We start from the raw sequence: 72,089 nt of genomic DNA on the forward strand, positions 1-72,089 counted from the left end.
TTTATATCTACACTTGAGTGAGGTGGATGGGGTGAGGTGGCATTAATAGGGTATTAATTTCATCAACACAAGACAGAACAAGAGGTGGCATTAATAAGGTATTAATTTCATCAACACAAGACAGAACACAAAACAATGGGTATTGAATAGAAGTGTTTAGAGAAAGCCTATTGGTCCATATTTCTTGATGCTTCTATATTGGAGCGGAGTCTTGAGGTGGGTAGAATATAGTTGTGCATTAATTGGCTGTTGATTGCTGGTGTTGACTTCTTGATGTGTAGTGCCTCGCAAACGTCAAGCCGCCTGCTATCGCTGTATCTATCGATGATTTCTGTGTTGTTTACTAGGATTTCTCTGGCGATGGTTTGGTTGTGGGAAGAGATTATATGTTCCTTAATGGAGCCCTGTTGCTTATGCATCGTTAAACGCCTAGAAAGAGATGTTGTTGTCTTGCCTATATACTGTTTTTTTTAGAGCTTACAGTCCCCAAGAGGGCATTTGAAGGCATAGACGACGTTAGTCTCTTTTAAAGCGTTCTGTTTTGTGTCTGGAGAGTTTCTCATGAGTAGGCTGGCCGTTTTTCTGGTTTTATAGTAAATCGTCAGTTGTATCCTCTGATTTTTGTCTGTAGGGATAACGTTTCTATTAACAATATCTTTCAGGACCCTTTCCTCCGTTTTATGAGCTGTGGAAAAGAAGTTCCTGTAAAATAGTCTAATAGGGGGTATAGGTGTTGTGTTAGTTGTCTCTTCAGAGGTTGCATGACGTTTCACTTTCCTTCTTATGATGTCTTCGACGAAACCATTGGAGAAGCCGTTGTTGACTAGGACCTGCCTTACCCTACAGAGTTCTTCGTCGACTTGCTTCCATTCTGAGCTGTGGCTGAGAGCACGGTCGACATATGCGTTAACAACACTCCTCTTGTACCTGTCTGGGCAGTCGCTGTTGGCATTTAGGCACATTCCTATGTTCGTTTCCTTAGTGTAGACTGCAGTGTGGAAACCTCCGCTATTTTCCATGACTGTTACATCTAGAAAGGGCAGCTTCCCATCCTTTTCCATCTCGTAAGTGAAACGCAGCACGGAACTCTGCTCAAATGCCTCCTTCAGCTCCTGCAGATGTCTGACATCAGGTACCTGTGTAAAAATGTCGTCAACATACCTGCAGTATATGGCCGGTTTCAAGTTCATGTCGACTAAGACTTTTTGCTCGATGGTACCCATGTAGAAGTTTGCAAACAGGACACCTAGGGAAGAACCCATTGCGACCCCATCTACTTGCTTATACATGTGCCCATCCGGGCTCAAGAAGGGTGCCTCTTTAGTACAAGCTTGGAGTAGTTTCCTCAGAATATTTTCTGGTATGTCAAGAGGAGTACAGGCTGGATCACGATACACTCTGTCGGCTATCATCCCGATTGTCTCGTCCACAGGTACGTTGGTAAACAGCGATTCTACGTCCAACGAGGCTCTTATCCCTGTGGCCCTTGTGCCCCGCAGTAAGTCAACAAATTCCTTTGGAGACTTCAGGCTGAAGGCGCAAGGAACATAAGGAGTCAGCAGGCCGTTGAGTCGCTTCGCCAGTCTGTACGTGGGTGTGGGTATCTGGCTAATGATTGGCCGAAGTGGGTTTCCAGGCTTGTGTGTCTTGACATTTCCATACGCATATCCAGGTTTATATTCCCCAATGATCTTTGGCAGGTGGAGTCCGGATTTCTTGGCGTTCACAGTTTCGATCAGTTTGTTGACCTTTGCTTTTAATTCGGCTGTAGTGTCCTTCGTTACCCTTTGGAACTTAGTTTGGTCAGAGAGTATGATGTTCATTTTCGCCAGATATTCGTCTTTTTTAAGAATGACATATATTGGCGACTTGTCACCTCTCCTGACAACTAACTATGAATTTTGGAGAATTGATTTTTGATTTACCTCCAACAGTGAAAAGAAATGTACGAAAGATTGAGAAAATTCGTGTTAGAATTATTAATCTTACTTTTTCGGTCACATTTAATAATATATGTCTACAGGAAAGACTGCTACCAAAATATACTAATATATATATATATATATATATATATATATATATATATATATATATATATATATATATATATATATATATATATATATATGTATATATATATATATATATATATATATATATATATATATATATATATATATATATATATATATATATATGTATATATATATATATATATATATATATATATATATATATATATATATATATGTATATATATATATATATATATATATATATATATATATATATATATATATATATATATATATATATATATATGTCGTACCTAGTAGCCAGAACTCACTTCTCAGCCTACTATTCAAGGCCCGATTTGCCTAATAAGCCAAGTTTTCCTGAATTAATATATTTACTATAATTTTTTTCTTATGAAATGATAAAGCAACCCTTTTCTCTATGTATGAGGTCAATTTTTTTTATTGGAGTTAAAATTAACGTAGATATATGACCGAACCTAACCAACCCTACCTAACCTAACCTAACCTATATTTATAGGTAAGGTTAGGTTAGGTAGCCAAAAAAAGCTAGGTTAGGTTAGGTTAGGTAGGTTAGGTAGACGAAAAAACATTAATTCATGAAAACTTGGCTTATTAGGCAAATCGGGCCTTGAATAGTAGGCTGAGAAGTGCGTTCTGGCTATTAGGTACGACATATATATATATATATATATATATATATATATATATATATATATATATATATATATATATATATATATATATATATATATATATATATATATGTCGTATCTAGTAGCCAGAACGCACTTCTCAGCCTACTATGCAAGGCCCAATTTGCCTAATAAGCCAAGTTTTCAAGAATTAATTGTTTTTCGAGTACCTAACCTACCTAACCTAACCTAACCTAACTTTTTCGGCTACCTAACCTAACCTAACTTATAAAGATGGGTTAGGTTAGGTTAGGTAGGGTTGGTTAGGTTCGGTCATATATCTTCGTTAATTTTAACTCCAATAAAAAAAAAATTTACCTCATACATAATGAAATGGGTAGCTTTATCATTTCATAAGAAAAAAAAATGGGAAAATATATTAATTCATGAAAACTTGGCTTATTAGGCAAATCGGGCCTTGCATAGTAGGCTGAGAAGTGCGTTCTGGCTATTAGGTACGACATATATATATATATATATATATATATATATATATATATATATATATATATATATATATATATATATATATATATATATATATATATATATATATATATATATATATATATATATATATATATCTATAGTGTCGTCAGGGGGTTGGTCAGTCAGGGAGCTTAGTTCATAAGCGCCAAGACTGACCAATCCTTATAGACGATCATTGGTACTGTGTACGTTTAGGGGTGATCCTGGATGGCATGGGTTCGAATCCTGGCCGGGTCAAAGAGTTTTTAGTGATATATATATATATATATATATATATATATATATATATATATATATATATATATATATATATATATATATATATATATATATATATATATATGGCACAACTCTCCTAAACACGAGAGTGAAGTATACAACTTTAGAAGACTTTCCCACCAGGAGACTCGAACCCTAGCCAGCACAGAAGCCTTCCAGCAACTGGCATAACAGGTACGCCTTAACCCGCTCCACCACCTGCTCAGACCCTTAAAAAAAGATGGTAATTTCGGAGTATTTAAATACACCAAAGATCACCACCTCCCAAGAGCACTTGAGCAGGTGAGGGGTCATTTATACGTTAATTTCATCAAGTCCCTGTTAATATGGGAAGACACAGTGTCTATGCTTAAGGCACAACTCTCCTAAACACGAGAGTGAAGTATACAACTTTAGAACACTTTCCCACCAGGAGACTCGAACCCTAGCCAGCACAGAAGCCTTCCAGCAACTGGCATAACAGGTACGCCTTAATCCGCTCCACTACCTGCTCAGACCCTTAAAAGAGATGGTAATTTCGGAGTATTTAAATACACCAAAGATCACCACCTCCCAAGAGCACTAGAGCAAGTGAGGGGTCATTTATACGTTAATTTCATCAAGTCCCTGTTAATATGGGAAGACACAGTGTCTATATATATATATATATATATATATATATATATATATATATATATATATATATATATATATATATATATATATATATATATATATATATATATATGTCGTACCTAGTAGCCAGAACGCACTTCTCAGCCTACTATGCAAGGCCCGATTTGCCTAATAAGCTAAGTTTTTATGAATTAATGTTTTTTCGACTACCTAACCTACCTAACCTTACCTAACCTAACTTTTTCGGCTACCTAACCTAACCTAACCTATAAAGATAGGATAGGTTAGGTTAGGTAGGGTTGGTTAGGTTCGGTCATATATCTACGTTAATTTTAACTCCAATAAAAAAAATTTGACCTCATACATAATGAAATGGGTAGATTTATCATTTCATAAGAAAAAAATTAGAGAAAATATATTAATTCTGGAAAACTTGGCTTATTAGGCAAATCGGGCCTTGCACAGTAGGCCGAGAAGTGCATTCTGGCTACTAGGTACGACATATATATATTTATATGTCGTACCTAGTAGCCAGAACGCACTTCTCAGCCTACTATGCAAGACCCGATTTGCCTAATAAGCCAAGTTTTCATGAATTAATTGTTTTTCGACTACCTAACCTAACCTAACTTTTTCGGCTACCTAACCTAACCTAACCTATAAAGATAGGTTAGGTTAGGTTAGGCAGGGTTGGTTAGGTTCGGTCATATATCTACGTTAATTTTAACTAAAATAAAAAAAAATTGACCTCATACATAATGAAATGGATAGCTTTATCATTTCATAAGAAAAAAATTATAGTAAATATATTAATTCAGGAAAACTTGGCTTATTAGGCAAATCAGGCCTTGAATAGTAGGCTGAGAAGTGAGTTCTGGCTACTAGGTACGACATATATATATATATATATATATATATATATATATATATATATATATATATATATATATATATATATATATATATATATATATATATATATATATATATATATATATATATATATATATATATATATATATATATATATATATGTCGTACCTAGTAGCCAGAACGAACTTCTCAGCCTACTATGCATTGCCCGATTTGCCTAATAAGCCAAGTTTTACTGAATTAATATATTTTCTCTAATCTTTTTCTTATGAAAGGATAAAGCTACCCATTTCATTATGTATGAGGTCACTTTTTTTTATTGGAGTTAAAATTAACGTAGATATATGACCGAACCTAACCAACCCTACCTAACCTAACCTATCTTTATAGGTTAGGTTAGGTTAGGTAGCCGAAAAAGTTAGGTTAGGTTAGGTTAGGTAGGTTAGGAAGTCTAAAAACAATTAATTCATGAAAACTTGGCTTATTAGGCAAGTATATTAGACACTTCAAGTCTTCGCACCAATATAGAAGAATCTAGAAATGTGGGCTAATAGGCCCTTTGCCGTTACTTCCATTCTTCCCTTTAACGTAGCCAATATTATACCCATTGTTTCGTGTTCTGTCTTGACACGAAACAGCTGGGGGTCACCCAGCTGCAGGTGGGTGACCCACCTGGTAATGCAGCTGAAGGTGTGGGACCCACCTGGTGATGCTGCTGCAGGTCGGTTACCCACTTGGTGATGCAGCTGCAGCTGGGTGACCCACCTTGTGATGCAGGTGGGTGACCCACCTGGTGATGCAGCTGCAGGTGGGTGACCCACCTGCTGCTGCTGCAGGTGGGTGACCCACCTGGTGATGCTGCGACAGGTGGGTGACCCACCTGGTGATGCAGCTGCAGGTGGGTGACCCACCTGGTGTTGCTGCTGTTGGTGGGTGACCCACCTGGTGATGCTGCTGCAGCTGGGTGACCCAGCTGGTGATGCAGCTGTAGGTGAGTGACCCACTTGGTGATGCAGCTGCAGGTGGGTGACCCACCTGGTGATGCTGCTGCAGGAGGGTGACCCACCTGGTGATGCAGGTGAAGGTGGGTGACCCACATAGTGATGCAGCTGCAGGTGTGTGACCCACCTGGTAATGCAGCTGAAGGTTTGGGACCCACCTGGTGATGCAGCGGTAGGTGTGGGACAAACCTGGTGATGCAGCTGCAGGTGGGTGACCCACCTGGTGATGCTGCTGCAGGTGTGGGACCCACCTGGCGATGCAGCTGCAGGCGGGTGACCTACATGGTGATGCTGCTGCAGGTGGGTGACCCACCTGGTGATGGTGCTGCAGGTGGGTGACACACCTGGTGATGCAGCTGCATTTGGGTTGACCCACCTGGTGATGCAGCTGGAGGAGTGGGACCCACCTGGTAATGCAGGCGTGGGACCCACCTGGTGATGTTGCTGCAGGTGTGGGACCCACCTGGTGATGCAGCTGCAGGTGGGTGACCCACCTAGTGATGCAGCTGCAGGAGTGGGACCCATCTGGTTATGAAGCTGTAGGTGTGTGACCCACCTGGTGAAGAAGCTGCAGGTGAGTAACCCACCTGGTGATGCTGCTTCAGGTGTGGGACCCCACCTGGTGATGCTGCTGCAGGTGGGTGACCAACCTGGTGATGCAGCTGCATGTGTGTGACCCACTTAGTGATGCAGCAGCAGGTGTGGGACCTACCTGGTGATGCAGGTGTGGGACCCACCTGGTGAAGTAGCTGCAGGTGGGTGACCCACCTGGTAATGCAGCTGTAGGTGGGTGACCCACCTGCTAATGCAGCTGCAGGGGTGGGATCCACCTGGTGATGGTGCTGCAAGTGGGTGACCCACCTGGTAATGCAGCTGCAGGTGTGGGACCCACCTGGTGATGCTGCTGCAGGTGGGTGACCCACCTGGTGATGCAGCTGCAGGTGGGTGACCCACCTGGTGATGCAGCTGCAGCTGGATGACTCACCTGGTGATGCAGCTGCAGCAGGGTAACCCACCTGGTGATGCTGCGGCCGGTGGGTGACCCACCTGGTGATGCAGCTGCAGGTGGCTGACCCACCTGGTGACGCTGCTGCAGGTGGATGACCCACCTGGTGATGCAGCTGCAGGTGGCTGACCCACCTGGTGATGCTGCTGGAGCTGGGTGACCCACCTGGTGATGCAGCTACAGGTGGGTGATCCACCTGGTGATGCAGCTGCAGGTGGGTGACCCACCTGGTGATGCTGCGACAGGTGGGTGACCCACCTGGTGATGCAGCTGCAGGTATGTGACCCACCTGGTGTTGCTGCTGTTGGTGGGTGACCCACCTGGTGATGCTGCTGCATCTGGGTGACCCAGCTGGTGTTGCAGCTGTAGGTGAGTGACCCACTTGGTGATGCAGCTGCAGGTGGGTGACCCACCTGGTGATGCAGGTGAAGGTGGGTGACCCACATAGTGATGCAGCTGCAGGTGAAGGTGGGTGACCCACATAGTGATGCAGCTGCAGGTGTGTGACCCACCTGGTAATGCAGCTGAAGGTTTGGGACCCACCTGGTGATGCAGCGGTAGGTGTGGGACAAACCTGGTGATGCAGCTGCAGGTGGGTGACCCACCTGGTGATGCTGCTGCAGGTGTGGGACCCACCTGGTGATGCAGCTGCAGGCGGGTGACCTACATGGTGATGCTGCTGCAGGTGGGTGACCCACCTGGTGATGCTGCTGCAGGAGTGAGACCCACCTGGTAAAGCAGGCGTGGGACCCACCTGGTGATGTTGCTGCAGGTGTGGGACCCACCTGGTGATGCAGCTGCAGGTGGGTGACCCACCTAGTGATGCAGCTGCAGGAGTGGGACCCATCTGGTTATGAAGCTGTAGGTGGGTGACCCACCTGGTGAAGAAGCTGCAGGTGAGTATCCCACTTGGTGATGCAGCTGCAGCAGGGTGACCCACCTGGTGATGCTGCGGCCGGTGGGTGACCCATCTGGTGATGCAGCTGCAGGTGGCTGACCCACCTGGTGACGCTGCTGCATTTGGATGACCCACCTGGTGATGCAGCTGCAGGTGGCTGACCCACCTGGTGACGCTGCTGCAGGTGGATGACCCACCTGGTGATGCAGCTGCAGGTGGCTGACCCACCTGGTGACGCTGCTGCAGGTGGATGACCCACCTGGTGATGCAGCTGCAAGTGGCTAACCCACCTGGTGATGCTGCTGGAGCTGGGTGACCCACATGGTGATGCTGTTGCAGGTGGGTGACCCACCTGGTGATGCAGCTGAAGGTGGGTGACCCACTTAGTGATGCAGCTGCAGGTGTGTGACACACCTGGTAATGCAGCTGAAGGTTTGGGACCAGCCTTGTGATGTAGCTGCAGGTGTGGGGTCACCTGGTGATGCAGCTGCAGGTGGGTGACCCACTTAGTGATGCGGCTGCACGTGTGGGACCCACCTTGTGATGCAGCTGCTGGAGGATGACCCACCTGGTGATGCTGCTGCAGGTGGGGTGACCTACCTAGTGAGGCTGCTGCAGGTGGGGTGACCTACCTGGTGAGGCTGCTGCAGGTGGGTGACCCACATGGTGATGCAGCTGCATTTGGGTGACCCACATGGTGATGCTGATGCAGGTGTGGGACCCACCTGGTAATGCAGCTGAAGGTGTGGGACCCACCTAGTGATGTAGCTACAGGTGTTGGACCAACCTGGTGATGCAGCTGCAGGCGGGTGACCCACTTAGTGATGCAGCTGCAGGTGTGGGATCCACCTGGTGATGCAGCTGTAGGTGGGTGACCCACGTGTTGATGCAGCTGCATAACCAGGTGGGTCATCTACCTAGTGCTGCTGCAGCAGGTGGGTGACCCACCTGGTGATGCAGCTGCAGTTGTGGGACCCACTTGGTGATGCTGCTGCGGTGTGGGACCCACCTGGTAATGCAGGTGGGTGACCGACCTGTTGATGCTGCTGCGGTGTGGGACCCACCTGGTGATGCAGGTGGGTGACCGACCTGGTGATGCTGTTGCAGCTGAGTGACCCACCTGGTGATGCAGCTGCAGGTGGGTCACCCACCTGGTGATGCAGCTGTAGCTGGGTGACCCACCTGGTGATGCAGCTGCAGGTGGGTGACCCTCCTGGTGAAGCTGCTGCAGGTGCTGAACCAACCTGGTGATGCTGCTGCAGCTGTGTGACCCACCTGGTGATGCATCTGCAGGTGGGTGACCCCCCTGGTGACGCTGCTGCAGGTGGGTGACCCACCTAGTGATGCAGCTGCAGGTGGGTGACTCAACTGGTGATGATGCTGCAGGTGGGTGACCCACCTGGTGACGCTGCTGCAGCTGTGTGACCCACCTGGTGATGCATCTGCAGTTGGGTGACCCAACTGGTGATGCTGCTGCAGGTGAGTGACTCACCTGGTGATGCTGCTGCAGCTGGGTGACCCACCTGGTGATGCTGCTGCATGTGTGGGACCCACCTGGTGGTCAAGCTGCAGGTGTGGGACGCACCTCGTGATGCAGCTACAGGTGTGGGACCTACCTGGTGATGCAGTTGCAGGTGGGTGACTCACCTAGCGAGGCAGCTGTAGCTGGGTGACACACCTGGTGATGCAGCAGCAGGTGTGGTACCCACCCGGTGATGCTGCTACAGGTGGGGTGAACCACCTTGTGATGCAGCTGCAGGTGGGTGACCCACCTGGCGAGGCAGCTGTAGCTGGGTGACACACCTGGTGATGCAGCTGCAGGTGGGTGACCCTCCTGGTGATGCTGCTGCAGCTGGGTGATCCACCAGGTGATGCAGCTGCAGGTGGGTGACCCACCTGGTGATACAGCTGCAGGTCGGTAACCCGCCTGGTGTTGCAGCTGCAGGTGGGTGACCAACCTGGTGATGCTGCTGAAGCTGGGTGATTCACCTGGTGATGCAGCTGCAAGTGGGTGACCCACCTGATGATGCAGCTGCAGGTAGGTGACCCACCTGGTAATGTTGCTGCAAGCGGGTGACCCACCTGGTGATGCTGTTGCAGGTGGGTGACCCACCTGGTGATGCAGCTGAAGGTGGGTGACCCACTTAGTGATGCAGCTGTAGGTGTGTGACCCACCTGGTGATGCAGCTGAAGGTTTGGGACCCACCTGGTGATGCAGCGGCAGGTGTGAGACCCACCTCGTTATGCAGCTGCAGGTGGGTGACCCACTTAGTGGTGCAGCTGCAGGTGTGGGACCACCTGGTGATGCAGCTGAAGGTTTGGGACCCACCTGGTGATGCAGCGGTAGGTGTGGGACAAACCTGGTGATGCAGCTGCAGGTGGGTGACCCACCTGGTGATGCTGCTGCAGGTGTGGGACCCACCTGGTGATGCAGCTGCAGGCGGGTGACCTACATGGTGATGCTGCTGCAGGTGGGTGACCCACCTGGTGATGCTGCTGCAGGAGTGAGACCCACCTGGTAATGCAGGCATTGGACCCACCTGGTGATGTTGCTGCAGGTGTGGGACCCACCTGGTGATGCAGCTGCAGATGGGTGACCCACCTAGTGATGCAGCTGCAGGAGTGGGACCCATCTGGTTATGAAGCTGTAGGTGGGTGACCCACCTGGTGAAGAAGCTGCAGGTGAGTATCCCACCTGGTGATGCAGCTGCAGCAGGGTGACCCACCTGGTGATGCTGCGGCCGGTGGGTGACCCACCTGGTGATGCAGCTGCAGGTGGCTGACCCACCTGGTGACGCTGCTGCAGGTGGATGACCCACCTGGTGATGCAGCAGCAGGTGGCTGACCCACCTGGTGACGCTGCTGCAGGTGGATGACCCACCTGGTGATGCAGCTGCAGGTGGCTGACCCACCTGGTGATGCTGCTGGAGCTGGGTGACCCACCTGGTGATGCAGCTACAGGTGGGTGATCCACCTGGTGATGCAGCTGCAGGTGGGTGACCCACCTGGTGATGCTGCTGTAGGTGGGTGACCTACCTGGTGATGCTATTGCAGGTGGGTGACCCACCTGGTGATGCAGCTGAAGGTGGGTGACCAACTTAGTGATGCAGCTGCAGGTGTGTGACACACCTTGTAATGCAGCTGAAGGTTTGGGACCCACCTAGTGATGTAGCTGCAGGTGTGGGGTCACCTGGTGATGCAGTTGCAGGTGGGCGACCCACTTAGTGATGCGGCTGCACGTGTGGGACCCACCTTGTGATGCAGCTGCTGGAGGATGACCCACCTGGTGATGCTGCTGCAGGTGGGGTGACCTACCTGGTGAGGCTGCTGCAGGTGGGTGACCCACATGGTGATGCAGCTGCATTTGGGGGACCCACATGGTGATGCTGATGCAGGTGTGGGACCCACCTGGTAATGCAGCTGAAGGTGTGGGACCCACCTAGTGATGTAGCTACAGGTGTTGGACCAACCTGGTGATGCAGCTGCAGGCGGGTGACCCACTTAGTGATGCAGCTGCAGGTGTGGGATCCACCTGGTGATGCAGCTGTAGGTGGGTGACCCACGTGTTGATGCAGCTGCATAACCAGGTGGGTCATCTACCTAGTGCTGCTGCAGCAGGTGGGTGACCCACCTGGTGATGCAGCTGCAGTTGTGGGACCCACCTGGTGATGCTGCTACAGGTGGGTGACCCACCTGGTGATGCAGCTGCACGTGCGTGACCGACCTATTGATGCTGCTGCGGTGTGGGACCCACCTGGTGATGCAGGTGGGTGACCGACCTGGTGATGCTGCTGCAGCTGAGTGACCCACCTGGTGATGCAGCTGCAGGTGGGTCACCCACCTGGTGATGCAGCTGTAGCTGGGTGACCCACTTGGTGATGCAGCTGCAGGTGGGTGACCCTCCTGGTGAAGCTGCTGCAGGTGCTGAACCAACCTGGTGATGCTGCTGCAGCTGTGTGACCCACCTGGTGATGCATCTGCAGGTGGGTGACCCCCCTGGTGATGCTGCTGCAGGTGGGTGACCCACCTGGTGACGCTGCTGCAGGTGGGTGACCCACCTAGTGATGCAGCTGCAGGTGGGTGACTCAACTGGTGATGATGCTGCAGGTGGGTGACCCACCTGGTGACGCTGCTGCAGCTGTGTGACCCACCTGGTGATGCATCTGCAGTTGGGTGACCCAACTGGTGATGCTGCTGCAGGTGAGTGACTCACCTGGTGATGCTGCTGCAGCTGGGTGACCCACCTGGTGATGCTGCTGCATGTGTGGGACCCACCTGGTGGTCAAGCTGCAGGTGTGGGACGCACCTCGTGATGCAGCTACAGGTGTGGGACCTACCTGGTGATGCAGTTGCAGGTGGGTGACTCACCTGGCGAGGCAGCTGTAGCTGGGTGACACACCTGGTGATGCAGCAGCAGGTGTGGTACCCACCCGGTGATGCTGCTACAGGTGGGGTGAACCACCTTGTGATGCAGCTGCAGGTGGGTGACCCACCTGGCGAGGCAGCTGTAGCTGGGTGACACACCTGGTGATGCAGCTGCAGGTGGGTGACCCTCCTGGTGATGCTGCTGCTGGTGTGGGTCCTACCTGGTGATGCAGCTGCAGGTGGGTGACCCACTTATTGATGCAGCTGCAAGTGTGGGACCCACCTAGTGATGCAGCTGCAGGTGGGTGACCCACCTGGTGATGCAGCTGCAGGTGTGGGACCCACCTGGTGATGCTGCTGCTGCAAGTGTGGGTCCCACCTGGTGATGCAGCTGCAGGTGAGTGACCCACCTGGTGATGCAGCTGCAGGTGTGGAACCCTCCTGGTGGTGCAGTTGCAGGTGGGTGAATCACCTGGTAATGCACCTGCAGGTGTGGGACCCACCTGGTGATGCTGCTGCAGGTGGGTGACCCACCTGGTGATGCAGCTGTAGCTGGATGACAAACCTGATGATGCAGCTGCAGGTGGGTGACCCACCTGGTAATGTTGCTGCAGGTGTGGGACCCACCTGGTGAAGCTGCTGCAGGTGGGTGACCCACTTGGTGATGCTGCTGCAGGTGGGTGACCTACCTTGTAATGCAGCTGCATATGAGGGACCCACCTGGTGATGCAGCTGCAGGTGTGGGACCCACCTGGTGATGCAGCTGCAGGTGGTTGACCCACCTGGTGATGCAGCTGCAGGTGGATGACCCACATAGTGATGCTGCTGAAGGTGTGGGAACCACCTGGTGATGCTGCTGCAGGTGTGGGACCCACCTGGTGATGATGCTGCAGGTGTGGGACCCACCTGGTGATGCTGCTGCAGGTGTGGGACCCACCTGGTGATGCAGCTGCAGGTTAGTGACCCACCTGGTGATGCTGCTACAGGTGGGGTGACCCACCTGGTGATGCATCTGCAGGTGGGTGACCCACCTGGCGATGCTGCTGCAGGTGTGTGACCCACCTCGTGCTGCTGCTGTAGTTGGGTGAACCACCTTGTGATGCAGCTGCATGTGTGTGACCCACCTGGTGATGATGCTGCAGGTGTGGGACCCACCTGGTGATGCAGCTGCAGGTGGGTAACCCACTTGGTGATGCTGCCGCAGGTGGGTGACCCACCTGGTGATGCAGCTGCAGGTGTGGGACCCACCTGATAATGAAGCTGCAGGTGTGCGATCCACCTGGTGATGCAGCTGTAACTGGGTGACCTACCTGGTGATGCTGCTGCAGGTGGGTGATTCACCTGGTGATGCAGCTGCAGTTAGGTGACCCACCTGGTGATGCTGCTGCAGGTGTGGGACCCACCTGGTGATGCTGCTGCAGCTGGGTGACCCACCTGGTGATGCAGCTACTGGTGGGTAACCCACCTGGTGATGCTGCTGCAGGTGGGTGAGTCACCTGGTGATGCAGCTGCAGGTGGTTGACCTACCTGGTGGTGCTGCTGCAGGTGTGGGACCCACCTGGTGATGCTGTTCCAGGTGGGTGACCCACCTGGTGACGCTGCTGCAGGTGGGTGACCCAACTGGTGATGCAGCTGCAGGTGAGTGACCCACCTGGTGATGCAGCTGCAGGTGTGAAACCCTCCTGGTGATGCAGTTGCAGGTGGGTAACCCACCTGGTGATGCAGATGCAGGTAGGTGACCCAACTGGTGATGCTGCTGCAGGTGGGTGACCCACCTGGTGGTGCAGCTGCAGATAGGTGACCCAACTGGTGTTGCTGCTGCAGGTGGATGACCCAACTGGTGATGCAGCTGCAGATAGGTGACCCACCAGGTGATGCAGCTGCAGATAGGTGACCCACCTGCTGATGAAGCTGCAGGTGGGTGACCCACTTGGGTGATGCAGCTGAAGGTTTGGGACCCACCTGGTGATGCAACTGCACGTGTGAGACCCACCTGGTGATGCAGCTACGGGTGGGTGACCCACTTAGTGATGCAGCTGCAGGTGTGGGACCACCTGGTGATGCAGCTGCAGGCGGGTGACCCACCTGATGATGCTGCTGCAGGTGTGGACCAACCTGGTGATGCTGCAGCAGGTGTGTGATCCTCCTGGTGATGCTGCTGCAGGTGGGTTACCTATATGATGATGCTACTGCCGTGGGTGACCCACTTGGTGATGCTGCTGCAGGTGGGTGACCCACCTGGTGATGCTGCTGCACGTGGTTGATCCACCTGGTAATTCAACTGCAGGTGTGCGACCCACCTGGTGAGGTAGCTGCATGTGTGGGACCCACTTGGTGATGTAGTTGCAGGTAGGTGACCCACTTATTGATGCAGCTGCAGGTGTGGGACCCACCTAGTGATGCAGCTATAGGAGGGTGACCCACCTGGTGATGCAGCTGCAGGTGGGACCAACCTGGTGATGCATCTGCAGGTGTGGGACCCACCTGGTGGTGCAGTTGCAGGTGGGTGACCCACCTGGTAATGCAGCTGCAGGTGTGGGAACCACCTGGTGATGGCGCTGCAGGTGGGTGACCCACCTGATGATGCCGCTCTAGCTGAGTCACCCAACTGGTGATGCAGCTGCAGGTGGGTGACTCACCTGGCGAGGCAGCTGTAGCTGGGTGACACACCTGGTGATGCTGCTGCATGTGTGGGACCCACCTGGTGGTCAAGCTGCAGGTGTGGGACGCACCTCGTGATGCAGCTACAGGTGTGGGACCTACCTGGTGATGCAGTTGCAGGTGGGTGACTCACCTGGCGAGGCAGCTGTAGCTGGGTGACACACCTGGTGATGCAGCAGCAGGTGTGGTACCCACCCGGTGATGCTGCTACAGGTGGGGTGAACCACCTTGTGATGCAGCTGCAGGTGGGTGACCCACCTGGCGAGGCAGCTGTAGCTGGGTGACACACCTGGTGATGCAGCTGCAGGTGGGTGACCCTCCTGGTGATGCTGCTGCTGGTGTGGGTCCTACCTGGTGATGCAGCTGCAGGTGGGTGACCCTCTTATTGATGCAGCTGCAAGTGTGGGACCCACCTAGTGATGCAGCTGCAGGTGGGTGACCCACCTGGTGATGCAGCTGCAGGTGTGGGACCCACCTGGTGATGCTGCTGCTGCAAGTGTGGGTCCCACCTGGTGATGCAGCTGCAGGTGAGTGACCCACCTGGTGATGCAGCTGCAGGTGTGGAACCCTCCTGGTGGTGCAGTTGCAGGTGGGTGAATCACCTGGTAATGCACCTGCAGGTGTGGGACCCACCTGGTGATGCTGCTGCAGGTGGGTGACCCACCTGGTGATGCAGCTGTAGCTGGGTGACAAACCTGATGATGCAGCTGCAGGTGGGTGACCCACCTGGTGATGTTGCTGCAGGTGTGGGACCCACCTGGTGAAGCTGCTGCAGGTGGGTGACCCACTTGGTGATGCTGCTGCAGGTGGGTGACCCACCTTGTAATGCAGCTGTATATGAGGGACCCACCTGGTGATGCAGCTGCAGGTGTGGGACCCACCTGGTGATGCAGCTGCAGGTGGTTGACCCACCTGGTGATGCAGCTGCAGGTGGGTGACCCACATAGTGATGCTGCTGAAGGTGTGGGAACCACCTGGTGATGCTGCTGCAGGTGTGGGACCCACCTGGTGATGATGCTGCAGGTGTGGGACCCACCTGGTGATGCTGCTGCAGGTGTGGGACCCACCTGGTGATGCAGCTGCAGGTTAGTGACCCACCTGGTGATGCTGCTACAGGTGGGGTGACCCACCTGGTGATGCATCTGCAGGTGGGTGACCCACCTGGCGATGCTGCTGCAGGTGTGTGACCAACCTCGTGCTGCTGCTGTAGGTGGGTGAACCACCTTGTGATGCAGCTGCATGTGTGTGACCCACCTGGTGATGATGCTGCAGGTGTGGGACCCACCTGGTGATGCTGCTGCAGGTGTGGGACCCACCTGGTGATGCAGCTGCAGGTGGGTAACCCACTTGGTGATGCAGCTGCAGGTGTGGGACCCACCTGATAATGAAGCTGCAGGTGTGCGATCCACCTGGTGATGCAGCTGTAACTGGGTGACCTACCTGGTGATGCAGCTGCAGATGCGTGACCCAGCTGGTGATGCTGCTACAGGTGGGTGACCCAGCTGTTGATGCTGCTGCAGGTGGGTGATTCACCTGGTGATGCAGCTGCAGTTAGGTGACCCACCTGGTGATGCTGCTGCAGGTGTGGGACCCACCTGGTGATGCTGCTGCAGCTGGGTGACCCACCTGGTGATGCAGCTACTGGTGGGTAACCCACCTGGTGATGCTGCTGCAGGTGGGTGAGTCACCTGGTGATGCAGCTGCAGGTGGTTGACCTACCTGGTGGTGCTGCTGCAGGTGTGGGACCCACCTGGTGATGCTGTTCCAGGTGGGTGACCCACCTGGTGACGCTGCTGCAGGTGGGTGACCCAACTGGTGATGCAGCTGCAGGTGAGTGACCCACCTGGTGATGCAGCTGCAGGTGTGAAACCCTCCTGGTGATGCAGTTGCAGGTGGGTAACCCACCTGGTGATGCAGATGCAGGTAGGTGACCCAACTGGTGATGCTGCTGCAGGTGGGTGACCCACCTGGTGGTGCAGCTGCAGATAGGTGACCCAACTGGTGTTGCTGCTGCAGGTGGATGACCCAACTGGTGATGCAGCTGCAGATAGGTGACCCACCAGGTGATGCAGCTGCAGATAGGTGACCCACCTGCTGATGAAGCTGCAGGTGGCTGACCCACCTGGTGATGCTGCTGCAGGTGTGGGATCCACCTGTTGATGCTGCTGCAGCTGTGTTACCCACCTGGTGATTCAGCTGCTGGTGGTTGACTCAACTGGTGATGCTGCTGCAGGTTGGTGACCCATCTAGTGCTGCTGCTGCAGGTGCGTGACCCACCTTGTGATGCAGCTGCAGGTGGGTGACCCACATGGTGATGCAGCTGCAGGTGTGGGACCCACCTGGTGAGGCAGCCGCAGGTGGGTGACCCACATGGTGATGCTGCTGCAGGTGTGGGACCCACCTGGTGATGCTGCTTCGGGTGTGGGACCCACCTGGTGAGGCAGCTGCAGGTGGTTGGCCCACCTGGTGATGCAGCTGCAGGTGGGTGACCCACCTGGTGATGCAGCTGTAGCTGGGTGACCCACCTTGGACTGTTGCTGCAGGTCGGTGACCCAGCATGTGATGCTGCTACAGGTGGGTGACCCACATGGTGATGCAGCTGCAGGTGGGTGACCCACATGGTGATGCTGCTGCAGGTGTGGGACCCACCTGGTGATGCTGATGCAGGTGTGGGCCCCTCTTGGTGAGGCAGCTACAGGCGGGTGACCCACCTGGTGATGCTTCTGCAGGTGTGGGATCCACCTGGTGATACTGCTGCAGGTGGGTGACCTACCTGGTGATCCTGCCGCAGGTGGGTGACCCACCTGGTGATGCAGCTGCATTTGGGTGACCCACCTGGTGATGTAGCTGCATGTGGGTGACCCACCTGGTGATGCAGCTGTAGCTGGGAGACCCACCTGGTGATGCAACTGCAGGTGCGTAACCCAGCTGGTGATGCTGCTGCAGGTGTGGACCCACCTGGTGATGCTGCTGCAGGTGGGTGAACCACTTGGTGATGCAGCTGCAGGTGGGTGACCCACCTGGTGACGCTGCTGCATGTGGGTGACCCACTTGGTGATGCTGCTGCAGTTGGGTGACCCACATGGTGATGCAGCTGCAGGTGGGTGACCCACCTGGTGATGCTGCTGCGGCTGGGTGACCCACCTGGTGATGCAGCTGCAGGTGGGTGACCCACCTGGTGATGCTGCTGCAGGTGTGGGATCCACCTGGTGATGCTGCTGCATGTGAGGGCCCTACCTGGTGATGCTGTTGCAGGTGGGTGACCCACCTGGTGTTGCTGATGCAGGTGGGTGACCCACCTGGTGATGCAGATGCATGTAGTTGACCCAACTGGTGATGCTGCTGCAGTTGGGTGACCCACCTGGTGATGCTGATTCAGGTGAGTGACACACATGGTGAAGCTAATGCAGCTGGGTGACCCACTTGGTGATGTTTCTGCAGGTGTGGGATCCACCTGTTGATGCTGCTGTAGCTGGGGTACCCACCTGGTGATGCAGCTGCAGGTTGGTGACCCATCTGGTGATGCTGCTGCAGGTGGGTGACCCACCTGTTGATGCAGCTGCAGGTGGTTGACCCACCTGGTGATGCAGCTGCAGGTGGGTGACCCATCTGGTGATGCTGCTGCAGGTGGGTGACCCACCTGTTGATGCAGCTGCAGGTGGTTGACCCACCTGGTGATGCAGCTGCAGGTGGGTGACCCACATGGTGATGCAGCTGCAGGTGGGTGACCCACATGGTGATGCTGCTGCAGGTGTGGGACCCACCTGGTGAGGCAACTGCAGGTGGTTGACCCACCTGGTTATGCAGCTGCAGGTGGTTGACCAACCTGGTGATGCAGTTGCAGGTGTGGGACCCACCTGGTAATGCAGCTGCAGGTGTTGGACCCACCTGGTGATGCAGCTGCATGTGTGTGACCCACCTGGTGATGCTGCTGCAGGTGAGGGACCAGCCTGGTGATGCAGCTGCAGGTGGGGTGACCCACCTGGTGATGCTGCTACAGGTGGGGTGACCCACCTGTTGATGCCGTCGCAGGTGGGTGACCCACCTGGTAATGCAGCTGCAGGTGTGGTACCCACCCGGTGATGCTGCTGCAGGTGTGGGACCCACCTGGTGATGCAGCTGCAGTTGGGTGACCCACCTGGTGATGCTGCTGCAGGTGGGTGACCCACCTGGTGAAGCTGCTCAGCCGGGTGACCCACCTGATGATGCAGCTGAAAGTGTGGGACCCACCTGGTGATGCAGCTGCAGGCGAGTGACCCACCTGGTGATGCTGCTGCAGGTGTTAGACCAACCTGGTGATGCTGCTGCAGGTGTGGGACCCACCTGGTGATGCTGCTGCAGGTGGGTGACCCACTTGGTGATTCTGTTGCAGGTGGCTGACCCACCTGGTGATGCAGCTGCAAGTGGGTGACCCACCTGATGATGCAGCTGCAGGTGGGTGACCCACCTGGTAATGTTGCTGCAAGCGGGTGACCCACCTGGTGATGCTGTTGCAGGTGGGTGACCCACCTGGTGATGCTGCTCAGCCGGGTGACCCACCTGATGATGCAGCTGAAAGTGTGGGACCCACCTGGTGATGCAGCTGCAGGCGAGTGACCCACCTGGTGATGCTGCTGCAGGTGTTAGACCAACCTGGTGATGCTGCTGCAGGTGTGGGACCCACCTGGTGATGCTGCTGCAGGTGGGTGACCCACTTGGTGATTCTGTTGCAGGTGGCTGACCCACCTGGTGATGCAGCTGCAAGTGGGTGACCCACCTGATGATGCAGCTGCAGGTGGGTGACCCACCTGGTAATGTTGCTGCAAGCGGGTGACCCACCTGGTGATGCTGTTGCAGGTGGGTGACCCACCTGGTGATGCAGCTGAAGGTGGGTGACCCACTTAGTGATGCAGCTGTAGGTGTGTGACCCCACCTGGTGATGCAGCTGAAGGTTTGGGACCCACCTGGTGATGCAGCGGCAGGTGTGAGACCCACCTCGTGATGCAGCTGCAGGTGGGTGACCCACTTAGTGGTGCAGCTGCAGGTGTGGGACCACCTGGTGATGCTGCTGTAGGTGGGTGACCCACTTGGTGATGCTGTTGCAGGTGGGTGACCCACCTGCTGATGCTGTTGCATGTGCGTGACCCAACTTGTGATGCAGCTGCAGATGTGCGACCCGCCTGGTGATGTAGCTGCAGGTGTCGGACCCACTTAGTGATGCAGCTGCAAGTAGGTGACCCACCTGGTGATGCAGCTGCAGGTGTGGGACCCACCTGGTGATGCTGCTGCTGGTGTGGGTCCTACCTGGTGATGCAGCTGCAGGTGGGTGACCCACTTATTGATGCAGCTGTAAGTGTGGGACCCACCTAGTGATGCAGCTGCAGGTGGGTGACCCACCTGGTGATGCAGCTGCAGGTGTGGGACCCACCTGGTGATGCTGCTGCTGCAAGTGTGGGTCCCACCTGGTGATGCAGCTGCAGGTGAGTGAACCACCTGGTGATGCACCTGCAGGTGTGGAACCCTCCTGGTGGTGCAGTTGCAGGTGGGTGAATCACCTGGTAATGCACCTGCAGGTGTGGGACCCACCTGGTGATGCTGCTGCAGGTGGGTGACCCACCTGGCGATACAGCTGTAGCTGGGTGACAAACCTGATGATGCAGCTGCAGGTGGGTGACCCACCTGGTGATGTTGCTGCAGGTGTGGGACCCACCTGGTGAAGCTGCTGCAGGTGGGTGACCCACTTGGTGATGCTGCTGCAGGTGGGTGACCCACCTTGTAATGCAGCTGCATATGAGGAACCCACCTGGTGATGCAGCTGCAGGTGTGGGACCCACCTGGTGATGCAGCTGCAGGTGGTTGACCCACCTGGTGATGCAGCTGCAGGTGGGTGACCCACATAGTGATGCTGCTGAAGGTGTGGGAACCACCTGGTGATGCTGCTGCAGGTGTGGGACCCACCTGGTGAGGCAGCTGCAGGTGGTTGACCCACCTGGTGATGCAGCTGCAGGTATGGGACCCACCTGGTGATGCAGTTGCAGGTGGGTAACCCACCTGGTAATTCAACTACAGGTGTGCTACCCACCCGGTGATGTTGCTGCATGTGTGTGACCCACCTGGTGATGATGCTGCAGGTGTGGGACCCACCTGGTGATGCTGCTGCAGGTGTGGGACCCACCTGGTGATGCAGCTGCAGGTTAGTGACCCACCTGGTGATGCTGCTACAGGTCGGGTGACCCACCTGGTGATGCAGCTGCAGGTGGGTAACCCACTTGGTGATGCTGCCGCAGGTGGGTGACCCACCTGGTGATGCAGCTGCAGGTGTGGGACCCACCTGATAATGAAGCTGCAGGTGTGCGATCCACCTGGTGATGCAGCTGTAACTGGGTGACCTACCTGGTGATGCAGCTGCAGATGCGTGACCCAGCTGGTGATGCTGCTACAGGTGGGTGACCCAGCTGGTGATGCTGCTGCAGGTGGGTGATTCACCTAGTGATGCAGCTGCAGTTAGGTGACCCACCTGGTGATGCTGCTGCAGGTGTGGGACCCACCTGGTGATGCTGCTGCAGCTGGGTGACCCACCTGGTGATGCAGCTACTGGTGGGTAACCCACCTGGTGATGCTGCTGCAGGTGGGTGAGTCACCTGGTGATGCAGCTGCAGGTGGTTGACCTACCTGGTGGTGCTGCTGCAGGTGTGGGACCCACCTGGTGATGCTGTTGCAGGTGGGTGACCCACCTGGTGACGCTGCTGCAGGTGGGTGACCCAACTGGTGATGCAGCTGCAGGTGAGTGACCCACCTGGTGATGCAGCTGCAGGTGTGAAACCCTCCTGATGATGCAGTTGCAGGTGGGTAACCCACCTGGTGATGCAGATGCAGGTAGGTGACCCAACTGGTGATGCTGCTGCAGGTGGGTGACCCACCTGGTGGTGCAGCTGCAGATAGGTGACCCAACTGGTGTTGCTGCTGCAGGTTGGGTGACCCAACTGGTGATGCAGCTGCAGATAGGTGACCCACCAGGTGATGCAGCTGCAGATAGGTGACCCACCTGCTGATGAAGCTGCAGGTGCCTGACCCACCTGGTGATGCTGCTGCAGGTGTGGGATCCACCTGTTGATGCTGCTGCAGCTGTGTTACCCACCTGGTGATTCAGCTGCTGGTGGTTGACTCAACTGGTGATGCTGCTGCAGGTTGGTGACCCATCTAGTGCTGCTGCTGCAGGTGCGTGACCCACCTTGTGATGCAGCTGCAGGTGGGTGACCCACATAGTGATGCAGCTGCAGGTGTGGGACCCACCTGGTGAGGCAGCCGCAGGTGGGTGACCCACATGGTGATGCTGCTGCAGGTGTGGGACCCACCTGGTGATGCTGCTTCGGGTGTGGGACCCACCTGGTGAGGCAGCCGAAGGTGGTTGGCCCACCTGGTGATGCAGGTGCAGGTGGGTGACCCACCTGGTGATGCAGCTGTAGCTGGGTGACCCACCTTGGACTGTTGCTGCAGGTGGGTGACCCAGCATGTGATGCTGCTACAGGTGGGTGACCCACATGGTGATGCAGCTGCAGGTGGGTGACCCACATGGTGATGCTGCTGCAGGTGTGGGACCCACCTGGTGATGCTGATGTAGGTGTGGGACCCACTTGGTGAGGCAGCTACAGGCGGGTGACCCACCTGGTGATGCTTCTGCAGGTGTGGGATCCACCTGGTGATACTGCTGCAGGTGGGTGACCTACCTGGTGATGCTGCCGCAGGTGGGTGACCCACCTGGTGATGCAGCTGCATTTGGGTGACCCACCTGGTGATGTAGCTGCAGGTGTGGGACCCACCTGGTGATTCAGTGGCAGGTAGGTGACCCACTTATTGATACAGCTGCAGGTGTGGGACCCATCTGGTGATGCTGCTGCAGGTGGGTGACCCACCAGGTGATGCAGCTGTAGCTGGGAGACCCACCTGGTGATGTAACTGCAGGTGCGTAACCCAGCTGGTGATGCAACTGCAGGTGCGTAACCCAGCTGGTGATGCTGCTGCAGGTGTGGACCCACCTGGTGATGCTGCTGCAGGTGGGTGAACCACTTGGTGATGCAGCTGCAGGTGGGTGACCTACCTGGTGACGCTGCTGCATGTGGGTGACCCACTTGGTGATGCTGCTACAGTTGGGTGACCCACATGGTGATGCAGCTGCAGGTGGGTGACCCACCTGGTGATGCTGCTGCGGCTGGGTGACCCACCTGGTGATGCAGCTGCAGGTGGGTGACCCACCTGGTGATGCTGCTGCAGGTGTGGGATCCACCTGGTGATGCTGCTGCATTTGAGGGCCCTACCTGGTGATGCTGTTGCAGGTGGGTGACCCACCTGGTGTTGCTGATGCAGGTGGGTGACCCACCTGGTGATGCAGATGCATGTAGTTGACCCAACTGGTGATGCTACTGCAGGTGGGTGACCCACCTGGTGATGCTGATTCAGGTGAGTGTCATTCATGGTGAAGCTAATGCAGCTGGGTGACCCACTTGGTGATGAAGATGCAGGTGGCTGACCCACCTGGTGATGTTTCTGCAGGTGTGGGATCCACCTGTTGATGCTGCTGTAGCTGGGGTACCCACCTGGTGATGCAGCTGCAGGTGGGTGACTCAACTGGTGATGCTGCTTCAGGTGGGTGACCCATCTGGTGATGCTGCTTCAGGTTGGTGACCCATCTGGTGATGCTGCTGCAGGTGGGTGACCCACCTGTTGATGCAGCTGCAGGTGGTTGACCCACCTGGTGATGCAGCTGCAGGTGGGTGACCCATCTGGTGATGCTGCTTCAGGTTGGTGACCCACCTGTTGATGCAGCTGCAGGTGGTTGACCCACCTGGTGATGCAGCTGCAGGTGGGTGACCCACATGGTGATGCAGCTGCAGGTGGTTGACCCACCTGGTGATGCAGCTGCAGGTGGGTGACCCACATAGTGATGCAGCTGCAGGTGGGTGACCCACATGGTGATGCTGCTGCAGGTGGGTGACCCACCTTTTGATGCAGCTGCAGGTGGTTGACCCACCTGGTAATGCTGCTGCAGGTGGGTGACCCACCTGTTGATGCAGCTGCAGGTGGTTGACCCACCTGGTGATGCAGCTGCAGGTGGGTGGCCCACATGGTGATGCAGCTGCAGGTGGGTGACCCACATGGTGATGCTGCTGCAGGTGTGGGACCCACCTGGTGAGGCAAATGCAGGTGGTTGACCCACCTGGTTATGCAGCTGCAGGTGGTTGACCAACCTGGTGATGCAGCTGCAGGTGTGGGACCCACCTGGTAATGCAGCTGCAGGTGTTGGACCCATCTGGTGATGCAGCTGCATGTGTGTGACCCACCTGGTGATGCTGCTGCACGTGTGGGACCAGCCTGGTGATGCAGCTGCAGGTGGGGTGACCCACCTGGTGATGGTGCTACAGGTGGGGTGACCCACCTGTTGATGCCGTCGCAGGTGGGTGACCCACCTGGTAATGCAGCTGCAGGTGTGGTACCCACCCGGTGATGCTGCTGCATGTATGGGACCCACCTGGTGATGCAGCTGCAGTTGGGTGACCCACCTGGTGATGCTGCTGCAGTTGGGTGACCCACCTTGTGATGCTTCTGCAGGTGGTTGACCCACCTGGTGATGCAGCTGCAGGTGGGTGACCCAACTGGTGATGCTGCTGCAGGTGGGTGACCCACCTGGTGATGCTGCTCAGCCGGGTGACCCACCTGATGATGCAGCTGAAAGTGTGGGACCCACCTGGTGATGCAGTTGCATGTGGGTGACCCTCCTGGGGATGAAGCTGTAACTGGGTGACCCACCTGGTGATGAAGCTGCAGGTTGGGTGACCCAGCTGGTGATGAAACTGCAGGTGTGAGACCCACCTGGTGATGCTGCTGCAGCTGGGTGACCCGCCTGGTGTTGCAGCTGCAGGTGTGGGACCCACCTGGTGATGCAGCTGCAGGTGTGAGACCCACCTGGTGATGCAGGTGCAGGTGGGTGACCCACCTATTCATGCAGCTGCAAGTGTGGGACCCACCTGGTGATGCAGCTGCAGGTGTGGGATCCACCTGGTGATGCAGCTGCAGGTGGGTGACCTACCTGGTGATGCAGCTGCAGGTGGGTGACCCACCTGGTGATGCAGCTGTAGCTGGGTGACCCACCTGGTGATGCTGCTGCAGGTGCGTGACCCACTTGGTGATGCTGCTGCAGGTGTGGGACCCACCTGGTGATGCTGCTGCAGCTGGGTGACCCACCTGGTGATGCAGCTGCAGGTGCCTGACCCACCTGGTGATGCTGCTGTAGGTGGGTGACCCACCTGGTGAATGCTGCTGCAGGTGAGTGACCCACCTGGTGATGCTGCTACAGCTGGGTGACCCACCTGCTTATGAAGCTGCAGGTGGGTGACCCACTTGGGTGATGCAGCTGAAGGTTTGGGACCCACCTGGTGATGCAACTGCACGTGTGAGACCCACCTGGTGATGCAGCTGCGGGTGGGTGACCCACTTAGTGATGCAGCTGCAGGTGTGGGACCACCTGGTGATGCAGCTGCAGGCGGGTGACCCACCTGATGATGCTGCTGCAGGTGTGGACCAACCTGGTGATGCTGCAGCAGGTGTGTGATCCTCCTGGTGATGCTGCTGCAGGTGGGTTACCGATATGATGATGCTACTGCCGTGGATGACCCACTTGGTGATGCTGCTGCAGGTGGGTGACCCACCTGGTGATGCTGCTGCACGTTGTTGACCCACCTGGTAATGCAACTGCAGGTGTGCGACCCACCTGGTGAGGTAGCTGCATGTGTGGGACCCACTTGGTGATGCAGTTGCAGGTAGGTGACCCACTTATTGATGCAGCTGCAGGTGTGGGACCCACCTAGTGATGCAGCTGTAGGAGGGTGACCCACCTGGTGATGCAGCTGCAGGTGGGACCAACCTGGTGATGCATCTGCAGGTGTGGGACCCACCTGGTGGTGCAGTTGCAGGTGGGTGACCCACCTGGTAATGCAGCTGCAGGTGTGGGAACCACTTGGTGATGGCGCTGCAGGTGGGTGACCCACCTGATGATGCCGCTCTAGCTGAGTCACCCAACTGGTGATGCAGCTGCAGGTGGGTGACCCACCTGGTGATGCTGCTGCAGGTGGGTGACCCACCTGGTGATGCTGCTGCAGGTGGGTGACACACCTGGTGATGCAGCTGCATGTGTGTGACCCACCTGGTGATGCTGCTGCAGGTGTGGGACCCACCTGGTGATGCAGGTGAAGGTGGGTGACCCACCTATTCATGCAGCTGCAAGTGTGGGACCCACCTGGTGATGCAGCTGCAGGTGTGGGATCCACCTGGTGATGCAGCTGCAGGTGGGTGACCTACCTGGTGATGCAGCTGCAGGTGGGTGACCCACCTGGTGATGCAGCTGTAGCTGAGTTACCCACCTGGTGATGCTGCTGCAGGTGCGTGACCCACTTGGTGATGCTGCTGCAGGTGTGGGACCCACCTGGTGATGCTGCTGCAGCTGGGTGACCCACCCGGTGATGCAGCTGCAGGTGGGTGACCCACCTGGTGATGCTGCTGGCGGTGGGTGACCCACCTGGTGATGCAGCTGCAGGTGGGTGACCCACCTGGTGATGCTGCTGCACGTGGGTGACCCACCTGGTGATGCTGCTGCAGGTGGGTGACACACCGGGTGATGCACCTGCATGTGTGTGACGCACCTGGTGATGCTGCTGCAGGTGTGGGACCCACCTGGTGATGCTGCTGCAGGTGGGTGACCCACCGGGTGATGCTGCTGCAGGTGGGTGACCCACCTGGTGATGCAGCTGCATTTGGGTGACCCACCTAGTGATGCAGCTGCAGGTGTGGTCCCACCTGGTAATGCAGCTGCAGTTGCGCGACCCACCTGGTGATGCAGTTGCAGGTGGGTGACCCACTTGTTGATGCAGCTGCAGGTGTGGGACCCACCTGGTGATGCTGCTGCAGGTGGGTGACCCACCTGGTGATGCAGCTGCAGGTGGGTGACCCACCTGGTGATGCATCTGTAGCTGGGTGACCCACCTGGTGATGCAGCTGCAGGTGCGTGACCCACCTGCTGATGCTGCTGCAGGTGTGGGACCCACCTGGTGATGCTGGTACAGCTGGGTGACCCATTTGGTGATGCAGCTGCAGGTGGTTGACCCACCCGGTGATGCTGCTGCAGGTGGGTGACCCACCTGGTGATGCTGCTTCAGGTGTGGGACCCACTTGGTGATGCTCCTGCAGCTGGGTGACCCGCGTGGTGATGCAGCTGCAGGTGGGTGACCCACCTAGTGATGCAGCTGCAGGAGGGTGACCCACCCGGTAATGCAGCTGCAGGTGTGGGATAAACCTGGTGATGTTGCTGCAGGTGGGTGACCCACCTGGTGATGCTACTGCAGCTGCGTGACCCACCTGGTGATGAAGCTGCAAGTGGCTGACCCACCTGCTGATGCTGCTGCAGGTGTGGGATCCACATGTTGATGCTGCTGCAGCTGGGTTGCCCACCTGGTGATGCAGATGCGGGTGGGTGACCCACCTGGTATGGGTGCCTGCTGAATGGTACCAGGCGGTCACCTAACATCCTCAAAGTACCATTAGTTGACACCGGGAGGTCACCTGCCATCGACACGGTCCCCGTACTTGCCACCAAAAGTTCACCACCCCTTATAAAATAGTTCCAAGGATGCAAAGGAACAATGTAAATGTTTACTGCCTTTAGCAACAGTTGTGGATACCCAAAACCCAAACTGGCTTAGAGGAAACAATAATATCCCAGCCTCTCTCTTGTTTATGCTTTGACAAACAACAATTATTACAATGTAAATGTTTGCAAACATAACGTGTTGATACAACACACAATGTAAGATGCTTATACAACATACAATATAGAGGGCTTATACAACATACAATATAGAGGGCTAATACAACATACAATATAATTTGCTGATACAACATATATATATATATATATATATATATATATATATATATATATATATATATATATATATATATATATATATATATATATATATATATATATATATATATATATAATAGAAGGGAGTACCACCTCTAGCTGGAAGGGGGACCCATAGCCTCGGAGGAAACCACGCATAACGCATTAGAGGGAATGTTTAGATCCCCTCCAATACAGTTTCTGTGTGCTTTTCTCCTACCACCCCCTTCCTTTTTTATTTTTTGTGCTTTATTATTCATTTGATGGTTACAAGATATACATGGGTTGATACAAAAATAATAATGCAAAAAGGTGCTTAAAGGTTATGGATCTCTTGAAAAACACAACAATGGGAAACATTGATGAATGTCACAGACGGGTTCGATCATTGTTGCAAGTCAAACACTTCTTCGAATTCCTCTGAAGTTGGACTAGTGCCCAAGACGCAACAGGCATTTCCTCTCTGAATCACAACACTGAGGCGCTGGAACAAGAAACTTTTTGCTCTCTGGTCTTTTGTAGCGCTGATCAATTTGTCCCCCAATTCCTTCAGGAACTTCAATGCACATTTTCCCCACGAACCGAGGGTCTCCGAGCCGATCGGAACAAAGCTGTAGCAGTGTGCTAGACCTCTGTATTTAATAATTTTCTGCGATTCCCTGAAAGAAGCAGCACCACCGCTTTCACGTGTGCTGTAGTGGAGGTAGGTACTGGCCAGTGTGGCAGCGCACGTGTAGTCCCATACCACTTCCTTACCATCCTTCCAAGGTAGCAAGGTGACCCCATCAGGGCGCTTCTGAGGGTCGTTAGGTCTGGATAAGTGTGGTTCTCTTTGTGCTGGGCAGCGGGCTGTGGCGAGGCTCCTCTTGATGATGTCGTTGACTTCTTCATGTCTTGCAATTTTACCCTGTGATTTACGACATGCCAGACCATGACGACCATATTGGTCTGCCATCGCAGTTCCGCAGATGCACCTATGTTCGGTGAGGATGGGGGCGGCAAGGCGAAGGGCAACTCCTATGCGGAGAGCGTCATGACTGAGGCGAGTTCCCAGGGCTGCATTGGGCACAGCAAATAAAAAATCCCCGGCGTGGGGTGCTGTTACCGCTAGGAGGCGGGCTTTGTTTTCAGCATCAGCGTTGTCAATCATTGCTGTGACAGTCTTTTCCATTATGGGGCTATCCCAGTGGGCCTGCTTGTGGTCTTTTGGGACTTGTGGTCGGGGTTGAGGGTGTGCAATGGTGTCCCATTGTCTGGCTGCTTCGATGAACGTTTGATCATGAGTTCCCGCTGTCTCTCTCATACGCTCTGGTAGAATCTGCCCTACCAATTCGTTGGCTGCTGTACATGAGGATAAGAATGCTGGAAGTGCTACCTCAGTTGCCTTTCGTATGCCTATCCCTCCAAATCTCACTGGTAGTGTTGCTTGGTCCCACTGACTGTCATCTAAATCTAGGTTGAGCGCCTTCCTGAATATTGACCTGAGGAGCTCATCATATTGATGTAGAAGTGGGTTGCCAAAAGTTGGTGCACACCTTAAGAAGTATGTTAGCCTGGGCAAGGTAAGGCACTTTGTGAGAAGGTAGAGGGCATCGTGGGAGTCCAAGTCCTCAATTCTCTCTTCCATCCTCTTTAGGTCTCTAAACTTTTCGTCAAGGACTGCAGCAATGGCATTGTGGCCCAGAGGTGCTCCGAGTTGTGTGCTGTCGGTAGTGTGCTGTAGTGTATAGTAGTGTGCTGTGTGCGAGTAGTGTGCTGTCGGTATATATATATATATATATATATATATATATATATATATATATATATATATATATATATATATATATATATATATATATATATATATATATATATATATATATATATATATATATATCGTACCTAATAACCAGAACGTACTTATCAGCCTACTATTCAAGGCCCGATTTGCCTAATAAGCCAAGTTTTCATGAATTAATGTTTTTTCGACTACCTAACCTACCTAACCTAACCTAACCTAACTTTTTCTGCTACCTAACCGAACCTAACCTATGAAGATAGGTTAGGTTAGGTTAGGTAGGGTTGGTTAGGTTCGGTCATATATCTACGTTAATTTTAACTCCATTAAAAAAAAATTGACCTCATACATAATGAAATGGGTAGCTTTATCATTTCGTAAGAAAAAAACTAGAGAAAACATATTAATTCATGAAAACTTGGCTTATTAGGCAAATCGGGCCTTGAATAGTAGGCTGATAAGTGCGTTCTGGCTACTAGGTACGACATATATATATATATATATATATATATATATATATATATATATATATATATATATATATATATATATATATATATATATATATATATATGTTGTACCTAGTAGCCAGAACGTCGTACTCTGCCTACTATGCAAGGCCCGATTTGCCTAATAAGCCAAGTTTTTCTGAATTAATATATTTTCTCTAATTTTTTTCTTATGAACTGATAAAGCTACCTATTTCATTAAGTATGAGGTCAATTTTTTTTAATTGGAGTTAATATTAACGTAGATATTTGGGCACATGTATAAGCAAGTAGATGGGGTCGCCATGGGTTCTCCCCTAGGTGTCCTGTTTGCGAACTTCTACATGGGTACCTTCGAACAAAAGGTTTTAGTCGACATGAACTTAAAACCGGCCATATACTGCAGGTATGTTGACGACATTTTTACACAGGTACCTGATGTTAGACATCTGCAGGAGCTGAAGGAGGCATTTGAGCGGAATTCTGTGTTGCGTTTCACTTATGAGATGGAAAAGGATGGGAAGCTGCCCTTTCTAGATGTAACAGTTATGGAGAGGAGCGGAGGTTTCCACACTGCAGTCTACACTAAGGAAACAAACATAGGAATGTGCCTCAATGCCAACAGTGACTGCCCAGACAGGTACAAGAGGAGTGTTCTTAACGCTTATGTCGACCGTGCTCTCAGCCACAGCTCAGGATGGAAGCAAGTCGATGAAGAACTCTGTAGGGTAAGGCCGGTCCTAGTCAACAACGGCTTCTCCAATGGTTTCGTTGAAGACATCATAAGAAGGAAGGTGAAACGCCATGCAACTTCTGAAGAGACAACTAACACAACACCTGTACCCACTATTACACTATTTTACAGGAACTTCTTTTCCGCAGCTCATAAAACGGAGGAAAGGGTCCAGAAAGATATTGTTAATAGTAACGTTATCCCTACAGACAAAAGTCAGAAGATACAATTGACGATTTACTATAAAACCAAAAAAACGGCCAACCTACTCATGAGAAACTCTCCAGACACAAAGCAGAACGCTTTAAAAGAGACCAATGTCGTCTATGCCTTCAAATGACCACTTGGGGACTGTAAGCCTCAAAGAACTCAGTATATAGGCAAGACAACAACATCTCTTTCCCGGCGATTAACGATGCATAAGCAACAGGGCTCCATTAAGGAACATATAATCTCTTCCCACAACCAGACCATCACCAGAGAAGTCTTAACAAAAAACACGGAAATCATCGATAGACACAGCGATAGCAGGCGGCTTGATATCTACGAGGCACTACACATTAAGAAGTCAACACCAGCAATCAACAGCCAATTAATGCACAACTATATTCTACCCACTTCAAGACTCCGCACCAATATAGAAGCATAAAGAAATATGGGCCAATAGGCCCTCTGCAGTTACTTCCATTCTTCCCCTTAATTTTCCCAATTTATACCCATTGTTTCGTGTTCTGTCTTGTGTTGAAAGTTTTGTTCACCTCATCCAAAACTTTTGTAATAAATAAATAAATATATATATATATATATATATATATATATATATATATATATATATATATATATATATATATATATATATATATATATATATATTTATATATATATATATATATATATATATATATTTATATATATATATATATATATATATATATATATATGTATATATATATATATATATATATATATATATATATATATATATATATATATATATATATATACATATATATACAGAACATCTCAAGACAACAACATCTCTTTCTAGGCGTTTAACGATGCATAAACAACAGGGCTCCATTAAGGAACATATAATCTCTTCCCACAACCAAACCATCGCCAGAGAAATCCTAGTAAACAACACAGAAATCATCGATAGATACAGCGATAGCAGGCGGCTTGACGTTTGCGAGGCACTACACATTAAGAAGTCAACACCAGCAATCAATAGCCAATTAATGCACAACTATATTCTACCCACCTCAAGACTCCGCTCCAATATAGAAGCATCAAGAAATATGGACCAATAGGCTTTCTACAATCACTTCCATTTCAATACCCATTGTTTCGTGTTCTGTCTTGTGCTGATGAAATTAATACCCTATTAATGCCACCTCTTGTTCTGTCTTGTGTTGATGAAATTAATACCCTATTAATGCTACCTCACCCCATCCACCTCACTCAAATATATATATATATATATATATATATATATATATATATATATATATATATATATATATATATATATATATATATATATATATATATATATATATATATATATATATATATATATATATGGGTCTAAGCTAATCGAAACAACTAGAGACCCAAGAGCTGCTAGTTTTCTTTTTCAACGCCTTAGTGTGGCAATCCAGAGAGGAAATGCTCACTGCATCCATGGTTCCTGCCCGCCATCTGAGGAGCTGGAGGAGCTGTTCAACTTGTGACAAGCAGCCTTGTACCCTGCATGTAATCAATATTGTAACTTTTTTTGTGTAATGACATTTTCAAATAAAGTTAGATAAATATACACACATACCAAAAGAATAGGGGTGGTAGGAGAAGAAAATATCAAAGTGTTCAGTGAGGATCCACAAGGTCTTCTCTGACTACTCTTTATTTTCTTCTCCGAGGCTATGGGTCTCTACACTTGCACCAGAGGTGGTACCCCTTCTAGGTACCACACATATATATATATATATATATATATATATATATATATATATATATATATATATATATATATATATATATATATATATATAAATATATATATATATATATATATATATATATATATATATATATATATATATATATATATATATATATATATATATATATATATATATATATATATGTATGTATATATATATTAGTATATTTTGGTAGCAGTCTTTCCTGTAGACATATATTATTAAATATGATCGAAAAAGTAAGATTAATAATTCTAACACGAATTTTCTCAATCTTTCGTACATTACGCTTCACTGTTGGAGGTAAATCAAAAATCAATTCTCCAAAATTCATTTTTATTTCTAGTCTGACGCGACACGGGCGCGTTTCGTAAAACTTATTACATTTTCAAAGACTTTAGTTCACAAATACACAACTGAATAGAACTTATGTATCTCCGATTTTATATCTACATTTGAGTGAGGTGGAAGGGGTGATGTGGCATTAACACAAGACAGAACAAAATGTGGTATTAATAGGGTATTAATTTCATCAACACAAGACAGAACAAGAGTATTAATAGGGTATTAATTTCATCAACACAAGACAGAACACGAAACAATGGGTATTGAATAGAAGTGTTTGTAGAAAGCCTATTGGTCCATATTTCTTGATGCTTCTATATTGGAGCGGAGTCTTGAGGTGGGTAGAATATAGTTGTGCAATAATTGGCTGTTGATTGCTGGTGTTGACTTCTTGATGTGTAGTGCCTCGCAAACGTCAAGCCGCCTGCTATCGCTGTATCTATCGATGATTTCTGTGTTGTTTACTAGGATTTCTCTGGCGATGGTTTGGTTGTGGGAAGAGATTATATGTTCCTTAATGGAGCCCTGTTGCTTATGCATCGTTAAACGCCTAGAAAGAGATGTTGTTGTCTTGCCTATATACTGGGTTTTTTGGAGCTTACAGTCCCCAAGTGGGCATTTGAAGGCATAGACGACGTTAGTCTCTTTTAAAGCGTTCTGTTTTGTGTCTGGAGAGTTTCTCATGAGTAGGCTGGCCGTTTTTCTGGTTTTATAGTAAATCGTCAATTGTATCCTCTGATTTTTGTCTGTAGGGATAACGTTTCTATTAACAATATCTTTCAGGACCCTTTCCTCCGTTTTATGAGCTGTGGAAAAGAAGTTCCTGTAAAATAGTCTAATAAGGGGTATAGGTGTTGTGTTAGTTGTCTCTTCAGAGGTTGCATGGCTTTTCACTTTCCTTCTTATGATGTCTTCGACGAAACCATTGGAGAAGCCGTTATTGACTAGGACCTGTCTTACCCTACAGAGTTCTTCGTCGACTTGCTTCCATTCTGAGCTGTGGCTGAGAGCACGGTCGACATATGCGTTAACAACACTCCTCTTGTACCTGTCTGGGCAGTCGCTGTTGGCATTTAGGCACATTCCTATGTTTGTTTCCTTAGTGTTGACTGCAGTGTGGAAACCTCCGCCCTTTTCCATGACTGTTACATCTAGAAAGGGCAGCTTCCCATCCTTTTCCATCTCGTAAGTGAAACGCAGCACGGAACTCTACTCAAATGCCTCCTTCAGCTCCTGCAGATGTCTGACATCAGGTACCTGTGTAAAAATGTCGTCAACATACCTGCAGTATATGGCCGGTTTCAAGTTCATGTCGACTAAGACTTTTTGCTCGATGGTACCCATGTAGAAGTTTGCAAACAGGACACCTAGGGGAGAACCCATGGCGACCCCATCTACTTGCTTATACATGTGCCCATCCGGCCTCTTTAGTACAAGCTTGGAGTAGTTTCCTCGGAATATTTTCTGGTATGTCAAGAGGAGTACAGGCTGGATCACGATACACTCTGTCAGCTATCATTCCGATTGTCTCGTCCACAGGTACGTTGGTAAACAGCGATTCTACGTCCAACGAGGCTCTTATCCCTGTGGCCCGTGTGCCCCGCAGTAAGTCAACAAATTCCTTTGGAGACTTCAGGCTGAAGGCGCAAGGAACATAAGGAGTCAGCAGGCCGTTGAGTCGCTTCGCCAGTCTGTACGTGGGTGTGGGTATCTGGCTAATGATTGGCCGAAGTGGGTTTCCAGGCTTGTGCGTCTTGACAGTGAAGCGTAATGTACGAAAGATTGAGAAAATTCGTGTTAGAATTATTAATCTTACTTTTTCGGTCATATTTAATAATGTATATATATATATATATATGTATGTATAATTAATTAATTAATTCATTCATTCATTCATAATTAAATTTTTGACGGAACACACTAATTTAAATAAGCATAAAATTTAGGCAAATAACTGACAAACACTCTAGTTTGTGGGAACCGACCTGTGAGATTTATATTTATTTAATTTATATGAATTTATATTTACGTTAATTTATATACTTCGATAGCAATTTGTATAATGATAAGTGGACTGTATTTCTGCAATAATCTCTTAATCTCACAAATCGATCCTCTACACATTAGGGGGGTTATTAAATTAATATATATGCAGCCAATCAAACTACAGTAACTACATACATTGAAAAGGTTCCTTATCTTATAGTACAGCAGGTTAGTCCACCAGGTATAACTAGGGTGTAGACACCAAATTATCCTCTTTGAGGTAGCTTCCATCACCCAGTAACTGGTGCACAAACTCTTCCTCGTCTTGACCTGTCAAAAAGGCGCTAACTGTGAAGCCAGAAACCTATATATGACAAGTATTTCAGAGAAAACTGTACATGGAACATGAAGACCTGGCTTAATTACCTTTAGTTTGAGGCTTCCACGTGGTCTAACCGGTTCACCCTATATAATGACATTAATGGCCATAAATGAAGATACATGGGTTTCGGAAAGAACACTTAACTTGAATTTGTAGACAGCGTGTTGAAAATGGTACACCTTTGGTTTCCATAACACTACGTCCAAGTAAAATTAACAGGAGCCGAATTTGCTCCCGTGTGAGCCTCTGGTCTCGTATAAACAATGGCTGCCCTCCTTCCTCACTCTGACGCCTGGCTTACATTGTCCACATGTCAGAAAGTGATAGAAGGGTCACATTTACTCTACTTTAATATTGATAATTAAGTTAATTTATATAAGATGTTTTTATGATGGTAAAGTCCAAAGACTAATGTATTTAAGAATAATTCCCACCATAATAGGTGGTGAATTATAATAGTGTGTGGTGATGATATCCCGTTTTCTATAGACGGTAATTCCACTACAAGTTACGTTTTCTATGGGTAACTTGTTTATACAACACAGCTCTTATCTGTCTGTATGATATTATTATTAAATGGTGTCGGACTTTCCGACATAGTTGTTTGAGCCATAAAATAAGAGTGATATATGTCTGAAACAAAAACACAACACATGCATTTGTCTGACACAACAAATACAACACATTTACTTGCCAGAAACAAAAGCAAAATACATTCTTTTGTCCGAGACAAAAAGCATAGACAGACATTTGTCTGAGACAAAAACTATGATACACATTTGTCTTAAAACTAAAGATAGACATTTCTCTGAGATAAAAACTAGAGGTAAACACTTATCTTAGACAAAAAAAACAGTCACTGCCTGCGGAGAACGATAACATGACATAGACAGTAGAATGGTTCAATCGACTTGAGAATGGTCCAGGACGGACCGAAACGTCGTCGTTCCTTCAACTTCTAGTGTGTTGTCTGGTCAACACATAGACAGTAGTCATATGAAGCTATTAGATCGTGCCTTCTTAGATCGTGCTTTATTAAATGAGTGTTTGCTTAAGTGACTGGATCAATAAAGTCAATATGATGGACGGAGCAGCCAGAGAATTATGTGTGCTGAAGGGGCTCTAGTCTGTGATGATCAAGTTCACCATCGGTCCACAACGAGCACTCTGCAGACTGTGATGATCTAGTTCACCATCTGGTCACAACGAGCACTCTACAGTCTGTGAAGATCTAGTTCACCATCTGGTCACAACGAGCACTCTACAGTCTGTGATGATCTAGTTCACCATCTGGTCACAACGAGCACTCTACAGTCTGTGATGATCTAGTTCACCATCTGGTCACAACGAGCACTCTACAGTCTGTGATGATCTAGTTCACCATCTGGTCACAACGAGCACTCTACAGTCTGTGATGATCTAGTTCACCATCTGGTCACAACGAGCACTCTACAGTCTGTGATGATCTAGTTCACCATCTGGTCACAACGAGCACTCTACAGTCTGTGATGATCTAGTACACCATCTGGCATCAACGAGAACTCTACGGATTGTGATGATCGGACTGTAACAAGCACTTTACAGTCAGTGATGACTCAAGACCCTCTGGCCTAAACCCTCCCATGTACTTTAACCAACATTCAGGTGCCTAAGGACTGTAGACATTCTCGTTCGTCCCCAAGAAAGGAATATCACAAGATATATTCCATTTGACACTAAAATAATGTTGTCAAGAGAGACCCTTGTGATGGGGTTTCAATTGCTTGGAGTCTTTCCGTTCAAGTTGACTGGGGAGACTCGTTATATTTACAAGTTCAGCCTCAAGATCTTCCTCTGGGGTGTCGTTGTACAAGTCGTACTTTCGTCAATGAATTGTCTATTTGTAAGAAAATTGTTTCTGACATTGATACAGCCGGATATAGGGAGCGTTGCAATTATCATTTCCTCCATTTCCGTGAACATGTCAACACACATGATCCTGTTTTTGTTTTTACTCAATAGTAGGAAACTGAAGGACGCTCTGGAACACCTCGCTACAGTGGTCCATGAGACCGTAGTGGATGAACGAAGGAGGATAATATTTCTCACCCTTCCAATTCTAATATTTGAAGTATTCCTAGTAACCTATTGTGTAACTATTTTAGATCTGAGCTCAGTGATGGAGGTGGTTTATTTAATTCTATTTATTCTGTTAATAATGATTTACTGGATCGTGCCATTGGAATTCTTTAAAGTGGTCTTCAGGCTTCTCTCTCGACACCTACGGCTTGCGGCTGAAGACTTGTCCACAGTGTCAGATGTGCGAGGAGGAGCAGTGATCTCAGCCTTGGAGGATATGGAGGGGCATGTCAATCAGGTTAGTTTAATTACTTGTGGAGCGAGGTTTTTCTTACTAAAAATTCTCACTGGGATTTTAGATATCAGTCCTAAATCCGGGTAGGTATTTGTCAGGTTATATCTGAATTTTGTTGAATATCCTGCAGTGGCTTACACAACCTGTCCTCTTAAAAATAACGTCGCTTTTGGCCGTTTACCAGTATGGCCGAAAATAGACGTAATTTGAAAATGAAAAAAATTTAAATAAATTTGGGATTTTTTTTTTCAACAACAGTAAGTTAAGGGTCCTCTGATAGGTTAGATGGGCAGGAAATTCTCATAAAGTTTCAAACGTTATGAAAAACGTTAATTGAAAGTTTCCTCTTTTAACCTAATCGAGTAAGCCGGAGGACTCAAACAGAAAAAGGAACAGTACGTCACTTTCGTGAGTCGATTTCATTTCAAATTACGTCCAAATTTGGCCATAGCGCGCATACGAGCGAAAAGTTACGTTATTTTTAAGAGGACGGGTTGGTCTACACTTGATCCGTCTCATCAACTTTGTGCAAATCACAATAATCGGAGTTTATTATTAGCCTGTCTACTTATACTAGATAGATTATTGGTGCCACTATATGTTTCTATCCACCCAATCACATAGACTGGTCGGTAGAGCGACGGCCTCGCTTCTTGCAGTTCCGATCCCCGACCGTCAAAGTGGTTGGGCTTTACCGAAAACGTCTGCAAAACTTCATTAATTTTCCTCCTCTTACACAGATCAAGATGCTACATGAGAAGCTGACAGTGTTCTTCTTCCCGGGGTTCAGTGTGTTGCTGCTGGGCGCTCTCATCTTGGCTACAGCTTCGCCGTATGCCATAATGAGAGGTATATTGATCAATGGAGGCACTATCTTCATCACCTTCTTCAGCTATGGTTTTCTTTGGCAGGTTAACCGTGTGGGTCAGAATTTTGTTGATGAGGTAAGTCTAGTTGTATTGGTGTGTGTGCAGCCTTGTTGCAATCCCTGTTGCTATCAGTATAATGCAACCAATGTTGTAATTGATATGTTGTTACCAATATTACTATCAGAATGTTGTAACCCTTGATGTTAATTTCAGTTTAGCTTTGGGTCGATGCTCTAATGAACTGACTGTATTGATGAGGTCGTCGTCAACATTATTGATGAGTGAAAGTCTTCATGGCTTGGCGCCTTATTTTGATAATTACTTATTGATCAAGTAGCTGATATTATCTCACAGGTAAACACAGCTGTGTGGATGCTGAGGGACCTGAGATGCCGGATCCGGGACCACGAGATGAAGACGCGGGTGAGTTGAACACAGATTGATTGATTAAGATTAAGCCATCCAAGAGGTGGCACGGGCATGAATAGCCCGTAAGTGGTGGATGTTTGGAGTTAATGTGATCTTTGGTTGTTAGGAGAACACAGGAGAAATGTCCTGGTGGTATTTGTAAATGTAAAAAAAAACTTTTTGAATTTTGTTATTCAAAAATCTAATGTTCTTCATTACGTCATGCATAACAGTAAATACGGAGGAAATATTTATGAATGAATTGTGTAGTTGATATTGTCTCAAGCATGTTAACAGCAACCGTTCTCAGTACTGTTTTGGATAAGGTATCCACATAGACTATGTGATACCGTATATCCCATCCCATCCACATAGACTATTCGGTACAGCGAAGGCTTTGTATCTTTCAGGATACATACCATGTTCAATAACCAGTGGTCGAATTGGTTAGACACTGTTCCTTCTCTCTATCCTCATATCCCAGCTTCTTGTCCTCATATCCCAGCTCCTTGCCCTCTTGTCCCAGCTCCTTGTCCTCTTGTCCCAGCTCCTTGTCCTCATACCCTTCCAAGTGTTATATAGTCGTTTATGGCTTAACTTTTCTCCCCATAATTACCTTAACTTGGATAAGGTAACTGCAGAACTGGCATTCGCTAGAATTTACAGAGCAATGAAACATAAAAGTTTGTAAACAACATTATCCTCAGAACCTTTAATTAAAATGTTTGACCACATATTCGATGGAGTTAATTTACTAGAATACTGTTCAATGAACTAAACATCACTGTGGTGGTTTGAAGTGTAAACATTTATTTAATATGCATTTGTTGCTGAGGAAAAAAATGTAAAATGTAAGCCTAAGTCAAGGATTCTTTATATTAGTCACCTTATTTATTCAAGTGATGATTGACGGGATATATCTCCAGCAGCAATTATTAGTCGTCTAACACACTGTAATGCCCTACTCACCCCACCGTCATACTACAAGATTCGTACTGGAATCATTCATTTAATTATTTGATGAATAATTCTAGTACGAATCGTTTTTTTTCCTTTGTTTTGCATCACTTAGAAAAAAAGATGAAAAAATAACTTACCAAAGTTCATTTTCAAATTGAATTGGACCTGTCACGTGTCACTAAAGGTGATGTTTCACTGAAACTCTCTTTAGCACCTTCAGAGGCAGGGAAAGCGACTGCAAATGAGCATAAGAGAAAGTATTCATACCAGATATGATAAAGTGAGGCGAGGTCTCCCCCAATCATGGCAACTATAGTTAATTTTGTCCTCAAGGATGCTGATAGGAATTTATAGTTAAAAAACCTATCCTGTATTCATAAGAAATTAAGCATGGACAATCGTACCAAAACATGTGTATTTATTTACCAACAGGTGTACCAGCTGATTAGACTTATGAAGCCGCTACAGGTGTTCGATATGTGTGGCTGGTACACCCTTGGCTCCAGCTCCTTCCTGGCAGTAAGTCCATCCCAACTATGAGTCCCATCAGGGGCGGTATCCACCAATGACAACAACACTGTATTTACAGTTCTATTAAAAAAATACTAGCTTTGCAAATGACTACATTAAGTGATAATAATGGGGAAATATTAAATATTATTCATTATCCATTTCTCTATGTCTTTGACCTGTATTTGCCTTTGTAAAACTTTGGGGAAAAAAAAATATATATATATATATATATATATTATTAAATATGACCGAAAAAGTATGATTAATAATTCTAACACGAATTTTCTCAATCTTTCGTACATTTCTTTTCACTGTTGGAGGTAAATCAAAAATCAATTCTCCAAAATTCATTTTTATTTCTAGTCTGACGCGACACGAGCGCGTTTCGTAAAACTTATTACATTTTCAAAGACTTTAGTTTACAAATACACAACTGAATAGAACTTACGCATCTCCGATTTTATATCTACACTTGAGTGAGGTGGATGGGATGAGGTGGCATTAATAGGGTATTAATTTCATCAACACAAGACAGAACAAGAGGTGGTATTAATAGGGTATTAATTTCATCAACACAAGACAGAACACGAAACAATGGGTATTGAATAGAAGTGTTTAGAGAAAGCCTATTGGTCCATATTTCTTGATGCTTCTATATTGGAGCGGAGTCTTGAGGTGGGTAGAATATAATTGTGCATTAATTGGCTGTTGATTGCTGGTGTTGACTTCTTGATGTGTAGTGCCTCGCAAACGTCAAGCCGCCTGCTATCGCTGTATCTATCGATGATTTTTGTGTTGTTTACTAGGATTTCCCTGGCGATGGTTTCGTTGTGGGAAGAGATTATATGTTCCTTAATGGTGCCCTGTTGCTTATGCATCGTTAAACGCCTAGAAAGAGATGTTGTTGTCTTGCCTATATACTGTTTTTTTGGAGCTTACAGTCCCCAAGAGGGCATTTGAAGGCATAGACGACGTTAGTCTCTTTTAAAGCGTTCTGTTTTGTGTCTGGAGAGTTTCTCATGAGTAGGCTGGCCGTTTTTCTGGTTTTATAGTAAATCGTCAGTTGTATCCTCTGATTTTTGTCTGTAGGGATAACGTTTCTATTAACAATATCTTTCAGGACCCTTTCCTCCGTTTTATGAGCTGTGGAAAAGAAGTTCCTGTAAAATAGTCTAATAGGGGGTATAGGTGTTGTGTTAGTTGTCTCTTCAGAGGTTGCATGGCGTTTCACTTTCCTTCTTATGATGTGAAAGTGAAACGAACCTTAATATATATATATATATATATATATATATATATATATATATATATTAATATATATATTAATATTATATATATTAATATATATATATATATATATATATATATATATATATATATATATATATATATATATAATATATATATATATATATATATATATATATATATATATATATATATATATATATATATATATATATATTAAGGTTCGGGACACGGGTCAAGGATAAGCTCTTCATTCCTAATCATAAACATACAGGATTACCAAAGCTATACACCAAATAAATATGATCGAGTGTCATCTGGTCACTATTGTGGACGTTTTCTCCCTTAGTGTTTATTACCTTATGATCACTAACGAAGATTATTGATGTGGTGAACATGTTTACTTTAGTTCTCTTATCAGTTCGGGTTGTCTAAACAAGTACCTTTGTATTGGCTATTTTGGAAAATATTGTACTTGGTACCTTTTGATAATAATTTAATTGCTTTGTATAATGCGATCATTAATATATTGATGTTCGTACTAAGTAAACATCTTGATAAACTTCATCCTGATAATGGGAATTAGTTGGATACCACAAACTAATATTCAATTGTGGAACTCATTAAATATACTAATATTAAATAAATAGTTATTCTAAGGGGGGGGGGAGGGTTGATGGTATCTGGGAGCGCCTGGGACTATCTCTCTTCTTCATGGTGAACTACCTACAACTGAGTCCACACTGAGGTATTACGGGAAACTTGGTCGTAGTACCATGACTTCCAAGGTGCAAGTAAGTCAGGTAGACCTTGTGTATCATTTATCTCATCATGGTTCAGTCGGTGTTGCGTGTGTCTGGGGGAGTCCAGTGATACATTGTCTCTATATATTTCTCTAAAAAAATGACATAATTGTAATTGTACATTAATATCTTTCCCCCAGGTGGTGAGCACTGTGGTGACCTACCTGGTGATCCTGATGCAGGTCGGCTTGGTGCCTACACGCTAAACCACAACAGTCTACAAGATCCACGTCCGGGATGATGAGGCTGAGGGCACATCACACTACGTCAGACAGTTCAAGATGAAGGAATAGCAACAGAAGGAACCTCACGATGTGTTTCATCGCTGAAAACTGCAAATGCTTTCAATTCTGTCACACATTGGGATACACTGTCCCTTATTCCTACACTGACCTCCTTCCAGAGGATAGGTACATTGTCTACTAATTCCTCACTGACTTCTGGCCAGAGGATAAGTACACTGTCCCCTAGTCCTACACTGACTTCTGACACTGCAACAGCCCTGAGAATGGCTTAAATATGACACTTCACAACACTAATGTTGTGGTGTGACATAATTTTCAGTTAATGGTGAAGGCTGGTACGTGACAGGAGGTCACGTAACATCACGTGGAAGGGATCACACGTAGGAAAGGTAAATCATCAATTATGTCATGTTGGCTTGGTGCCTCGTTCATTGACGAAATGAGTCTTCCGGGCACTTGAATCAGAAATGTCAACTGGTGCAAATTCAAGGATGTCATAGTGTACCTTAGAGTACAAGGATGTCAGTAAGTATTTTCGTCAGTGCTTTTAAGTTATACCGTGTTAAACAGTGTCAAGGCTGATGCATTGTCATACCTCTAAGTTAAGAACTATGCCATGTAGTGAACAAAGGTGGTTTGCTAACAAGTGAAGATTACTTCTCAATTTGGTCTATGCTATGTGAGAGACGGAGGCCCTGTTTTGCATCGGTTAAGCCAGACATAAAAGCTCGTTTATAGACTGTGGCAAACGGTAGTACTTTTGAAGAACAATGATTCCCCATCTTCCTGCAAAGTCAAGTTCTGTTTGTGAAGACTTTATGTTATTAATATAATATAAGAATACTATTTAAAATAAACCAATTGGAAACAATTGATTGCAAATAAAGAAAATCACTCGGCTTATTAGGCAAATGGGGCCTTGCATAGTAGGCTGAGAAGTTCGTTCTGGCTACTAGGTACGACATATATATATATATATATATATATATATATATATATATATATGTATATATATATATATATATATATATATATATATATATATATATATATATATATATATATATATATATATATATATATTATTAAATATGACCGAAAAAGTAAGATTAATAATTCTAACACGAATTTTCTCGATCTTTCGTACATTTCTTTTCACTGTTGGTGGTAATTCAAAAATCAATTCTCCAAAATTCATTTTTATTTCTAGTCTGACGCGACACTTGAGCGCGTTTCGTAAAACTAATTACATTTTCAAAGACTTTAGTTAACACATACACAACTAAATAGAACTTACACATCTCCGATTTGTTTATATCTACATTTGAGTGAGGTGGATGGGGTGAGGTGGTATTTAATAGGGTATTAATTTCATCAACACAAGACAGAACACGAAACAATGGGTATTGAATGGAAATGATTGTAGAAAGCCTATTGGTCCATATTTCTTGATGCTTCTATATTGGAGCGGAGTCTTGAGGTGGGTAGAATATAGGTGTGCATTAATTGGCTGTTGATTGCTGGTGTTGACTTTTTAATGTGTAGTGCCTCGCAAACGTCAAGCCGCCTGCTATCGCTGTATCTATCGATGATTTCTGTGTTGTTTACTAGGATTTCTCTGGCGATGGTTTGGTTGTGGGAAGAGATTATATGTTCCTTAATGGAGCCCTGTTGCTTATGCATCGTTAAACGCCTAGAAAGAGATGTTGTTGTCTTGCCTATATACTGGGTTTTTTTGGAGCTTACAGTCCCCAAGAGGGCATTTGAAGGCATAGACGACGTTGGTCTCTTTAAGCGTTCTGCTTTGTGTCTGGAGAGTTTCTCATGAGTAGGCTGGCCGTTTTTCTGGTTTTATAGTAAATCGTCAGTTGTATCCTCTGATTTTTGTCTGTAGGGATAACGTTTCTATTAACAATATCTTTCAGGACCCTTTCCTCCGTTTTATGAGCTGTGGAAAAGAAGTTCCTGTAAAATAGTCTAATAGGGGGTATAGGTGTTGTGTTAGTTGTCTCTTCAGAGGTTGCATGGCGTTTCACTTTCCTTCTTATGATGTCTTCGACGAAACCATTGGAGAAGCCGCTGTTGACTAGGACCTGCCTTACCCTACAGAGTTCTTCATCGACGTGCTTCCATTCTGAGCTGTGGCTGAGAGCATGGTCGACATATGCGTTAACAACACTCCTCTTGTACCTGTCTGGGCAGTTGCTGTTGGCATTTAGGCACATTCCTATGTTCGTTTCCTTAGTGTAGACTGCAGTGTGGAAACCTCCGCTCTTTTCCATGACTTACATCTAGAAAGGGCAGTTCCCATCCTTTTCCATCTCGTAAGTGAAACGCAGCACGGAACTCTGCTCAAACGCCTCCTTCAGCTCCTGCAGTTGTCTGACATCAGGTACCTGTGTAAAAATGTCGTCAACATACCTGCAGTATATGGCCGGTTTCAAGTTCATGTCGACTAAGACTTTTTGCTCGATGGTACCCATGTAGAAGTTTGCAAACAGGACACCTAGGGGAGAACCCATGGCGACCCCATCTACTTGCTTATACATGTGCCCATCCGGGCTCAAGAAGGGTGCCTCTTTAGTACAAGCTTGGAGTACTTGGAGGTGAGTCGAGGTCGAGGGAGGGGGTAGACGTACCGTGCGCGCTCCGTTAAAATCGTGACATTAACAGGGATTCGTAGGACTACTGCCGTGGACTACTGATTACAGACATAACAAAGTGCATAGTGACCGCTGGAAAATTGAAAATAGTCATTAACAATAGAACTTTGTGTTAAATAGAGAATAAACGGGAGACCACGTGTGAGCCAGTGAACGGGACAAGTGTCATCCCGACTGCGGTAAGCACACTTAATTATATGTTAGATTGCTTATAATTGCTTGATCGTGTGCCCAGCAATCATTGAGAACGTTAGTGGATATTGGTTAGAAATTTTATGATGATAGTGAGAGTATATAATAAATTTGAGGTGATATGACATGCTGGAGGCAAGAGCAACAAATACTTGCTTGCCTGAGGCCAGTGAGCAACTGAGGTGGGAGGAGCTCTGACACGCCTCTAAGGATGATTTCAGTGTGGACTCGTCCGGAATTGTGGGAGTACCCATCTCAGTAATACCGGTTCAGAGTGTGACGTCGGATGACGAGATATGATGTTAACATTTATATTTGTTATTTATGTTTTATTGGGAAACATGTTATTATGGCATGGTAATGGAATTGCAAGTTTGTGTGGGGAGAAGTTTGTGGAGGAGCTTCATGTTTAGTGAAGATTATATGGTGGAACTTCAAGTGTGGAGTTGAACTTCAGTGGTAAAGCAGAACTTAAGTGGTAGTGTGAAACTTCGAGTGTAGTGAGGTTACACCTTTTTTTGTGATGCCACATAGAGGAACTTCACAGGCATTGAGTGGGACTTCAAGTAGCAGCAAATATTGAAGAGACTGCAGGAGTACCTACCTGATTTTGAGGACCCAGAGACAGATGTTCTTAGTGGTGGTCCTCAGGACGCAGAACAGAGAAGTGTATGGACACTTGATATGTTAGAAGGAGTGCTTGAATGCATATGGCATGAGTGATGCAGTGTAAGGTGAGAAAGTTATTTTTCTTGTTGGGGATATTTTATATGCAAATTTCCCAGCCACAAACATTGTAAAGGTAAAAGGCTGAGGGCGGAAGTTGAGCAGTAGCCTAGCGCTGTTTATTTGGTGAAGAACTGATATTATATAACTGTGATTATAGTTTGTAAAATCCAATGGTACTATGTTGTTCTATTACTTTATTCTTTGTATTTTCATGTAATAAATGTTTGTCTGTAGACAACTAGTTTTTGCTCTTGTCCTAGTGAGGTTCTCTAGGAAAAGAGAGACGTTTGCAGATCGGTTGGCAGCGGACAATAATATCATGAAGGAGAATTAGGAGATCAGCCCACAACAAGGAGAGTGTGGGTGAGTCACGGCGGCTCGACAGGGTGTGTATTCATGACCAATAGATCAGATTGGAGCCGTTTCCTCAAGTGACGGTGACGTTGAACCCCTCTCCGAGTATACAATGATTTCAGGGAGATCCTCCAATATACACTCCAGTGTCTATCACTGACTGATTAACGACAGCATCAGTGTAGTTGCGGTGGATGATCTTATTTTATCAGGGAAGTGGTAGGGGGTGTCTGTTCACTAGTAAGTAAAGTTCTGTATCAAGTTTATAAAGTCCCCGACGCCTGATAACGGAGTAACCCAGCAGCACAATCGACGAAGGGACGGCAGACTGCAGCTTCGTGGTGATCGTAGGCATCCCACTGAGGGCGCCCTGCTGACTTGATCATGTTCACCCGGTAGAGCAGATACTGCCATACATCCTAGGGAAGCTGCGCAGCATATCCTCTGGGAACTCAAAGGGCAGCCCCTTCACAACCTCCCACTACGCCTGTATGCTCCGATCCCAAGATGCACACGGACCCTGCACCACCAGGCATGACATGCTGGTCTTTTTTTCTACTGCAGGGTAAACTGGTCGTACTCGTTCCTCCCCCCACACATAATCCTGGAACACTGCTGCGTCACTGTGCTTCACCAAGGCCCGCTGACTGCCAACGAGCTGGACACCGTCCATGTCCGCAATAGTCACACTGTAACATCCAGTACCGCCACTTCAACCACATGGCAATCCAGAACACAGGAAAAATCCAGCTCAATAAGTGAGCGTGAGCCTCACAGGCGCCAGTGGCATCGCCATCCCTCAGGCCCTCACAGCCCTCACAGCCCGCATAGCCCGCACAGCCCGCACAGCCCGCACAGCCCTCACAGCCCGCACAGCCCGCACAGCCCTCACAGCCCTCACAGCCCTCACAGCCCGCACAGCCCGCACAGCCCGCACAGCCCGCACAGCCCTCACAGCCCTCACAGCCCGCACAGCCCTCACAGCCCGCACAGCCCGCACAGCCCGCACAGCCCTCACAGCCCGCACAGCCCGCACAGCCCTCACAGCCCGCACAGCCCGCACAGCCCTCACAGCCCTAGGGGCTCCAGGCAATATTAACAAGAATAACCGTCCACAGGAAGCGCAGAGTCCAAACTGAGGAGCGAATGTCAACACAACCACCTCCTCCGACGGCCGAGCGCCGACTTCTCAGTGTTGGTTGTGTCTGAGGGTCGTGCATACAACCATATTTCCATGATGGGAATGGTGGTGATGGGAATGGTGGTGATGGGAATGGTGGTGATGAGAATGGTGGTGATGGGAATGGTGGTGATGGGAATGGTGGTGATGAGAATGGTGGTGGTGAGAATGGTGGTGATGGGAATGGTGGTGATGAGAATGGTGGTGATGGGAATGGTGGTGATGGGAATGGTGGTGGTGAGAATGGTGGTGGTGAGAATGGTGGTGATGGGAATGGTGGTGATGAGAATGGTGGTGATGGGAATGGTGGTGATGGGAATGGTGGTGATGGGAATGGTGGTGATGAGAATGGTGGTGATGGGAATGGTGGTGATGAGAATGGTGGTGATGGGAATGGTGGTGATGGGAATGGTGGTGGTGAGAATGGTGGTGATGGGAATGGTGGTGATGAGAATGGTGGTGATGGGAATGGTGGTGATGGGAATGGTGGTGATGAGAATGGTGGTGGTGAGAATGGTGGTGATGGGAATGGTGGTGATGAGAATGGTGGTGATGGGAATGGTGGTGATGGGAATGGTGGTGGTGAGAATGGTGGTGGTGAGAATGGTGGTGATGAGAATGGTGGTGATGAGAATGGTGGTGATGAGAATGGTGGTGATGAGAATGGTGGTGTGGGAACCGACCTGTGAGATTTATATTTATTTAATTTATATGAATTTATATTTACGTTAATTTATATACTTCGATAGCAATTTGTATAATGATAAGTGGACTGTATTTCTGCAATAATCTCATAATCTCACAAATCGATCCTCTACACATTAGGGGGGGGTTATTAAATTAATATATATGCAGCCAATCAAACTACAGTAATAGCTACATACATTGAAAAGGTTCCTTCTCTTATAGTACAGCAGGTTAGTCCACCAGGTATAACTAGGGTGTAGACACCAAATTATCCTCTTTGAGGTAGCTTCCATATCACCCAGTAACTGGTGCACAAATCCTTCCTCGTCTTGACCTGTCAAAAGTGCGCTAGCTGTGAAGCCAGAATCCTATATATGACAAGTATATCAGAGAAAACAGTACATGGAACATGAGGACCTGGCTTAATTACCTTTAGTTTGAGGCTTCCATGTGATCTAACCGGATAACCCTACCCAATGACATTAATGGCCACTAATGATAGATAATGGGTTTCGGATAGACACTTAACTTGAATTTGTAGACAGCGTGTTGACAATGGTACACTTCTGGTTTCCATAACACTACGTCCAAGTAAATTTAACAGGAGCCGAATTTGCTCCCGTGTGAGCCTCTGGTCTCATATAACAACAATGGCTGCCCTCCTTCCTCAGTCTGACGCCTGGCTTACTTTGTCCAGATTTCAGAAAGTGATAGAAGGGTCACTTTTACTCTACTTTAATATTGATAATTAAGTTAATTTATATAAGATGTTTTTATGATGGTAAAGTCCAAAGACTAATGTATTTAAGAATAATTCCCAGCAGAATAGCTGGTGAATTATAATAGTATGTGGTGATGATATCCCGTTTTCTATAGACGGTAATTCCACTACAAGTTACGTTTTCTATGGGTAACTTGTTTATACAACACAGCTCTTATCTGTCTGTATGATATTAAATAGTGTCGGATTTTCCGACAGGTGGTGATGAGAATGGTGGTGATGGGGAGAAATATATAATAAAACATAGGAAAAAAAAGACCGTTTGGGGAGGTGTTTTAATGAGCAGTTGTGACAGTTGACAAGCAGTCAATTCTCCAGGAAGCGACACACACACAAGCGCCAATTAGGACGCTGCAACACACACATTCCACACACAAACACTTCCCTCGACCGTGTCTGTGAGTGACGTCACTGATAACGAGAAACAAACACATTCTTTGTTTACTTTTCCTTGCAAGCAGGGAAACAAGAGTAACCGCATGCTCGCCTACTCGCTACCCTGCACCATGCAACACTGCACACGAGCCAGGGCACCAACACTGTCAACAGCGGTTGACTCACCTTCGTGAGACTGGGATCACACACAACACTGAACTCTCACGTTATATCGAGCCACAAAAGTGAACTGGAATTTGTGGGTCAAGGGCAGGTAGGCTGGGTGGGTGCTTGTGGGGGGAGTGATGGGGGGGGGGGAGGGTTGAAGGGACGGTGGAGAGGGGGGAGAGAGGGTGAGAGGGGGGAGAGAGGGTGAGGGGAGGTGGTGAGGGGTTTGGGGAGAGGGGGCTTCGCCACCTCGATACATGATGTGCATTCGTTGCCAGCGGAGTGTGTGTTGCTGTTGCCACGACACTATGATGGCAACGGATGGGGAGGGCGCTGCAGGTGTGTGTGTTGCAGGTGTGTGTGTTGCAGGTGTCTGTGTTGCAGGTGGGAGGGTTGTAGGTGAGGGAGGGAAAGGAGGGGTTATAGGCGTGTATAGTGCTGTAGTGTGTACAGGAATCGGGGACTGTAGTAACACCAGTGTTCACCCTCCCTGTAGTAACACCAGTGTTCACCCTGTAGTAACACCAGTGTTCACCATGTAGTAACACCAGTGTTAACCCTCCCTGTAGTAACACCAGTGTTCACCCTGTAGTAACACCAGTGTTCACCCTCCCTGTAGTAACACCAGTGTTCACCCTGTAGTAACACCAGTGTTCACCCTCCCTGTAGTAACACCAGTGTTCACCCTGTAGTAACACCAGTGTTCACCCTGTAGTAACACCAGTGTTCACCCTCCCTGTAGTAACACCAGTGTTCACCCTCCCTGTAGTAACACCAGTGTTCACCCTCCCTGTAGTAACACCAGTGTTCACCCTGTAGTAACACCAGTGTTCACCCTGTAGTAACACCAGTGTTCACCCTGTAGTAACACCAGTGTTCACCCTGTAGTAACACCAGTGTTCACCCTGTAGTAACACCAGTGTTCACCCTGTAGTAACACCAGTGTTCACCCTCCCTGTAGTAACACCAGTGTTCACCATGTAGTAACACCAGTGTTCACCCTCCCTGTAGTAACACCAGTGTTAACCCTCCCTGTAGTAACACCAGTGTTCACCCTGTAGTAACACCAGTGTTCACCCTCCCTGTAGTAACACCAGTGTTCACCCTCCCTGTAGTAACACCAGTGTTCACCCTCCCTGTAGTAACACCAGTGTTCACTCTCCCTGTAGTAACACCAGTGTTCACCCTCCCTGTAGTAACACCAGTGTTCACCCTCCCTGTAGTAACACCAGTGTTCACCATGTAGTAACACCAGTGTTCACCCTCCCTGTAGTAACACCAGTGTTCACCCTGTAGTAACACCAGTGTTCACCCTGTAGTAACACCAGTGTTCACCCTGTAGTAACACCAGTGTTCACCCTGTAGTAACACCAGTGTTCACCCTCCCTGTAGTAACACCAGTGTTCACCCTCCCTGTAGTAACACCAGTGTTCACCCTCCCTGTAGTAACACCAGTGTTCACCCTGTAGTAACACCAGTGTTCACCCTGTAGTAACACCAGTGTTCACCCTCCCTGTAGTAACACCAGTGTTCACCCTCCCTGTAGTAACACCAGTGTTCACCCTCCCTGTAGTAACACCAGTGTTAACCCTCCCTGTAGTAACACCAGTGTTCACCCTGTAGTAACACCAGTGTTCACCCTGTAGTAACACCAGTGTTCACCCTGTAGTAACACCAGTGTTCACCCTCCCTGTAGTAACACCAGTGTTCACCCTGTAGTAACACCAGTGTTCACCCCCCTGTAGTAACACCAGTGTTCACCCTGTAGTAACACCAGTGTTCACCCTCCCTGTAGTAACACCAGTGTTCACCCTCCCTGTAGTAACACCAGTGTTCACCCTGTAGTAACACCAGTGTTCACCCTCCCTGTAGTAACACCAGTGTTCACCCTCCCTGTAGTAACACCAGTGTTCACCCTGTAGTAACACCAGTGTTCACCATGTAGTAACACCAGTGTTCACCCTCCCTGTAGTAACACCAGTGTTCACCCTCCCTGTAGTAACACCAGTGTTCACCCTGTAGTAACACCAGTGTTCACCCTGTAGTAACACCAGTGTTCACCCTGTAGTAACACCAGTGTTCACCCTGTAGTAACACCAGTGTTCACCCTGTAGTAACACCAGTGTTCACCCTGTAGTAACACCAGTGTTCACCCTGTAGTAACACCAGTGTTCACCCTGTAGTAACACCAGTGTTCACCCTGTAGTAACACCAGTGTTCACCCTGTAGTAACACCAGTGTTCACCCTGTAGTAACACCAGTGTTCACCCTCCCTGTAGTAACACCAGTGTTCACCATGTAGTAACACCAGTGTTCACCCTCCCTGTAGTAACACCAGTGTTCACCATGTAGTAACACCAGTGTTCACCCTCCCTGTAGTAACACCAGTGTTCACCCTCCCTGTAGTAACACCAGTGTTCACCCTCCCTGTAGTAACACCAGTGTTCACCTTCCCTGTAGTAACACCAGTGTTCACCCTCCCTGTAGTAACACCAGTGTTAACCCTCCCTGTAGTAACACCAGTGTTCACCCTCCCTGTAGTAACACCAGTGTTCACCCTGTAGTAACACCAGTGTTCACCCTGTAGTAACACCAGTGTTCACCCTCCCTGTAGTAACACCAGTGTTCACCATGTAGTAACACCAGTGTTCACCCTCCCTGTAGTAACACCAGTGTTCACCCTCCCTGTAGTAACACCAGTGTTCACCCTCCCTGTAGTAACACCAGTGTTCACCCTCCCTGTAGTAACACCAGTGTTCACCCTGTAGTAACACCAGTGTTCACCCTCCCTGTAGTAACACCAGTGTTCACCCTGTAGTAACACCAGTGTTCACCCTCCCTGTAGTAACACCAGTGTTCACCCTCCCTGTAGTAACACCAGTGTTCACCCTCCCTGTAGTAACACCAGTGTTCACCCTCCCTGTAGTAACACCAGTGTTCACCTACCCTGTAGTAACACCAGTGTTCACCCTCCCTGTAGTAACACCAGTGTTCACCCTCCCTGTAGTAACACCAGTGTTCACCCTGTAGTAACACCAGTGTTCACCCTGTAGTAACACCAGTGTTCACCCTGTAGTAACACCAGTGTTCACCCTGTAGTAACACCAGTGTTCACCCTGTAGTAACACCAGTGTTCACCCTCCCTGTAGTAACACCAGTGTTCACCTGCCCTGTAGTAACACCAGTGTTCACCCTCCCTGTAGTAACACCAGTGTTCACCCTCCCTGTAGTAACACCAGTGTTCACCTGCCCTGTAGTAACACCAGTGTTCACCCTCCCTGTAGTAACACCAGTGTTCACCCTGTAGTAACACCAGTGTTCACCCTGTAGTAACACCAGTGTTCACCCTCCCTGTAGTAACACCAGTGTTCACCCTCCCTGTAGTAACACCAGTGTTCACCCTCCCTGTAGTAACACCAGTGTTCACCCTGTAGTAACACCAGTGTTCACCCTGTAGTAACACCAGTGTTCACCCTCCCTGTAGTAACACCAGTGTTCACCCTCCCTGTAGTAACACCAGTGTTCACCTGCCCTGTAGTAACACCAGTGTTCACCCTCCCTGTAGTAACACCAGTGTTCACCCTCCCTGTAGTAACACCAGTGTTCACCTGCCCTGTAGTAACACCAGTGTTCACCCTCCCTGTAGTAACACCAGTGTTCACCCTGTAGTAACACCAGTGTTCACCCTCCCTGTAGTAACACCAGTGTTCACCCTGTAGTAACACCAGTGTTCACCCTTTAGTAACACCAGTGTTCACCCTCCCTGTAGTAACACCAGTGTTCACCTGCCCTGTAGTAACACCAGTGTTCACCCTGTAGTAACACCAGTGTTCACCCTCCCTGTAGTAACACCAGTGTTCACCTGCCCTGTAGTAACACCAGTGTTCACCCTGTAGTAACACCAGTGTTCACCCTCCCTGTAGTAACACCAGTGTTCACCTTCAAGTCAGTGTCCGGCCCACAGTCAATATGGCCGCTCAATAAACAAGTAACACAATAACTTAATAATAATTAAAGGTCACAGCAAATTTCGCGCCGCGTAAGTCTATAAGAGAAGCCGTCATAGAGGTGTGAACATGTTGTATCCTTAACCTCGTACTGTCACGAGTCAACAGATAGTTGACGATATTTTCTGCGGTGAAGAAATTCATCCTTGTTAATATGTATTGACACGAGAACGTTTCTTTCCCACGTGTCTTGACCTTGACCCTTGATCATTGGTGGCTATTGTCCCGGGGATGTGAACCTGCAAACATCTTCAGCGATCATCTCTACCAGCGACCCACCAACCTCACCTCACTGGTTGAGGCTCCGTCAATTAGGAGCCTGGTGATCACCACCAGGCCTGAACCTACAGTCGGTGGCCTTGACCATGACCTACAGCCTGTGGCCTTGACCTGCGGCCTGCAACCATCGACCCGTGAGGGCGTGTGAGGAGCCAGGTCAGCAGGCCAGAGGGTCGGGGAGGGTGGGCGTTAACTAGTGCAGCCATTATTAAAGCACTAATATAAGCCAGTATGACTATACACCAGAGTAGAGGTGAGAGCGGGTGTGTGTGCTCTCTGTGCTCTCACTCTCATGGAGTGAGAGCACAGAGTGAGGGTGAGTGCACAACTAGGTGAGTACAACCTAGTTGTACTCACCTTGTTGTGCTCACTTATTTATAATTAACGTAGGAATATGACTCAACCTAACCCTTCTTAACTTAACTTGAACTAACATAGCAAAGTCAGTAAGTAATTCGTGTTCCTAATATAATAATATTAATTCAAATAAACCAATTGGAAACAAATATTTGAAACATACGAAAATCACTCTGCTTATTATGCAACTCTGGCCTTGCACACTAGGCCGAGTAGTGGGTCTGGCTTCACCACTGCTTCAGCATGATGGGAAACTGAAACTTGAAATTCCTTAGATACTTTCATGTTAATCCATACATCCTAAAAAGATTAATATTACTGATTGATGGAGAGTAAGCTAACCAAGAGGTGGCACGGGCATGAATAGCCCGTCCGATGAATATTACAAGTCAGTAGTGGATATATATAGGGAAGAATGAGGCTGTGAGGTGAAGAACAATGTCTTTGCTCACAAACCAGAGATAACACTGCAGGTGTACTGACCCACACATGGGAGTTCCAGGAAGCTTCAAGGAGTTCAAGGTTTTTAAGAAGACATCTTCCAGTCGGTATGATGAACATTTTCTGACAAATTAATAAATAAAACATTAGATAATTTGCCATTTTTTACACAATATTTATGTTGCGAAATTCTAAATTTCAAATCTTTTTTATGTTTGACGTATTTTGAATTTCTTAAAATCTTTACAATGTATTTTGTAAATGACGGAGAAGACCGCTGCCGCGCTGCACCAGCCCTCTATGTGGGCTGTTTGTAATTTTCCAACTGTATTTTCATGATTAATTTTCATAATTGGAAAATAATTAGTTAGAAACAGGCCTTGTAATGATAACCGTGTCATTTACAAAACACATTGTAAAGATTGCAATAAATTTTATATATATATATCAAACATACAAATATATGAAATTTTAAAATTTTGCAGCATAAATATCCTATAAAAAATGGCTATTTATCTGTCTATTTATTAACTTGTGGACTGTGAAGCTGACTACGGTATATTGGTGAGTGAAGAGTGAGGGAGACTAGCGAGAAGAGTCAAGAGAGTCGGAGTGCTTCACACACCTGATCACACAGATCGCTAATCAATGTTAACTCCTTAAAGCGGGCAGTAATATGACTGGGAACAGGTGTTGAAGGCGCATCACCTGCAGGAGATTGATCAAGGAAGCAGGAGATTGATCAAGGAAGCAGGAGATTGATCAAGGAAGCAGGAGATTGATCAAGGAAGCAGGAGATTGATCAAGGAAGCAGGAGATTGATCAAGGAAGCAGGAGATTGATCAAGGAAGCAGGAGATTGATCAAGAAAGCAGGAGACTGATCAAGGAAGCAGGAGATTGATCAAGGAAGCAGGAGATTGATCAAGGAAGCAGGAGATTGATCAAGGAAGCAGGAGATTGATCAAGGAAGCAGGAGATTGATCAAGAAAGCAGGAGATTGATCAAGGAAGCAGGAGACTGATCAAGGAAGCAGGAGATTGATCAAGGAAGCAGGAGACTGATCAAGGAAGCAGGAGATTGATCAAGGAAGCAGGAGATTGATCAAGGAAGCAGGAGATTGATCAAGGAAGCAGGAGATTGATCAAGGAAGCAGGAGATTGATCAAGGAAGCAGGAGATTGATCAAGGAAGCAGGAGACTGATCAAGGAAGCAGGAGACTGATCAAGGAAGCAGGAGACTGATCAAGGAAGCAGGAGACTGATCAAGGAAGCAGGAGACTGATCAAGGAAGCAGGAGATTGATCAAGGAAGCAGGAGATTGATCAAGGAAGCAGGAGATTGATCAAGGAAGCAGGAGATTGATCAAGGAAGCAGGAGATTGATCAAGGAAGCAGGAGATTGATCAAGGAAGCAGGAGATTGATCAAGGAAGCAGGAGATTGATCAAGGAAGCAGGAGATTGATCAAGGAAGCAGGAGATTGATCAAGGAAGCAGGAGATTGATCAAGGAAGCAGGAGATTGATCAAGGAAGCAGGAGATTGATCAAGGAAGCAGGAGATTGATCAAGGAAGCAGGAGATTGATCAAGGAAGCAGGAGATTGATCAAGGAAGCAGGAGATTGATCAAGGAAGCAGGAGATTGATCAAGGAAGCAGGAGATTGATCAAGGAAGCAGGAGATTGATCAAGGAAGCAGGAGATTGATCAAGGAAGCAGGAGATTGATCAAGGAAGCAGGAGATTGATCAAGGAAGCAGGAGATTGATCAAGGAAGCAGGAGATTGATCAAGGAAGCAGGAGATTGATGCAGGAGACAGCACACTCACCAGAGGTCCACAGTAACACAATACTCAGAGACGACGCTGCTGGCTAACATTAAGGTGGCCGCTGGTGTAGCCAGGCAACGGTCCTCAGTGTACACTCTCACTACCACCACAAGGCTACTGATACAGTACCACCACAAGGCTACTGATACAGTACCACCACAAGGCTACTGATACAGTACCACCACAAGGCTACTGATACAGTACCACCACAAGGCTACTGATACAGTACCACCACAAGGCTACTGATACAGTACCACCACAAGGCTACTGATACAGTACCACCACAAGGCTACTGATACAGTACCACCACAAGGCTACTGATACAGTACCACCACAAGGCTACTGATACAGTACCACTACAAGGCCACTGATACAGTACCACCACAAGGCTACTGATACAGTACCACCACAAGGCTACTGATACAGTACCACCACAGGGCTACTGATACAGTACCACTACAAGGCTACTGATACAGTACCACCACAAGGCTACTGATACAGTACCACCACAAGGCTGCTGATACAGTACCACTACAAGGCTATTGATACAGTACCACCACAAGGCTACTGATACAGTACCACCACAAGGCTACTGATACAGTACCACTACAAGGCTACTGATACAGTACCACCACAAGGCTACTGATACAGTACCACCACAAGGCTACTGATACAGTACCACTACAAGGCTACTGATACAGTACCACCACAAGGCTACTGATACACACGTTGGAAGTGTTCAGGTTAAGAAATACGTTAACGAGAGAGAGACGAACGAATACAACGAAATAGATCCCAAAAAAACAAAATTGCGGCAAATTCCAGGCACAATTTCGAGATATGAGACATAAGAGAAAACTCGGCGCCATTATCGGTAATGTAAAGAGCTAACTGATACAGCGAAACCCAGGTGCTGCAGCTCGACATCCATGCAGGTCACCACTCAGCGAGCAACATTCGGTTTGACGGATCTCAGGAATATCTGCGACATTAACTATAGTGTGGATATGGGAGCAGATGTGGGTGCAGGAGACACAGGCAGCCGCGATATCAACAAACACGCTGCTGACGTCGAGGCCTCAGAGGTGCGGGCAACAAGGGACCTCCGGCATTGACTCGTGCATTGTGTAAATTGAGGTCAGTGTGTCCACGTCCTGCAGTTCACATCGAAGATCAATGACTCGATGAATTCCTCCAGACTGCTCACTATCGGTTCTCACGAATGCTGGATTCTCTCCAAGGTCGCGGTAGACGCCGGCCTTGTTTATGTACATTGCTCACCTAAAGATAGATATATGAAAGCCGTCAAGCGTCAATTTAAAAAAAAAAGCTACACCATTGTCGAAATTTCGCAAGCGAGAGGGCGAAAGAGAACCTTTTTGAAGTGAAGCAGAGGACGGCATCTTGTGCTAGAGGGCGTAGAGCCGGCCACTGTAGCAGTGTACACAGTGCCCCGTGACGGTGTACACAGTGCCCCGTGACGGTGCACACAGTGCCCCGTGACGGTGCACACAGTGCCCCGTGACGGTGGCACTAATGGTAGGGGACACCGCCGCCGCTGATGCTCTCCCGGCAAGGTGCTCCCCGTCCCCGATGAAACTCACAGTCACTTCTGTGGCAACGAACCACAAAGCAACAGCAGACCTCGACGCAAGTGAAGGTTGCAGCCATGCACACACATACACGCACACACATGTGCACACACACACACACAAACACACGGGGCCTAGTAGCCTGGTGGATAGCGCGTAGGACTCGTAATTCTGTGGCGCGGGTTCGATTCCCGCACCAGTCAGAAACAAATGGGCAAAGTTTCTTTCAGCCTGAATGCCCCTGTTACCTAGCAGTAAATAGGTAGCTGGGTACCTGGGAGTTAATCAGCTGTCACGGGCTGCTTCCTGGTGTGTGTGTGTGTGTGTGTGTGTGGTGTGGAGAGGAAAAAAAAAGTAGCCTAGTAAACAGTTGATTGACAGTTGAGAGGCGGGCCGAAAGAGCAAAGCTCAACCCCAGCAAATACAATTAGGTGAATACAACCTAGTTGTGTTCTCTCTCTGAATAAGAGAGAGAGCGTCGCGTCACGATGAGCGTCAAATGAGCATTTGAATGGGGGCAGGAAGGGATCAGGGGTAAGGAGGGTTTCTATTAGGAGGAAGGTGGGGGGTGTTCACTTCTCTGGGGGTTACTGGGGTGCTGGTTGGGAGTTTCCCACTCCCTTCTGGGACTGTTGTGTTGGGGGTTGTTGTTCCCTGGTTCTCTCCTCTACCCCTGCGCTTCCTCCTTGCGTCTGCTGTCATCGCCCTTGTCTTGTCCCCCTCTGGAGGAATAGTTTCTTGTATCCTCTCACATTTAACAGATGACTCTTCCTTGCTAGAATTGCCTCCTTCGTGGTCTCGTTTGTAAACACTATCTTTATGCAGACGAGGAGTCACAATAACGTGGCTGAAATATGTTGACCAAACCACATACTAGAAAGTGAAGGGACGACAACATTTCAGTCCGTCCTGGACCATTCTCCAGAATGGACCTGGAGAATGGTCCAGGACGGACCGAAACGTCATCGTCCCTTCATTTTCTCATCTTTATTATGTGACGATAATCTCTTCCAAGAGAGATTGAGCCTGCTCTTCCCTACATAAAGTTACTTATTTATATACAACCTTCAAGATACGTCTACCAGTAGCACAAAACGTTTGGACCAGGAGGCAAACGTACCCTGAACTCCCCCCTACTCCACACTCCCTCCATGCCGGCTCGCCACCGTCGTCAACCAGCAAACTACCATTCCCAGCCTGCCTGCTTCTGATTGGTGACCCGCCGACTGCACACCTGCACCTCTGCACCTCAGCGCCCTCTACCAAGTCGATGTCTGGGCTTGAACTAGTCATTGAAGTTAGAATATCCTTGTGCTCTCAAGCTGTGAACAACCAACTGATATATGCTCTGTTTATTGGTGGAGGTTCCCAGCTAGCGCTATATTCTCAGCACCTGTTTATTTCATTTTGTCTTTATTTTATGTTTAGAGTAACGTCACCCTTGTTTTTAATTTTTATGTCATATTTTTTGACTTGTTTCTTTGCACTGTACATAGCCAAGGAATTCTCTTTGTTTTTAATTTGCTTTCAATTTAATTAAAGTTTCATTGTTCATACTATGTGTTTTGCGTGTATTCCCTTACTTTACACAGACAACAGCCAAGCAGTCAATTTTTTTTTCTTAATGGTGATAGGCATTGACACCAGCCATTAGGAAGGCTGCCGAACATCTACACTCCTTCATTTTCCTGTCACAGTTATTATTTATTATTATTATTATTATTATTATTATTTTCTACCACAGACGTGGCCAGACATTTACAAACTATCTTTATTTGGCGATCTCTTTCCTTGTTATATCAGCCTAGCCTGAAAACCATCTTTATGCTTTGTCCAGCCCCTTCCATCTGTAACCCCTTTAGGATCTCTCTCACTGCCACACTGTCCTTGTCTTTCCCTCTTTGTGTGTGTGTGTGTGTGGTGTCTGTGCGTGTGTGTGTGTGTGGTGTCTGTGCGTGTGTGTGTGTGTGGTGTCTGTGCGTGTGTGTGTGTGTGTGTGTGTGGTGTCTGTGCGTGTGTGTGTGTGTGGTGTCTGTGCGTGTGTGTGTGTGTGGTGTCTGTGCGTGTGTGTGTGTGTGGTGTCTGTGCGTGTGTGTGTGTGTGGTGTCTGTGCGTGTGTGTGTGTGTGGTGTCTGTGCGTGTGTGTGTGTGTGGTGTCTGTGCGTGTGTGTGTGTGTGGTGTCTGTGCGTGTGTGTGTGTGTGGTGTCTGTGCGTGTGTGTGTGTGTGGTCTCTGTGCGTGTGTGTGTGTGTGGTGTCTGGTGTCTGTGCGTGTGTGTGTGTGGTGTCTGTGCGTGTGTGTGTGTGTGTGGTGTCTGTGCGTGTGTGTGTGTGGTGTCTGTGCGTGTGTGTGTGTGTGGTGTCTGTGCGTGTGTGTGTGTGTGTGTGTGGTGTCTGTGCGTGTGTGTGTGTGGTGTCTGTGCGTGTGGTGTCTGTGCGTGTGTGTGTGTGTGGTGTCTGTGCGTGTGTGTGTGTGTGTGTGTGGTGTCTGTGCATATGTGTGTGTGTGCATGTGTGTGTGTGTACTCACCTAGTTGTTTGCAGGGGTTGAGCTCTGGCTCTTTGGTCCCGCCTCTCAACCGTCAATCAACTGGTGTACAGATTCCTGAGCCTACTGGGCTCTATCATATCTACACTTGAAACTGTGTATGGAGTCAGCCTCCACCACATCACTTCCTAATGCATTCCATTTGTCAACCACTCTGACACTAAAAAAGTTCTTTCTAATATCTCTGTGACTCATTTGGGCGCTCAGTTTCCACCTGTGTCCCCTTGTGTGTGTGCCCCTTGTGTTAAATAGCCTGTCTTTATCTACCCTATCAATTCCCTTCAGAATCTTGAATGTGGTGATCATGTCCGCCCTAACTCTTCTGTCTTTCAGCGAAGTGAGGTTTAATTCCCGTAGTCTCTCCTCCTAGCTCATACCTCTCAGCTCGGGTACTAGTCTGGTGGCAAACCTTTGAACCTTTTCCAGTTTATTCTTATGCTTGACTAGATATGGACTCCATGCTGGGGCTGCATACTCCAGGATTGGCCTGACATATGTGGTACACAAAGTTCTGAATGATTCTTTACACAAGTTTCTGAATGCCGTTCGTATGTTGGCCAGCCTGGCATATGCCGCTGATGTTATCCGCTTGATATGGGCTGCAGGAGACAGGTCTGGCGTGATATCAACTCCCAAGTCTTTTTCTTTCTCTGACTCCTGAGGAATTTCCTCTCCCAGATGATACCTTGTATCTGGCCTCCTGCTCCCTACACCTATTTTCATTACATTACATTTGGTTGGGTTAAACTCTAACAACCATTTGTTCGACCATTACTTCAGTTTGTCTAGGTCTTCTTGAAGCCTCAAACAGTCCTCTTCTGTCTTAATCCTTCTCATAATTTTGGCATCGTCCGCAAACATTGAGAGAAATGAATCTATACCCTCCGGGAGATCATTTACATATATCAGAAACAAGATAGGACCGAGTACAGAGCCCTGTGGGACTCCACTGGTGACTTCACGCCAATCGGAGGTCTCACCCCTCACCGTAACTCTCTGCTTCCTATTGCTTAGGTACTCCCTTATCCACTGGAGCACCATACCAGCTACACCTGCCTGTCTCTCCAGCTTATGTACCAGCCTCTTATGCGGTACTGTGTCAAAGGCTTACTGACAATCCAAGAAAATGCAGTCCGCCCAGCCCTCTCTTTCTTGCTTAATCTTTGTCACCTGGTCGTAGAATTCTATTAAGCCAGTCAGGCAAGATTTACCCTCCTTGAACCCATGTTGGCGATTTGTCGTGTGTGTGTGTGAGTGTGTGTGTGTGTAATTACCTAAGTGTAGTTACAGGATGAGAGCTACGCTCGTGGTGTCCCGTCTTCCCATTACTTTTTGTTGTATAACGCTCTGAAACTACTGACAGTTCTGGCCTTCACCACCTTCTCACTTAACTTGTTCCAACTGTCTACTAGTCTGTTTGCAAAAGAATACTTTATAATATTTTTTGGGCACCTTTGTTTCCTAAGCTTGAATATGTATACTCTTGTTTGTGAAGGTGTTGGTTTACTCTTGTTTGTGAAGGTGTTGGTTTACTCTTGTTTGTGAAGGTGTTGGTTTACTCTTGTTTGTGAAGGTGTTGGTTTACTCTTGTTTGTGAAGGTGTTGGTTTACTCTTGTTTGTGAAGGTGTTGGTTTACTCTTGTTTGTGAAGGTGTTGGTTTACTCTTGTTTGTGAAGGTGTTGGTTTACTCTTGTTTGTGAAGGTGTTGGTTTACTCTTGTTTGTGAAGGTGTTGGTTTACTCTTGTTTGTGAAGGTGTTGGTTTTAGGAATTCCTCTCTGTCAATTTGGTCGATTTGTTATTATTTTGCAAGTGATCATATCACCTCTTTTTCTTCTATCTTCTAGTGTTGGCATGTTTACCGCCTCTAGTCTCTCCTCGTAACTCTTGTTTTTCAGTTCCGGAGCCATTTTGTATCATGCCTTTCCACCTTTTCCAGTTTATTGAAGTGTTTATTGAAGTTTGGGCACCAGACAACTGCTGCATATTCCAGTTTTGGACTCACAAAAGTAATAAACAGTTTCTTTAGTATTTCATCATCCATATAATTAAAAGCGAGTCTGAAGATGGAAAGCGACACATCCGCTCCTCTCACAATGTTCTTTATGTGTTCCTCTGGCGACAGCTGACTATCCACAACCACTCCAAGGTCTCGTTCTTTATTAGTGTTTTTTAATTCCTTTCCACATAATTTGTAAGTTGTGTGTGTGTGTGGATTATGTTCTCCATTTCCACATTCCATAACATGGCATTTATTCACATTGAATTCTATTTGCCACTTGACGTTCCAAGCACTTATTTTATCTAGATCAATTTGAAGGGCATTACAATGGTCTGTGTCTCCTGTCTTCCCCAGTATCTTAGCATCATCCACAAACATGTTCATATAATTGTGAATTCCTTCTGGTAGATGGTTTGTGTAGACGATGAACATTACTGGTGCAAGAACTGAACCCTGCGGTACTCCGCTAGTAACACAGGTACTCCTCCAGTCAGATACATTGTCTCTGATTACTGCCCCTCATTTGTCTGAAAAATTGTCATCCATGTCAGAAGTCTCCCTGTCACCATTCCAGCATGTTCCAGTTTCCAGAACAGCCTCCTGTTCGGGACTCTTATCAAAAGCCTTTTTTAGGTCCAGATAGACACAGTCAACCCAACCATCTCTTTCCTGTTCAAATCTGTGGCTCTATCATAAAAACTAAGTAGAATTGTGTTACGAACCCGGATTCAGCGTCCGAGCCTGGAGCAGTGACAAACACGCCATCTGTGGGTCGGCTCCCGAAACCCCCGCCAAACGAACGACGACACCTAGTGAGGACAGCGTGTACTGGCCTCGAGGACCAGTTTCCAGTCTGGTTCAGCGCTCAACACCGCCGCTCCTGACCTCTGGTGAGGTGGTGCTCCGACGACAGCGCCATCTATGGACTGGATACGTCAGGTGTTAGTATCTGAGCCTGTGAGTGTGGTGTATTAGTGTCCCAGTTATTGATGACGTGTCTGCTTACAGAGCCGACCTGGGACCACTGTGTTGAAGGTGAAGTCAGTCTACCCGAGGCAGCCAATCTCCATACTGTGAAGTTTGCTGCAGCTGTTGTGACGTCGTCCCCCCGGAAGAACACTGTGGTGTGTTAAGCCTGCCAGTGGAGTGGCAGTGGAAGGATTTACCCGGGACCGACGGTTGGAGACGATAATCCACTGGGGTATTGAGGACAGGAGGGTGATTGGTGATATCACACGAGACTCCTGTCTAGGGCGTACCCCTTTTATCGTTCGTGGAGTGGCCGTACCAGCCTTGGTGGCGCAGTACCTGCCAGCAGACCTGCTGGACGTGTGGTTGACGGCCTCCACGACGGTGCCCCCAGTGGACCTGTGTTGTGGCTGACCTGTGGCCAGGGTAGGCTCGGCGTTCTCAGAGGACACGTCTTAAGGCCACGAAGAAAGCACCAAGGAATCGGCACCGAAAGTGGTGTGGCACCAGAGTCTTCAGCAGAAGACTACAGTGAATAATCCCCTTGTATAGCATTAATACCCCTCCCCCTGTGTACTCCTTTTATATAATATTTATTTATTGGTGGTGGTCAATATATTATATTAAGTTCTTAGCTTTCTTTCCCTACTCCCTTTAAGTTACTTACGTCACGGATCTCATCCCTTGATAGCCACTACTGGCTTGGGAACGGATACATATATCTTCCTCTAACATCAGAGTGAGAACCCCGTTGCGTCCCGAGAGGGCCGTAACAAATTGTTAAACAGGATCTTCCTGTTTGAAAACCATGCTGTCTCTCCGTTATTATGCTGTGTGTGTGTGTGTACTCACCTATTTGTACTCGCTTATTTGTGCTTGCGGGGGTTGAGCTTTGGCTCTTTGGTCCCGCCTCTTAACTGTCAATCAACTGGTGTACAGATTCCTGAGCCTATTGGGCTCTATCATATCTACATTTGAAACTGTGTATGGAGTCAGCCTCCACCACATCACTGCCTAATACATTCCACCTGTTAACTACTCTGACACTGAAAAAGTTCTTTCTAACGTCCCTGTGGCTCATTTGGGTATTCAGTCTCCACCTGTGTCCCCTTGTTCGCGTACCACCAGTGTTGAATAGTTTATCCTTGTCTACCCTATCAATTTCCCTGAGGATTTTGTAGGTAGTGATCATGTCTCCCCTCACTCTTCTGTCTTCCAGTGGCGAAAGGTGCATTTCCCGCAGCCTTTCCTCGTAACTCATGCCTCTTAGTTCTGGGACTAGTCTATCGCATACCTCTGAACTTTTTCCAGCTTCGTCTTGTTCTTGACACGGTACGGGCTCCATGCTGGGGTCGCATACTCCAGGATTGGTCTTACGTATGTGGTATGCAAGATTCTGAATGATTCCTTACACAGATTCCTGTAGGCTGTTCTGATGTTAGCCAGCCTCGCATATGCCGCAGACGTAATTCTTTTTATGTGTGCTTCAGGAGACAGGTTTGGTGTGATATCAACTCCTAGATCTTTCTCTCTGTCCGTTTCATTAAGTACTTCATCTCCTATTCTGTATCCTGTGTCTGGCCTCCTGTTTCCACCACCTAGTTTCATTACTTTGCATTTACTTAGGTTAAACTTTAGCAGCCATTTGTTGGACCATTCATTCCAGTCTGTCTAGGTCGTCCTGTAGCCTCCTACTATCTTCCTCTGTTTCAATCCTCCTCATAATTTTTGCATCATCAGCAAATATTGAGAGAAACGAGTCTATACCCTCTGGGAGATCATTTACATATATCAGAAACAGTATAGGTTATTATAGTCTGAGTTGGTGGTGTTGTTGTAGTGTTGTTCCTCCTTTGCAGACAACCCAACCCACAACTCGGTAGAGTGCTTATACCTCACTAGGAGATCACCCTTGGCGTTTCTGGCTCTTGGAGAGGGGCTCAACGTCACACGTTTAGGGGATGCGGCTCCAACACTTACCCTCGTTGTCACGTGCGCACACCCACTCGAGCCGCCGTGACTCCCCACTCTCTCTTTATGTGATATGATCTCCTCAATCCCCTTTTGACTTATTAGTATTACCTTCTACCCTGTCCACAGCAGTGGTTCTTGGTTCTTTCTCTCTTTCTCTTCTTCTGTACTATTTCCTGGGAAGCCTCACTAGGACAAGGGCAAACACCAGCAAATTGGGATACATTTACTGGACAAAACACATACACGATACATACACACATATAATAATAATGAATCCTATACTCTATACTATTACAATCAGGTTGCACTCCAACACCATCAGAACTCTATCATCAGCTTATCAAGTGGTATCCTATATTCTGATTCACCACCTGATACTATCAACCTCCTCAAGTTGATCAAGTCTACATACACTGTTGCACCATCAGCAAGAGAATATATATATGTATCTATAAATGTGTACAAGGAAAATCAGCATGTGAATGCAATAACATATATCATTATAAATGTTCCTTGATACACAACAATGATCAATCGATCACTCTATCAGTCCTAGAACACACATACGTCTGTAGGTAATCCAGCCTACGACTGTAACTCTAAACTTCAGTATAAAACACTCCTTGACGTAAGAATGCAAACAGTCACTCACCTCTCACTGCGTCTTGCACGCTAATGACAACCAAACACTATCAACTCCCTACAAGTAATCCACCAGAACTTCCCTTCCACCTCTGGAAGTTCACTACCCTGATATCTTTAGGTTCTTCCAGGTTTACTACCAGGATCCTCTGCAGCTCCTCCAGGCTGCTACCATGAAGTTTCCTTGAGCAACTACGGTGCTTCACCACCTCCACAGAAGCACGTGACACTCCTCTTCACTGCTTCTCCTCACAGCTCGAGGTCCTCTGCTCCACTACCTTGGAGTCTCATCAATTACTTCATCTATGCTGGCTTCGAAGTTCTCAACAACTTCTTCCCCAAAGACAAACCTGCAACCCATCGACACTCCAATAAAAATGTTTCCCCTTTAACACATAAACAAAAATAATCACACAATATGTTTGCCTCAAATCTCTATCTGTCCTCTACATACAGTGAGAGTGGACTCCCCCGTTTTGGGCGGGTCCCTACTCCACCTCGCCTGGTGGGTGTGAGTCACTCAGGGAGGGTCCTTCGCCGTCAGGAGCCGGGTTCCCTCAGTTGCCTGCCAGCGCTCAGAGGAGGCGGATGTCGCTCCGTGTTCCTCCCTCTCCACTCTCTTATTTCAGGCCTTCTGCCTTATTAAAACATGTCTAACTTATCAATAAACATTGCTACTGTCGCTGGGCACATGACCAACTACAAGCAATTACTATGAACTGGCGTATATCGTGCTTACCACAGATTGTCTAGTCGAGGGCGCTCCTCTCTCTGACGAAGCTTGGTCAGGGCGCTTCCACGGCCCACAATAATGCCTCTGGGCGGTTTAATAAACACTCCTCGTCGCCCACGACTTGAGACCACACATCCCCAGCTCGATTCCACAGCTGGTACGTCTGCACACTTCTCTTCTCTTCGAAATATATCACTAGGGGTTCCTTTCTGACGGGAGCTCAACGGAGCGTGGCTTTCCCCCTGCGATGTCTGGCCTCAAGTGAGGTCAAAGCCCTCCAGAAGCGAGCCTCACGCCTCCAGCAAAATGTCCACATCTCCTAGCCAGTCATTTATCTGTTTTCTTCTTCACTGCCTATAATCTTAAATTGTTATTTATATCCAAGCAACTATTTTACATATGGGTTATCACCTCAATATTTGCTAGACCTTCTAGTTAGGTCAGGCTTGCTGAATAACTCTCAAGGGGGAGACTCGTTTCTCCAGCAGGGTGAGATCATAACAAGGTCCAAGGACTGACCCCTGCGGGACTCCACTCGTGACGTCACGCCAAACCGAGACCTCACCCCTCAGTGACTCTTTGTCTTCTGTTGCTTAGGTACTCCCTTATCCAACGGAGTACCTTCCCTATACTTTAGTGTGGTACTGTATCAAAGGCTTTCTGGCAATCCAAAAATATGCAGTCTGCCCACCCCTCTCTTTCTTGCCTGATTGTTCTTGCCTGGTCGTAGAATTGCCTGTGTGTACTCACCTAATTGTGCTTGCGGGGGTTGAGCTCTGGCTCTTTGGTCGCGCATCTCAACCGTCAATCAACTGGTGTACAGATTCCTGAGCCTATTGGGCTCTATCATACCTATATTTAAAACTGTGTTTGGAGTCAGCCTCCACCACATCACTTCCTAGTGCATTCCACCTGATAACTACTCTGACACTGAAAAACTTCTTTCTAACGTCCCTGTGGCTCATTTGGGTACTAAATTTCCACCTGTGTCCCATTGTTCGTGTCCCACCCGTGCTGAAGAGTTTGTCTTTGTCCACCTTGTCAATTCCCCTGAGAATTTTGTAGGTGGTTATCATGTCTCCCCTTTCTCTTCTGTCTTCCAGGGACGTGAGGTTCAGCTCCTTTAGCCTTTTCTCGAAGCAAATACCTCTTAGTTCCGGGACTAGTCTGGTGGCATATCGCTGAAACTTCTCTAACTTTGTCTTGTGTTTAACTAGGTATGGACTCCAACCTGGAGCTGCATATTCCAGGATTGGTCTGACATAAGTGGTATATAGGGTTCTGAACGATTCCTTTCACAAGTTTCTAATGCAGTTCTTATGTTGGCCAACTTAGCATATGCCGCTGATTATATCCTTTTGATGTGGGCCTCTGGGGACAGGTTCGGTGTGATATCAACTCATAGATCTTTTTTTCTATTTGACCCTTGCAGGATTTCACCTCCCAGATGGTACCTTGTGTTCAGCCTTCTGCTCCCTTCGCCTAATTTCATTATTTTGCACTTTCCTGAGTTGAACTTTAGCAGCCATTTTCTAGACCATTCCTCCAGTTTATCCAGATCATCCTATAGTCTCTGTCTATCTTCATCCGTCTTGATTCTTCTCATAATTTTTACATCATCAGCAAACATTGAAAAGAATGAGTCTATACTCTCCGGAAGATCGTTTACATATATTACAAACAGGATGGATCCAAGTACTGAGCCCTGTGGGACTCCGCTGGTGACATCTCGCCACTCTGATGTCTCCCTCCTCACAGTTACTCGCTGTTTCCTGTCCCTTAAATACTCCCTTATCCACTGGAGCACCTTCTGTTTTCCTCCTGCCTGCTGCTCCAACTTTTTAAACAGTCATTTATGGGGTTCTGTGTCAAAGGCTTTCTGGCAGTCCAAGAAAATGCAATCTGCCCACCCTTCTCTTTCTTGCCTGGTCATAGAATTCTTTTAAACCTGTGAGGCACGATTTACCATCTCTGAACCCATGTTGGTGGTGTGTTACAAAGCTATTTCCCTCCAAATGTCCTACGAGCCTTTTCCTCACGATCTTCTCCATCACCTTGCATGGTATGCAAGTTAGGGAAACTGGCCTTTAGTTCAGTGACTCTTGCCTGTCACCCTTTTTGTATATTGGGACTACGTTACCTGTCTTCCAACTTTCTAGTATGTCTCCTGTTTCCAGTGACCTGTTATACACCATAGAGAGTGGCACACTTGATGCTTCTGCACCTTCCATTAGTATCCATGGTGAGATTCTGTCAGGCCCAACAGCCTTTGTCACATTCAGCTCCAACAGATTCCTTTTGACCTCATCACTGGTGAGGTTAAATTCCTCCAAGGTTGCTTGGTTTGCCTCCTACTCATTTAGTGCAGGGGCTTCTCTTTGTTCTATTGTGAAGACCTCCTGGAATCTCTTGTTGAGTTCTTCACACACCTCTTTGACACTGTGTATCTGTTCTCCCCTTTTCTCAGTTTCATCACTTGTTCCTTCACTGCTGTTTTCCTCCTGATGTGGCTGTGGAGCAGCTTTAGTTGGGTCTTGGCTTTACTCGCGATGTCATTTTCATACTGTCTCTCTGCTTCCCTCCTCTCTCTGAGGTACTCATTTCTGGTCCTCTGGTATCTCTCCCTGCTCTCTGGTGTTCTGTTATTTGTAGTTTCTCCATGTTCTTTTATTCACTTGCTTTGCTACCTTACATTCCTGGTTGAACCATGAATTCTTCTGTTGCTTTTCGTTTTTCTCCTTTTGGACCGGGATAATCCTGTCTGCAGCTTCCTGGCACTTTTGGGTGACATAATCCATCATATGCTGTACAGTCTTGTCTCTAAGTTCTGTTTCCCATGGAATTCCCCTTAGGAAGTTCCTCATCTCGTCATATTTTCGTCTTCGGTAATTTAGTCTTTTCTCCTCCGATCCCATCCTTGGATAGGTTATCCCTACCTCCACCAAGTACTCAAATGTCAATACACTGTGGTCACTCATTCCTATGGGGCTTCAACTTTGACTTCCCTTATTTCTGACTCATTCAGGGTGAATATTAGGTCGTGTCTAGCTGGTTCATCATTGCCTCTCATTCTTGTGGGTTCCTTGACATGCTGGCTCAGAAAGTTCCTTGTTGCCACTTCCAAGAGTTTAGCTCTCCACGTATCTGCACCACCATGTGGGTCCTCATTCTCCCAGTCTATTTTTCAACGGTTGAAATCGCTATTATTAAGTGTCTGGATCCATTCCTGCAGGCAACTGAAGTTGCTCTCTCTATTATATTAATGGTTGCCATGTTGTTCCTATTAAACTCCTGTCTGGGGTCTTCTGTCATTTAGGGAAGGGTTGTAAATGACTGCCACTATTATCTTAGGTCCACCCATTGTTATAGTTCATGTTATGTAATCTTTGAACCCGTCACAGCCCGGAATTTCCATCTCATCACAACTCCAGTCCTTCCTTATCAGTAGGGCCACTCCTCCACCTCCTCTCCCTTCCCTCTCTTTCCTCACTGTATAGTAGTCCTTTGGAAACACAGCATCTGTTATGACTCCTGACCTGTTTCCATGATTCCTATTACATCAGGGTTTTCTTCTTGCGCCCTTTCTGCCAGTTCACTTGCTTTATTGGTAATCTCATCGATGTATGAGTAGTTTGAGTAGTTGTTTGAGTTTGACCTTGAAGCTCACTTTCCTATATCCATTTTGCCCCTCCCTCCCCAACAAGTGTAGGCAGTTGTTCCATGGTCATTGCTACTTGGGTGGGTTCATCCTCCTGTGAGGTAGTTGCCAGGCGTTCAGGGGGCGGTGGAGTGGGGTATGCAGGGCTTAGGTCTTGCCCAGGCCTACTTGGGACAGGAAGAAGTCCTGGGGGGTGCGGGGGTAGGGAGTGCTTGAGGTTGGGGTGCAGGGATTGCTCGGGAAGAGGGCACGTCCTCCTGTGGTGTAGTTAACAAGGGGTTGGGGGGGGGGAGGTGCAGTTGGGGATGGGGGGTTAGGTCTTGCCAGGTCCTGTCTGGGGCAGGAAAAAGATCAAAGGATGGGAAAGCAGGGGATAATCGGGATAAGGTGGGAGAGAGGATTTGGGTGATATGGTGGGCATTGTGCAGGGGCAAGGAATGACTTGGTGCTGGGGGTGGGGAGGAGGGGACCCTATGGGGTGGTGGGCTGGGGTGTTACAGTCCCCTCTTGGGTTCCTGAATTGCTGGATTGGGGTTCCCCACTCTCCTCTGGGATTGCTGGGTTGGAGGCTGAGGTTCCCTGGCTCCCTTCCCTCTCCCTGCGCCTTTCCTTGCATCTGCTGCCCTTATTATCTCGTCCCTGGTCATGTCCCTCTGATTTCTCTGTAATTTCTTTCATTTTTCAGTTTGCTCTTCTTTACTAGGATTTCCTCTTTGATGGTCTCACTCCAGAATACTACTGTGTGTGTGTGTGTGTGTACTCACATAGTTGTACTCACCTAGTTGTGCTTGCAGGGGGGATGAGCTTTGGCTCTTTGGTCCCTCTCTCAACCGTCAATCAACTGGTGTATAGATTCTTGAGCCTGCTGAGCTGTGTCATATCTACATTTGAAACTGTGTATGGAGTCAGCCTCCACAACATCACTTCCTAATGCATTTTATTTGATAACTACTCTGACACCGAAAAAAATCTTTCTATTGTCTCTGTGACTC

At 47.9% G+C, this 72,089-nt stretch overlaps 2 protein-coding genes across 2 annotated transcripts; both read right to left on the reverse strand.

The window, feature by feature from the left end:
* Window positions 1–19,100: 19,100 nt before the first annotated feature.
* LOC138367595 (putative protein CRIPAK) lies at window positions 19,101–22,471 on the reverse strand. The gene is made up of 3 exons (XM_069329313.1): window positions 22,036–22,471; window positions 20,484–20,681; window positions 19,101–20,089 (listed from the first exon to the last, which is right to left on the reverse strand). Exons 1-3 carry the CDS (start codon window positions 22,469–22,471, stop codon window positions 19,101–19,103), a joined length of 1,623 nt encoding a protein of 540 aa, XP_069185414.1.
* Window positions 22,472–23,376: 905 nt separating this feature from the next.
* Window positions 23,377–30,538, reverse strand: LOC138367596 (uncharacterized). The gene is made up of 6 exons (XM_069329314.1): window positions 30,470–30,538; window positions 26,776–27,395; window positions 26,250–26,540; window positions 25,013–25,520; window positions 23,895–24,857; window positions 23,377–23,658 (listed from the first exon to the last, which is right to left on the reverse strand). The coding sequence occupies exons 1-6, from the start codon at window positions 30,536–30,538 to the stop codon at window positions 23,377–23,379; spliced, it is 2,733 nt and encodes a 910-aa protein (XP_069185415.1).
* Between the last annotated feature and the right edge of the window lie 41,551 nt (window positions 30,539–72,089).

Source organism: Procambarus clarkii, chromosome 22 (genome assembly GCF_040958095.1).
Source record: "Procambarus clarkii isolate CNS0578487 chromosome 22, FALCON_Pclarkii_2.0, whole genome shotgun sequence".
Lineage (NCBI taxonomy): Eukaryota > Metazoa > Arthropoda > Malacostraca > Decapoda > Cambaridae > Procambarus > Procambarus clarkii.

Excerpts from the sequence above, each read along its gene's own strand:
- LOC138367595 (XM_069329313.1), bottom strand. The coding sequence starts at position 22,471 with ATGTGGGTCACCCACCTGCAGCTGCATCACCATGTGGGTCACCCACCT. Across the intron at positions 20,682-22,035 it reads ACCAGCAGCTGAATCACCAG|CTGCATTACAAGGTGGGTCA; the intron begins GTGGGTAACACA and ends CCTCATATGCAG. Across the intron at positions 20,090-20,483 it reads ACCTGCAGCAGCATCACCAG|CTACATCACCAGGCGGGTCG; the intron begins GTGGGTCCCACA and ends CGACACCTGCAG.
- LOC138367596 (XM_069329314.1), bottom strand. The coding sequence starts at position 30,538 with ATGTCGTCAACATACCTGCAGTATATGGCCGGTTTTAAGTTCATGTCG. Across the intron at positions 27,396-30,469 it reads CTAAAACCTTTTGTTCGAAG|GTGGGCAACCCAGCTGCAGC; the intron begins GTACCCATGTAG and ends CTGCATCACCAG. Across the intron at positions 23,659-23,894 it reads ACCTGCAGCTGCATCAAAAG|CTGCATCACCAGGTGGGTCA; the intron begins GTGGGTCACCCA and ends ACCCACCTGCAG.